This window comes from Lactuca virosa, chromosome 9, assembly GCF_052849685.1.
Source record: "Lactuca virosa cultivar CGN04683 chromosome 9, Lactuca_virosa_CGN04683_v6, whole genome shotgun sequence".
Lineage (NCBI taxonomy): Eukaryota > Viridiplantae > Streptophyta > Magnoliopsida > Asterales > Asteraceae > Lactuca > Lactuca virosa.
In genome coordinates, this window is record NC_136434.1 from 46,012,606 (window position 1) to 46,084,694 (window position 72,089).

At 40.9% G+C, this 72,089-nt stretch overlaps 1 protein-coding gene and 1 long non-coding RNA gene across 2 annotated transcripts; one reads left to right on the forward strand and one right to left on the reverse strand.

Moving 5' to 3' along the window:
- Nucleotides 1-10,989: 10,989 nt before the first annotated feature.
- Nucleotides 10,990-13,926, forward strand: LOC145138637 (alpha-soluble NSF attachment protein-like). The gene is made up of 9 exons (XM_079072683.1): nt 10,990-11,201; nt 11,997-12,184; nt 12,355-12,404; nt 12,495-12,567; nt 12,649-12,728; nt 12,847-12,998; nt 13,086-13,293; nt 13,385-13,465; nt 13,549-13,926. Exons 2-9 carry the CDS (start codon nt 12,040-12,042, stop codon nt 13,627-13,629), a joined length of 870 nt encoding a protein of 289 aa, XP_078928809.1. The 5' UTR covers nt 10,990-11,201; nt 11,997-12,039; the 3' UTR covers nt 13,630-13,926.
- A 43,712-nt stretch (nt 13,927-57,638) lies between these two features.
- LOC145141310 (uncharacterized) lies at nt 57,639-58,751 on the reverse strand. Its single transcript, XR_013722595.1, has 3 exons — nt 58,659-58,751; nt 57,891-57,995; nt 57,639-57,718 (listed from the first exon to the last, which is right to left on the reverse strand). It is a non-coding gene; the product is annotated as an uncharacterized LOC145141310 (long non-coding RNA).
- Between the last annotated feature and the right edge of the window lie 13,338 nt (nt 58,752-72,089).

Genomic DNA, 72,089 nt, shown 5'->3' on the forward strand with positions numbered 1-72,089 from the left:
TAAAATATATAACCGAATAGGTTTTTTTTTATGTTTTTTTAAATACATATAACTGAAAAGCTATTTTAAATAATTTATATAATAACAATTTTTTTAAATACGTATTTTAAATAATTTATATGAAATACGTATTTTAAATACTTTATATGAAATACGTATTTTTTTTAAAACATATTTTAAATAATTTATGTAATAACAAATAATTTATATGAAATACATATTTTAAATAATTTATATGAAATACGTATTTTAAAAATACATATAATTGAAAACATATTTTTTTAAATACGTGTTTTCTTAAAAACTATATTTTACGAAAACGTATTTTTTATACGAAACATATTTTTTAAAGAAAAAGAATATATTTTACGTAAAATAAATACATATTTTTTTTTGTAAAAAACTATTTTTTTATAATACGACGAAAATACATTTTGTTTTATTTAAAATAAATTATGTATAAAAAAGTTTTTTATAATTTATATATTGTTAATGTTTTAACGATTTTGTTATTATATAAATTAGTTTTAGATAAGAATAAAAAAGAGAGCACTCAGCTTAATTAGTTAAGCATTGGTAATTTAAGGGGGTAGAGGTCATGAGTTCGAGCCCTCCCCCTAGCAATTTAGTTGTCTTTTTCAAAGAAATTTCATAAATGATCCCATTGGTTTACCAAATGTGACGTATTCAGTCCATTTATACTTGAAAAGACGAAAATGCCCTTACAGATTCAGTCCCTAACGGATAAATAGTAACGACGTTAGTAAAAATGATCATATGTGCAAGTTCTGGAAACAAGGGCCATTTGCATAAAAAAAAAATTAGCAGAGACTGACTTATTTACTTTTACCAAACCATAGGGACTATTTTTGTAATTTTGTCATATATATATATATATATATATATATATATATATATATATATATATATATATATATATATATATATATATATAGGCTTAGGTTATTGTATTCTAACTTATTACTATGTGGATGTAGGAATGATTGTAGATCAATCATTTTAGTTATTTTAAAAATGACATTTATCCATATTATTAAATTAAAAAAAAAAGAATAATACTATTGAATTAAAAGAATGGTAAAAATGTACATTTCCATTATTGTCAAATTAGGAAACACAAATTTAAAAAGGAAATTTTCAGATTTTAAGGGATTTTGATTATCTTAATTTTGAATTCTGGTTTTTTTAAATAATTTTGTAACACCGTAAATTTCCAAACAAAATTTTCATTTTAAAACCATATAATTCTCATAACACATTTCACAAAATCTCATTTATTTAATTTACAAAACGTATCTCCATAATTGTTTGATTAATAATTAAGGATCCTCAAAAATAACTCTTTCTCTGGTGTGTACAATCGAGCCGGTGCCTTCCCGCGACCCTGAGAAAAAAACCTGAAACACATAACACATAACACGGTAAGCACGAAGCTTAGTGAGTTCCCCAAAATACCACATACAACACATTAGCCACTCGAGGCTATAACTGTGTAAGACCCTCAGGTCAATGTGTCTCGGTGGGACCCTCCAGTCCCACAACTCTGATGGACCCTCCGGTCCTAACTCTGTAAGGCTCAGCATAATATACAACATAAATCACAAAGACATAATGCAGGATATCACAATACACAGATAACCACATAAGACATCTCAGTCACACAAAAATACCACTCATGGTAAAGTATAGTGAGAAGACTCACCTTGGATGATGAACAACCCCTATAAACGTTGTTGCCATGCACCGGCCTCTAACTCTGAGCCAAACCCACAATTAATCCAATTAGGGACTAAATCCAATCTCTTACTCATTAGGTCCAAAGGCAGTCCACTAACCAGCCCATCCATAACCTAATACCCATTGGCCACTAAGGCCCAATAATAAATGGGCTCTCCCGAGGCCCAACTCTCAAATCTAAGTGGCAAGCCCAACTCAAGGGCCCAAAGCACTTATATATAATCCTCTAGTCCAAAAATCTATTTCAACTAGCCCAAACTCCAGGCCCAACACTCAAGGCCCAAAATGAGACTTAGCCCAAAATTCCACTGTGAGGTTACGCGGGGGGTACCTCCCTTGGTACGCTCAGCGTACTCACAATCCAGATTGGCCATCGGGGACAGTGGGGCAGTACGTGGGGCGTTCAGCGTACTCCCCAGATTCACTCTTTCTACTCATTTGGTCTTAATCAGATAAGACATTAACTCAAATCCCAAATCTGGACTCCCTAATGGCTCTTACTCCATAAAGTCAGTGACTTTAAGCCTTTGCATGGCTGCAATGGTCATAAACACCCAAAACACTCATTCTCTTATCTCAAAAAGCTCATAACTCTTGCATGGCTTGAATCCAACGACCAAGATTGGATTTTTATGACATTACACTACTAATCACACTCAAGGGGGTTGATCATAGTCTCTGGAGCTCAATATCTCATAAAGTATCCACCTTTTGGGACAAAACCCTAAAATACTCTAATATGATGCTCAAAACAAAAGAGTGAGAAAGCTTGAAGCTTTATACCTCCATATGAAGCTTCCAACTCAGATATGCTCAGATCCAAGGCCTGGACTTCTCACTCCTTCTTCCCCAAAGCTCTTTCTTTACTCCAAGATCATACAAAATCACTTAAGGCTCTCAAATGCACTCACAAGCTCCATCAACGAAGGATTAGGGTTTTAGAGGGTTTATTGACTGAGGATGGTGGCCAGGAATGAGGCCATCTCATTCTTTATATAGGGACACATCCAAAGTTAGGGTTTCCACTTTGTGCCTAGTACGCCCAGCGTACCCTCTGGTACGCCCAGCGTACTAGGTGGCTCCGCTTAAAAATCATGCACATGAGTACGCTAAGCGTACACATATGTACGCCCAGCGTACTCGGCTGCCACCTTTCTCAAATAAGGGACTTATCCTGCCACAACTTCAAACTTCCAACGCTTCCTCGATAGAACCCCGATTCCTATGAACCTCATACCCACGGAAAGGTGACGAGATGCCCTACGCTTCTAAAACTCGTCGCAACCCCGAGACTTCCTCAAACCCGATTTGCAGCCCACAAACTGTAACGCCCGGGTTTCGGGGCTAAGCATTTTTAGACGATGTAATAGTCTAGGTCAACTATTGTAACTCTTTTGATGTAATAAAGATGAAATATTTTGAGTATTTTGTGAATTATGTGAATTTATATGTTTATTATTTAATTATAAAGATATAATTAATAAAGAATAAAAATAAGCGTCAAAATTAAAGTGTGAGATAAGCCTGATATATTTACATAAAGTTATAGAGTACGTTCCCGCCTACGCGTGGATATAAAGAACGTCGAAAACGGAGTTCGTATGCAAAAGATACGACGGTTTTAAGAAAATCAGATAGTAAAACACTGTTTTTCTTTAATCGCGTAAAACCGATTCGAACCTTTGAGGTACTTATGCTTTGCCGACGGGATTTCCGAGAGCATTTTTGGACTCAGGATATGGTCTAGTATTTGATTTCATACTCGAAATATTTTTAACGAAAATATTTACAAAAGTTGCGAAAACGGACACCGCGTGCCGTTTAGACGCAAAACTTTAAGTGCGATTTCCCGGAGTTCCGTAACTCCAAAAATTAATCCGTTCGGGTTTCTGGAATCCTTGAATTACCCTCTTTCATAAGAAATTTTCGAAAACGCAATTCGATGTCGGGATCACGATTCATCAATCTATGAGCGTTTTGGACAAGTTAAGTAATTAAACTACTTTGTGGGACCCATTAGGCTTATAGAACAACATGTCCAGCTCATTTCCATCTTTTTCCCACGTTTTTCTTTATTCTTTCTTTCTTCTCACCCTTCCTAGTTGTGTGCACTCTTACCCAAAGGTACCAAGTATGGAGGTGAAGCATGACCATTCTAAGCTTGTGAGTATGCATGCTTGCTATAAATAAGGAGCTTCTCATCCTTAATTAACACACCAAAAAAATCTCAGTTCTTCTCTCTACCTTTCCCTCATCGTAATCAGCAAGAGAAACGAAGAAGAAAAGCAAGGCAGCCAACATTGGCCACCTTGCTGCCTCACCAGAAAAATAGCTGATGCCACCGCGATACACCACCTCCAGCCACCCTGTTTGTTCCTAGGTACTCCCAAGTCAGTGCTTAACATTTTTCATTCTTTGTGTTTTCCATTTCGACGAACGGTTTGAGCTCCACAAATCCATTTGTGCATGTGTGTGTTTTTGCGTCCAATTTTGACGTGATCAGGGGGGTGATGCCTCCTGATCAAATTTAATGCACATATCTTGGCCAAACTTTGTTTCCAAATTAATTCCCCATACCCTATTTCGAAATTCTTAACATTTTTTGTCCTAATTCATTTAAACCTTCTTTTATTTATTCACAAATGGTCCTTCCTTGGAAACCTCTTACAAATCAGATCCTAAACTCTAAACTATGATGTATATGTTCCATATTGGTCCCTCATTTGGAAATTATATTTATAATTTAGTCCAACTAAGTTGTTTAATTAACATAACGGACCCTATACCTTGGTTAATTACCAAACTACCCTCCAAATATTAATTATATTAATATTTCCTTAGGAAACTAAATTTTCTCGGAGATTCGTATTCACAGAAATACTACTCGACCTTCTCGCATCCATTCCAGAACACTAATCGTCTATCAAACGTTAAGGTGAGTGTATAGTTACTTTCATCTTACACATAGATATGAAGTATTTTATATAAATTACGTGCTATGTGTGCATATTATCTGTATACTTGCTATCTATGCTAGATGAACGATTTTATACATGTTTTAAATGATTTAAACTGTATATGTTATTTATAACTACAAAATGTGTTGGGTAAAACATGGGTAGATGTAATAGTTGCTGTGTGAAAAAAATAAAATAATAAGAGGCCTCGTTATAGATGTTATTGATGATCCAGTCATCTAGCGGAGTATAGATGACGACCACAGACTATTCTAGACAGTCCAGTGGAACGCTAGCAGCCTCGCAACCTGTAGGTGTTTATTTGAACTGTGTGCTCACCAGCAGTACTCCATCCCCCACATGGTTGCCTTATTTGACATGAATTGCTGAGGAACCCCCAAAGCATGTGTTGTCACCCCGATGAAAGTCCTTAGACTAGATCCCTTGTGTTAGATGTTTTAGGGACGTAAAGTGAGGATAACGAGAAGGGGTAATCGGGTTGTTTGGTTGATGAAAATAATAAATTTATTTATTGTGGGTTGAAAACCCTATGTGCTCACCAGGCTCCCAAGCCTGACCCACTCAGTTTCTTGTATTACAGGTAGTGGCGCATGAGCATAGATGTTTGGATGAGAGATAAGGGATTATAGGCCTGTAAATACGAAATAATGTAGTAAGGCTTATGTTGTACTGTTTATGCTTTTGATCTGTATCGAACATGACATCCCGAGTCTTTTAATGAAATACATTTCTTTGGAAATGCTTTTGATAAATCTTTATCATATTTTGTTTTGGGACAAATTCCGCAACACTTTTATTTAAAATGTTACTCTGATTTTCAAACAAGCATAAACAAAAATCGTTTTTTTCTGGCCGTGAAAATGTGGATGTCACACAAACCCTAATTACGGACTATCCGAAACAGGATGTTACAAATTTAATTTTAATTCTGTTAGAAATGTTATTCTATGGTATTGTTTTGTTAGAATATTAATGAAGAATAATAAAATTCTTGAACCTGAAATTGAATAATAACAACATTCTATTATATTCATACACTGAACTTAAATACAAATTCATAAATATTTTTACAGACTGATACATTTTAATATAATTGGACATATTCTAACAGAATGTCATCTTCTAATGGAATCCAAAATACACTTGATCTTCTTCAAGAATCCAAAATACGTTTGATCTTCTTTTCGAATCCAAAATACACTTGAGAAAAATTATTTTTGCAAACTGATTTGATTCCAACCATAATAGAAAAAGTCAACATCACTTGATCTTCTTTGAGAATGTTGAACAAGTGAACCAATTTGTTTGTAATTAGAAGATTCTTCTGAAATCAAACCACTATCCTTACTTGATTCTTTAAGCTTAGATAGAAGCTCAAGATTTTCATCAGTAAGCTCATTACAATCACTCTAAAGCTCTCGAATCTTATCCTTCAAAGCTTGAACTTCAAGGAGATTTGGTATTTCCTTTAGAACTTGAGCAGATAATTTTCCTTTTGAAATAAAAATTTCTTCATCTTTCAAGCTTAATTTCTTCGACCATTCAGACTCATAATCCAGTAGAGTTTGAGCCTTGAGAACTTGTTCATCTTTCAAGCGTAATCTCTGTTTCTCTATGGCCTCTTCCAGTTCCTGTAGAATAGAAACTAACTCAAGATTTGATTCTTGAGTTTTATTTAGTTGCACAGATAAATTATTATTCAACTCTCTCTGAAATTTTAATTCCTCTTCCAATTCCGTCCGAATATCATCCTTCTCTTGGAGCTTTAGATTATCAACAACCTCTTCTTTCACTTCAGCTTCATCCAAGAGAGCTTTCAAGTAATCTATTTCATGTTTCAGTCCATCACATTCTGTCTGCAATGCAAGAACCTCCATACTTGCATTTTCAAACTTCCTTGTTTGGTCTCTTGAATCCTTTTTTGAGAAATCCATATCAATCTTTAACTTCCTTGCATTTCTTTCCCACATTATTGCTTTTGCCCTGAGTTTTTCAACTATCGCCCCTTCTGATTCCGGACTAAATTCAATGGAACCAGAAGTTCGTAATGGCGATGCCGGAACGGAATGTGAAACTTTCCCAGAATCTTGTCTTTGACTTAAAGTATGCTTTCCTGAGCCATAAGGAGAACGAATCGATCTAGGAGAATCATAGGCACGATATGAGCCATATTGTGTGCTATTTGAAGAGCCAAATGAATCGATCTAGGAGAATCATAGGTACAATAAGATGAAAAACTCAAAATCGGATATAAAAAACTCACAGATGGGGTGTGATGGCGGAGGACGGCGCATGAGGTGGGTGTCACTGGTGAAAAGAGGAGGGAAGCACCGGACATAAGGCGATTGTGCTGATTTTCTGGGTACTCGGACAATGATGAGAATATTAGGAATCGATCAAAACCTAGACATTGAATCGATTAGAATAAAGTTATATTGTATTGAAGATCGATCAAGAAATTTACGATCGAGCATGGCGGAGGAGATGTGGATGCGAAGAAGGTCTTCTCGGAGACGGCAGAGGAAAGAAAAATGGTACCGGCGACAATACCCACTGCATCGATTTGGGGAAGCAATTTGATTTTTAGGAGTTTCTTTCATTCTGATATTAATTTTTAGGGCTGAACGTCTTGATATATGAAAACACTAATTTACCTAAATTAAAGGAATAATCATTAAATTATTTAATTACCAAAATTAATTAACAGTTCAAATTACTATTTTATCCCTATCCAGGTTTTTGAAATGACTGGTCCACAATAATCCCTACATCCACATAATAATTAGTTAGAATATTTGAACTTTTATATATATATATATATATATATATATATATATATATATATATATATATATATATATATATATATATATATATATATATATATATATATATATATATATATATATATATATCATCAAACTATGCCATCATTTAAATTAGTCCAAAAGTTACTATTATTATCTTTGTAAAGTTTAGACTTTGACCCTCTACAAACCAAATCATATTTAGATAAATATTTCAAAGCAATAATTATTTTTCTTAAACTTGTTGAGTTGTTTCCAACGTTTATTCTTTTTTTTTTTGTTTTTTTTTTCCTTTTTTCCTTTTTTTTGTAAATCATTATAGTTGCAAGATTTTTATTTAATCTTCTGACTTATTTTTTCAAAAACCCATACAAATCAAATGTTCATATTATTAGTTTCATGTCTTTTAAGTTGTGTGAATCAGAAACTTTAAGCTACAAACAAACAAAAATAAGAAGCATTGAGCTACATGAATCAAAAATCGGATTGCAATTTGCAAACAAACAAAAATAAAAAACTTTACATATTTTCCTCAATGAAACCGGATTCAAGACTTCAAATTAATTTAAAAGATAACTTTTTTTTTGGGTAAACTACACGAATTGGTCCTTGTGGTTTGGGGTAATTTATGCGTTTGGACCCTAATAACTTTTTTTTAAAACTCGGATAGTCTATATTATAAGTTTTTGTTACACGCTTGGTCCTTGCCAAATGTAAAAAGACTACATTACCCCTCTACATTTCTTTTTTAATTAGTTTAATGTTTATTGGTTATTTATTTATTAAAAAAATCTTTGATAATCAGTTGGGTCCCACCACCTCATTCCTATTCCACCCAACCCACCCCTCCGTCTGGCCTCTTCTTTCTTTCCTTACTTCAACTTTAAAAGTTGCATCATGCAAAGTGATACAAACTGCTTTAAAGGCTGCATCATGCAAAGTGGCAAAACATAAGAAAAGCGTGTATGGAAGATCAACACACGTTTATACCTTTTGCATTCGATACTTTCGGTTTCCTTGCGCCAAAAGCTGTGAAGCTATTCAATAGAGTCCAACGGGTCATGCATAGTAATCTTATGACCCCAAGATCTATATATGTTATTTTTAAAAGAATTAGTTTTGCCATCCAAAAAGGGGTTGCGGCACAACTTGTTGCTCATTTACCTGCTACGTCTATGTAAAACTTTCTTCTTTAATTGAGATAAAAAAAACTCTATCATCTTCTTCTCCAACGATACCACAACCAAATACAATAATTTATTGTCTCTTACCACCCAAGAATTTATTCACAGGAGAAAACTTGAAATCCATGTCTGTAAACACATTTCCTCGAACATTAGGCCACATTAACAATGGTGGAACAACATCTCTACCTGGGAAATTAACTTGTAACAACTACATCTAAAAAAGAATCCCCTCCCAGTCACCACTATACCAATCGAACTCATCTACGATGTATTCGACGATTGTTACTTAAACACCAATAGATTTGAATCCTACGTCCATAAGTTAAGCCAAGTGCGGTCGATGCCGAACCATAACACGATGATGGCTACAATACGAACGTGAAGGAGGAGAAGGAGTATCTAGTGACAAACCTGCAACTTCAATGACTTCGATCGCAGGTTCAATCCGGTAAGAACACTGATTTATTCAAGAACCAAGGCGACATCAAACCTGAAGCAAAGAAAGGGATGGAATAGAGAAGGGATCCCCGAATCCACCCTCTCCATATCACCAACGAGCTACATACCCCTTAATTTTGAAGTCTAAAATAAGAAAATTGATTATTTCGATGAGGTTTTCATGTGTGTTTAGATTACCTGTGACAGATGAGAAAGGAGACGGTTGGAGTTTGGAACAAAGGATGAGGGTGACAGTTTTAGAGATGGGGGATATTGTAACACCCGATTCAAAGTACTTTTCAATTTAGACCCTTTGGGTGTTATGTTTTGCAGAATTGGTCCCTAGGGGGTAGATTTTCCAACTTCAGAAAAGTTGGAGTACGCTGGGCGTACTGGCTCATTATTGATCGTGGACCTTAACCACGTACGCGGGTCGTACGTGGAGTATGCATGACGTACGTGGGCATGAGTGAAACCCTAATTTTTAGGGTTTGCACCCTATTTAAACCTTATGATAGCCTCATTTGGTCATGTTTAGCCAGCCTCCACCTTCCTTTGTCCAGAAAATCGAAACCTTAGTGTGTTTTTGTAAGTTTCGAGCCTTAAAGGGTGTTTATTGGTGGTTTGTGAAGGAGAAGAAGAAGTGGATCACTTGGAGAGGCGTCTTGAGCTTGAAGATCCGGGGTTAGCTCATCTTTTGCAAGCTTTTTGAGGTAAAAATCTCACATCTTGATGATCCATGATGCTAGATCTAGTTATGTTGTTATTTTACGCATTTTGAGTCCTTGGAGTGATTGATGAGCTTCTTGACTCACTCCAGAAGTGTTGGTGTTAGATCTAGACCTCTTTTGGTTCCCTTGTTCATAAAAATGCAAGCTTTATGGTGTATCTTGATCTATGCATGTTTTAAGACCTTTGTTAAGCTCATTTTGAGCTCTTGAGCCCCATTAAGCCATGCATGTGTGTAAAGTTGCCAACTTTACGTGATAAGTGGTCTTATAGAATTAGATCCGAGAGTTTGGCTTGAAGTCTCAATGGATTAAGTGCTTAATGAAGTGGGGGTGGCCAACTGGGGAGTACGCTGGGAGTACCAAGTTGGTACGATGCGTGTACTAGCCCCAGAGGGTGTACGCTAAGCATACAAGTTGAGTACGCCCCGTGTACTCATCAAGTGGGCTTCGATTTTGGGCTTCTCGGTTTTGGGCTCATGTTTGGACCTTAGGAGATTAGGGTCTTGTTAGGCCATCAGGTTTCTATTTTTGGGCTGATGCTTTTATATTGGGTTCTTTTGGATGAAGGCCTATGAAAGGATTTGGACCCACTTTGGAAGATTGGGACATAATTGAACTTTGGGTGACCATTTTGGAATTGGGCCTTTTGTGTAGTTGGTTTGGGCCTTGGCCTTGGGCCAAGTTAGGTAAATGGTAAAATGGTCATTTACCCTAGTTTAAATTGATGGTTATGGATTGGAATCCAATTATTAATTGGATGTTATTGATATTGATAGCGCAGGGATTGTTGGACCAGCAGCTAGAGATTTATTTGAGTGTTTCAGCAGCTGGAAGTGTGTTTTGTCACTATATCCATGGGTCGAGGACACCATTGACCAACAATTTTTTTTTTTTTTGGCCAAACACCCCCTAGTCTAATAGATTCAAAATCCTACAAAGCTTTTAAATCCAGAAACTTTTAATTGATCCTACGAAAACAACAAAACTTTTATATATTTTATCATAAAAGTGAGACCACAGGAGAAAAAAAAAAAAAAAAAAACGGAGACCGAAATTAATAGATATGCGTGTATTTGACATTCGTCAAGAAGCTGAATACTCGGCATCTACCGAACAACTCCTTTCCGGAGGATCTTTGCTTGGTTTACAATACTTTTCAAAGGAGGAAAATCATCGAGCAGCCGCTGCCTTTTTCACATTTGATCAAAATCTGATCGATCTGACTTCACAGATCGCTGGTGCAGAGAGCCTTTGAAGTAAAGCGGGTCGATCGTCGTCATCATACCTCTTCTGCAATTACGAGTGAGTGTTTATCTTCTATCAACTCCATTTCTATCGAGTTTTCTTTCGATCTGTTTAAACGAATTTTATTATTTTCAATTCGTTTATTAGACTAATTCAATTGCTGATTCTTTTTTGCATGATCCTTATCTGTTAGGGTTTTAATGTCAACTACTTATGTCTTGTTATTGCTAGTAATCCCCCAAGAGTTCATAAATTAAGTTGCTGAATCGAATTTGATCTGTGTAACCAAAGACTCAATAGATGCTTGATAACAGCATAGTTCGTAATCCAAAATTGAAAAGAGAAAGTATTGCTAAATCTACTATGATCGAGGCAAAATTATAGCGTGATCAGGGCCTTAATATAACAGATCCAATCAGAGGATTTGTGATCCTCCTAACTGTACCTAAATGGTCACATAGGTTGGTGAATGAAGTAGAATACTAACATGCTTGGCAGAATTGTATGGTGTTTAGATTTTGCAGATGGGTTGTTGTGGACCTTGTGGTGTTTAGGTTTCTGCTAGTTAAGTGCCTCGAGGAGGATTTTTAGAAGGACTGTTTGGAGGATACTACACAATTACTCTTATTTATAGAATAGGAATGAAGAACTAAGCTTTCATAGTGCACAATATGAATAAAGATTCACTGTTCAATAATATCAATGATAAATTGATAATAATCGTTTGTTAGAAATCACTGAGCTAGAAAAGCTTAAATATATATAAAATATGAAATCACTGATGTTCCCTATAAAATTCGTTAATTCATGCTTCTAATATTATCTTGTTTTTTAATTTCTGCGAATTCATAGAGTTTGGGAAACATTGTTTGAGGAAAGAGAAGACTTGGAGAGAATGTCTGATCAAATATCAAAAGGTCTAGAATTTGAGAAGAAAGCTGATAAAAAACTGAGTGGGTGGGGCCTCTTTGGATCCAAGTACGAAGATGCTGGTGATTTATTTGAAAAAGCCGCCAATTGTTACAAGCTTGCTAAATCTTGTAAGTATTAAAACACAATATGAATTGTTTATTAAAACAAAAGAAATGGATTTATGTCTTCAAAGTAAGCTGAAATGATTAATGGTGCTAATATAGTAAAGATATAGCTAAAGATAAAAAGATTGAATATTGTCTCTTTGTTTCTACTAATGTGGCATATAATTTCACAGGGGATCAAGCCGGAGCTGTATATGTGAAGTTGGCTCAGTGTTATTTAAAGGCAAGTGTTTTGATGTTGTTGTGCATAATTTGTTTTTCCACCTATTTCTTGTGTTTGTTTGTTTATTGATTGTGAATTTAATGTTTGTAGAGTGAAAGCAAACACGAGGCTGCTAATGCTTATGCTGATGCAGGTCATGCATACAAGAAAACAAACACCAAGGGTTAGCATTCATTTCACTGCTGTTTCTTGCAATTATCATTTTTGTTTTATGTATACTCTTGTTATCATTTGATGTATGCAGAGTGTGTAGCTTGCCTAGAGCAAGCATTAAATTTGTTCATGGAAATTGGGAGGCTCAGCATGTCTGCAAGATATGCCAAGGTACACCACCAATAGAAATTTATCTATGTTTTCAATTAAACACTTACATGTTTTTTTTTTTTTTTTATGTGTAGCCAAATTACATAAAAAAATATTTTTCAAACTTGACCATATGCAGGAAATTGCTGAGTCATATGAACAAGAGCAAAACTTGGAGCAAGCAATCGCTTACTATGATAAAGCAGCTGATCTTTTTCAAGGTGAAGAAGTAACAACTTCTGCTAACCAATGCAAACAGAAAATTGCTCAGTTTTCAGCTCAACTTGAACAGTAAGTCCTTCTTTTATGTTGGTTTTTGTGGTAAAAAAAATTAAATGGTGTAGTGTTGTTATGTGATATGTGTATTGAATTGAACAGATATCAGAAAGCTATAGAGATTTATGAGGGTATAGCACGACAATCTCTTAATAATAACTTGCTAAAATATGGAGTGAGAGGGCATCTACTTAATGCTGGCATTTGCCAACTCTGCAAAGGTGATGTCATCGCCATCACAAATGCTTTGGATCGTTATCAGGAACTGGACCCCACTTTTTCAGCAACACGTGAATACAGATTACTCGCCGTATGTTCTCATTTTCTTTTTATCTCATTAAAATTTTAATTCTGTCTGTTGTCTGCTGTCTGCTTAATTCTTTTTGAATTTGTTACGGTAGGATTTAGCCGCTGCGCTAGACGAGGAAGATGTTGAAAAATTTACTGATGCTGTGAAGGAATTCGACAGCATGACAAAGCTGGTAATTTCATCGAATATTAATTTACGTTTTTTTAAATTTGATTAAATTAAATTTTTTTAAAAAGTTTAAATTGTGTTGTGTAGGATGAGTGGAAGACGACGCTTCTATTGAGAGTAAAGCTGTTGATCAAGGCCAAGGAGGATGAGGAAGACGATCTTACTTGAGAGTTGGTTTTGTACGACATAACATAATACGCAAGATTTTTATCGTATTTGTGGTATTGCTTGTTATTATCTTTGTGTTTTTATTTATGTGTGGATTTTTTCAGATATTTGGGGTTTGTTTGGGAAAATATGTAATTTCATTATTAGGACATCTGCATAGTATTAAGATTTTGGTTTATGAAGATGATCGTGTGCTTTGATCTTTAGAGTCCAGAGGTTCTATCCTCCAACAGTGTGCATTTGCGTGAATTGAACCAGACTCTCATAATTGAATTTATTCAACAATTTTGTTTTTCATCATTGTGTAAATGCAATAATATATCAGTTGTCAAACTAGACTTACATACATATACTCGACAGATATAATATTTGAACAAATATACGGTTCTCCATATTTAAGCCAAAAAAGTTAGTTACAAGGTACCTTAAAATTTTGATCTAGGCGAACGCTTAGGGCCTAAAGTTATAAGAAGACCCATCTGGGCGACCATTTATGAAGATGATCGTGTGCTTTGATCTGGGTGACCGTTTACGGCTTAAAGTTACAAAAGACCCTAAAATTTTCAACAAATCTTAGGAAAATCAATAAAATTAGACTAATCTCTAAAACCGTAAGTGGGGAAAGGGAGATTGGATAAACATGTCATGAGAATGAGGCAATGTCAAGGGAAATTAAGAAATGAATATCTTTAAAGTTATTGAAGCAAATAAAAAAAATATCTCCGAGTTCTACCTATTATTTATTAAAACCACGCATTCAACAAGTTATTGTTTTAGTGATAATCAAGTAAAATATTTTCTAGAATATTTTAGGGAAATCTCCATTAAAATCTCATTATTTTACCTTAATTTACAAATAAGTTCCAAACTAAAATTTGTTTATGAAAAAACATGAATTACCGGTAAGAGTGATGATTTCATTATTTTTTTTTCGGTTTCATTGCTGAACTGAATGCCTAGTCATTAAATGAGATGGAGAAATCTCAATAAAAGTCCAATTATTTTTCTCTAATTTACAAATAAGTCCCAAACTAAAATTTGTTTATGAAAAATCATTAACTACCAGTAAAAATGATGATTTGACCCGTTTCTCTCTGTAACACACATCTTACCGGTTTCATGGCTGACCTAGACACCTCTTCATTAAATGAGATGATAAGATGGATATGATGACTTATATAATTCTATGTTTACCATAAAACTTAATATCCATCTTATCAGCTCATTTAATTACTAGACGTTCAGGTCAGCAATGATACCGGTAAAATGTGTGTTACTGGAAAAAGGGGCGAGAAATAAGATGATAAGATGGATATTTCGGGTTACATAAAATTAGTTAGACAATTTGAAATTTGTTAGAAACCTCAATAATAATGAAGTTGTTGCTAGTTTATGTAGTTATTGTAATCTTCTTTGGATGCATTTCATATTTAAAAAAAATAAACAATGCAATAGGATATCAAGTTTTACGGTAAACGTAGCATTATATAAACCAACATATCAATCTCAATAACTCTTTTAATGATTAGGCCTTCGGTTCAGCAACGAAACCAGTAAAATGTATGTTACAGAAGAAAATAGCCAAATCATCTTCTTTACCGGTAATTCATGTTTTTTCGTAGAGAAATTTTAGTTTTGGACTTATTCGTAAATTAGGGTAAACTAGTGGGACTTTAATGGAGATTTCCCCAACTTATCTAATGACTAGGTGTCAAAGTCAGCAATGAAACCGATAAACCCAAAAAAATGGTTAAATCGTCACTTTTACCGGTAATTAATGTTTTTTCATAAATAAATTTTAGTTTGATATTTATTCGTAAATTAGAGTAAAATAATGAAACTTTAATGAAGATTTCTCATATCTTTAATTTCGCCAAGAAATGTCGATTTTTTCCTAAATTTCATTTTAACTAGTTTGTTGATGTTTCATAGGTAACGAAAGTAGGACGTAGTTGGTTTAACTCTAAAAGTACGATGCTTAAAAAAGAAATAAAGTAAAAGTAGATGTTGTAAATTATTAGCAGTTAATGTTAGGTGCTAATAAATGAAAGTACTATGCTATCATGGACGATACATTGCCGGTAATTCATGCTTTTTCATAAATAAATTTTAATTTGATATTTATTCGTAAATAAGAGTAAAATAATGAAACTTTAATGAAGATTTCTCATATCTTTAATTTCGCCAAGAAATGTCGATTTTTCCTAAATTTCATTTTAACTAGTGAAGAGATCCATGCGTTGCACGGGTCAGATGTTTTTTGTTGATGTTTCATAGGTAACGAAAGTAGGACGTAGTTGGTTTAACTCTGAAAGTACGATGCTTAAAAAGGAATAAAGTAAAAGTAGATGTTGTAATTATTAGCCGTTAATGTCAGGTGCTAATAAATGAAAGTACTATGCTATCATGGACGATACATTGCTAGTTTCTGTAAAAAAAAGTGAAAGTACATTCCTATTACACATATATTTAAATAGACAGACAAGACAGAGAAATCAATAAAACGATTGTATGTGTATGTATATGTGAGAGAGTTTTTAAACCTCATGATCTATAAATGGCTTAGAATTTTTCAAACCTGATTCTCTAATCGAACAAACAAAAACCTTAAATTCAACCAACAAAACGGTTTAGCACTTCGAAATCTAGGAAATCAAAGAAACAAACATCAGATATATAGAAAAAAGGAAAGAAACGTGATAGGAATACGAACCATAGCACGAAAAACACAAAAATTCAAAATACAAACATCATTACCTCTACCGTCCGTGTTCTTCAAATTAGTCATTCCAGAAACCTCCCCTTCCCAATCAATCGAGTTTTGCCCAAACCATCGTGATGTAATGTCCATATCTCTTGTGCATCCATCTTTGGCTTTTCCAGAAATACCTATGGCACAAAAAGTTAAAGAGAGTTGCACAATTAATCAAGATTTTGTGCATTAGACATGCTATATCATCTCAATGACATCAGTTTTATCTCAATGACATCAGTTTTATAACTCTGATGAATTAAATGGTAAATCAATAAAAGTTGGTTGATATTCCATGACATTAACCTTACTCATTAATGGAGTAGTTAATACCAATTTAAAGCATATTATGTGGATATTTAACAAAAATCTCGTCTTAAATCCTTAAAAGCTACTTCAAATCAAAATCCAAATGTTCCAAAAGCTACTTCAAATTAAAATCCTTCTCCATTTGGAATTCTGTTAAGATCAGAGTAGAGAGTGACAGATTCAGGGAGAAGAATAATAACAGAGGACTTGGGACAAATTTCTGCATAACCATTACTCTATGAATGCTTACAATTTATAACAAAAATTAACTGAAATTAAGGAATGCATGCATGCTGAAACTAAACGTGGTCCTACATTAATGATACTACTTTATTAGAATTCAACTGAAAGTAGACTTGGTCTTTTGGAACGTGCCCCAGCAGCTTTAATCTTTGTATCGATCAGGAATTCTGGTTATCCTCCTGGGCCTGGTGGTCTTGATGTCCGTTGGACTGACTGTTGCTGATTGGTATTGCAATAGATCATGGTCCGTATCAAATACTCCCCCCTTTGCAACGAGCTCGCCCTCGAGCTCCTGGACATAGGTGTTGGTGGTACAGAACTCCAGAAAATGGACTTTGAAATTTGTGTACAGCTCCCATGTGGCCTCGGTTTTGTCTTTGCCCTCCCATTCGACTAAGATTTGAACTTATGTGTGATGTACCCTGTGGTTTACCACTTGCTTGGGTTGTTCGCTGGTGGCAGCCAGAAACTCAGGAAGTGGAATGGGCGTTGGATTTCCATGTGCTTGGCGAAACAATGAAACATGAAATACCGGGTGGATCCGGGAAGTTGCCGAAAAGTCCAGTCGGTACGCCACAACTCCTATGCGTTTGAGGATTTTGAAGGGCCCAAAGAAACGTTTGCTTAGTTTTTTGGTTGCTCGTGTCTGTACGGATTGCTGGCGATAGTCTCGTAACCTCAAAAAAACCATGTCGCCTACACTGAATTGTTTGTCGAGCCTTTTCTCATTTGCATACATCTCCATTCGCTGTTGAGCACGTCTCAAGTTGTCTTTGATAATGGCGCGAAGTCGGTTGTGTTCCGTAAGTGACGTGTCAATGGTGGCTATGGTAGAGGTCCGTGGAACATAGTGGTTCATATCAGGTATTGGTCGTCCATAAAGTGCTTCGAAGGGTGACATTTGGATGGCGGAGTGATATGAGGTGTTGTACCAGTACTCGGCTAAGTATAAGTATGTGCTCCACGAGTGGGGTTCATCACTTGAAAACGTGCGTAAGTAAGTTTGGAGACAACGGTTTACGACTTCCGTTTGTCCGTCCGATTGCGGGTGGTAAGCGGTGGAGTAACGAAGCTGTGTGCCCATCTGTTTGAACAGTTCTTTACAAAAGGAGCTTAAAAATAACGAGTCCCTATCAGATATGATGTTGTTTGGGATACCATGCAAACGGTAGATGGTTTGTAAGAACAATGTCTCCAAGGACGCTGCTGTTAACTTGGAAGGAAGACTAATGAAGTGAGCAAATTTTGAGAAGCGGTCGACGATTACCCATATCGCTGTTTTACCGTGAGAATTGGTGTAACACCCGGATTTCCAGGTATATTATTTTAATTATTTATTTTTGTGAATCAATGACCTACTCGACGAGTTGGTGCTATAACTCGTCGAGTAGAAGCGTGGTCGCCACGTAAGTTTAATGAACTACTCGACGAGTCCAAGAGTAGACTCGCCGAGTAGGCGCTGTGGGTGGAAACCCTAAATCCTCGGGCCTGTACCCTATTTAAGGAACCTTATGGCCCTCATTTGCGGCTACCAGTCCAGAGAGAGAAACCCTAGTGAGCTTGAGTGTGTGGTGTGAGGAGAAGGGCTATTTTAATCCTTGTTGGTGTGGTTTTTGCAAAGAAGAAGGAGATTCCAGCAAAAGAAGGTCAAGGGGGTTGCTATTCTGTGATTTCAAGCAAGGAAACTCCATCTTTGAGGTATTAAATCGAACCCTTTTCTGTTTTGGTGAAGAACCCTTGAATCTAGGGTTTTCTCTATCCTTTATTGGCTTGGATATGATGCTTATGATGTCCCTTGAGTGTTAAACTCTGGATCTGGACCTTGAGAGGTCCAGAGAGCCCCAACCTCCCTGCTTTATGCTACTTCCTTAGAGATATGAGCCTAGGTTGCCATTTTAGAGGCTATTTCACCAAAAGAAGCATATTGAACGTTGCATGAGTGTAAAGGTCGGACCTTTACATGATTATTGAGTATGGTAAGGTCAGATCTATAGGTTAGAGAAACAGATCTGACCTCAGAAGGTCATTTGAGTGTTGCCATGGAAGGAACTCGCCGAGTCCATAAGGGGACTCGACGAGTCGAGTCGGGTTGCCCCGCGATTCATGACCGGTGGTAACCCGTCGAGTGAAAGGTTAACTCGACGAGTCGAGTGAGGATCTATGAGGATTCAGAAGACACCTGGACTCGCCGAGTCACACAAGTGTACTCGACGAGTCTGGTCAAAGTTTGACCATTGACTTGAGTTGACTTCAGTTGACCTTAGGGTTTTGGTCAAGCTAGTCCTAGAGAAAGATCTGGGAGGGGTAGAATGGTCTTCTACCCACTCCTTAGAAATGAGGACAAGAGAAAGTATTGATTAGAGATGTTATTATGTTGATAGGAGAAGGCTAGGTCGGGTTATCGAGCACGATAGGTTATCCGACATCGTACGAGGTGAGTCTTCTCACTATACTTTACCTAGAGTGGTAATATGTGTGACCGGAAGGTCTTATGTGCTATGAAGAGTATGTGATGTATGCTGTTATTTAATATGTATGTGCTATGATATGTTATGGACCGGAAGGTCATTATGGGTAGAACCGGAAGGTCTACCAGGATTGTGGGACGGAAGTCCCCTGAGACACATGGACCGGAAGGTCTTGTAGAGCTATAGCCTTGAGTGGCGTATGTGCGTATGTGGTATTCTGGGGAACTCACTAAGCATTTATGCTTACAGTGTTTGTTTTTTGTGTTTCAGGTACCAATGAGGATCGCGGGAAGGCGCCGGCATGATCTGTACACACTGATGGAATTTATGTATTAGAGATCTTGGGATTTGTTTTATTATGACGACATGTGATACAATGGATTCTTATGATATCTTATGAATGAATTTATGTTTTAAAAATGAAAAATTGTCTTGGAAATTTACATTGTTACAAGTTGGTATCAGAGCCTTGGTTTGAGGGATTCGGATGCACCTCCGGGCGTATCTGAACTCAAAATGAGGATTTGAGAAAGTTTTTCACAAAAGAAACAATTTTTCTAAAAAGTAAAAGAATTTGAGAAAAGCGGAAAGAAGCAGTGTGTACGATCAGTCAGCGCCCGAACGGTGATTTCCCAAAATACCCTTACATTATGTGTTATGAGATATGATATGATATGTTATGTATGCTAGAGAAGGCTAGGTATTCATGTTAGGACTAGAGTGGCCCGATTTGTGATGCCTTAGCCTAGGAGATTACTACTGCTATGAGATGCTTGAGAGTGAGTAGGTAGCAGTGAGGAGCTTATGAGGGGCCTACCGAAGGGTAGCCTATGCTTAGCGAGAAGTAGAGTACTTGTGATCTGGGATCCTAGGAGGAGGACTTGGGGTGAATACTGATGCGGTGTGGACGGTAGTATAGGGCCCGTACTACTGAAAACACCGGATCGGTGCGTAGTCCAAGTGAGAATCCTTAGGGTACTAAGGAACAAGTAGGGATGGGTTATCGAGTGCGTGCATACTCGAGCGAGTCTCTGATATTTTTATGTTGTATTTCAGAGACATTATATTTGGGACACGCCACAGAGCAGAGACCAGCGACGTGAGTGACGAGGAGCTTCGTTAGATGATCCACGATGAGGTGGCTGCGTCTATCCGCGCAGAGATGCCAGAGATGTTTGGGTCTATCAAGACCACCCTGATTGAGACGTTTGACGAGAGATACGCAGCGGTTACTGAGGCTGCAGCCGCTGCAGCTACTACAGCTGTTGCTGCAGCTAGACCTCAGGGGGGGGGTGACTCGTTGCTGTTCCGGGAGTTCAGAAACACGAAGCCACCAGAGTTTGATGGGACGCAAGATCCGATTGTTGCGATGAGATGGATTTCCGACATTGAGGGATGCTTCTACACCTGCTCGCGTTCGGAGCATCTGAGAGTACGGTTCGCGCTGAACCAGCTTTGCTTGGGGGCGAAGGACTGGTGGAAGTTTGTGTCGGCAGATTTCACCCCTGCTGAGCTTACTGCGGTGACCTGGGAGAGGTTCACCACTATGTTTCGTGATGAGTACGTTCCCCCGGTGGAAAGGGAACGGCTGGCCCAGGAGTTCTTGTCCCTCAAGCAGGGTACTGATTCTGTTACTGTGATCACCACGAAGTTTCATGAGAGGGCGATGTTTTGCCCTGAGCATGTGTCTACCGAGCAGGCACGCATGAGCCGGTATCTGAGCATACTGAGGAGAGACATTCGCGAGTTCGTGGCGAACTCGACGTACCGGACGTTTGCCGAGCTTCAGGAAAATGCCCGAAAGAGGGAGATTGAGCTAGAGACTCAGGCCAGGGAGGAGGCCGAGTCTCAGAGGAGTGACAGGCGACCGGTACAGGTACAGCCAGCAGCCAAGCGGGCAAAGCCCGCTGATACGAGATCTGGAGGCCAGAAGGGTCGCACTTGTGGGAAGTGCGGCAAGGGACATGATGGAGTGTGTCGGGCGGGTGCTTGCTACAAATGTGGCAACGAGGGGCATATAGCCAAGGACTGCCCCAAGGGATTTATGGTTTGCTTTCATTGCAACCAGACGGGTCACCAGAGGGCCGAGTGCCCACAGCTGTCACAGGGATCAGCGTAGGGATCTGCCCCTGCTACTGCACGAGCTACTAAGGGTCGGCCAGTGAAGGTCGAGGCACCGAAGGCTCGCGGGAAAGCCTTCCAGTTGACAGCGGAGGAGGTCCGCGCATCGCCCGATGTCGTGGCTGGTATGTATTCATTCATTTATTTATGCTGAGTTGAGATATTGTGCTTATATTGTGATATGCGTAGGTACTTTTCTTGTGAGTTCTGTACCTGCTTTGGTGTTATTTGACTCGAGTGCGAGTCGATCATTTGTGTCGTTAGCGTTTAGTCAGCACATCAGTATTCGACGAGAGGCGTTGAGTCGACCTTTACGAGTTTCCATAGCTGACGAGCGAGCGGTGTATACTACTGTCGTGATTCGAGGATGTGTGCTCGAGATCTTCGGTGTTGAGTTCCCGATAGATCTGGTCCCGATTGCGATGGGGGACGTTTGCGTTTAAGTGGGTATGGATTGCTTGAGACGATTTGGGGCGGTTATAGACTGCGAGCGGCAGACGGTGACGATACAAGACCCTAGTGGGGGAGTGCTGACTGTTTATGGCAAGGGTACCCGATGTGGGTCAGCATTTTGTTTGGCTGCCAGAGCAAGACAGAGTTTACAGCAGGGCTGCAGCGGGTTTGTAGCTTATGTGATGGATACACGGGTGGCAGCGGAGAGATCGAGTTCGATTGATGATGTTCCGATAGTGCGTGAGTTCCCGGATGTTTTTCCCGAGGAGTTGCCGGGTGTGCCTCCCGAGAGGCAGGTGGAGTTCCGTATCGATTTGGTTCCGGGGGCAGCGCCTATCGCCAAGGCGCCTTATCGCCTTGCGCCGCCAGAGATGCATGAGTTATCCTCGCAGCTTCAGGAGCTGCTGGGGAAGGGGTTTATTCGACCGGGTAGCTCGCCATGGGGAGCGCCGATCCTTTTTGTCAAGAAAAAGGATGGTTCACACCGGATGTGCATTGATTAGCGGGAGCTGAACAAGTTGACGGTCAAGAACCGTTACCCCTTACCAAGGATCGATGATCTGTTTGATCAGTTACAGGGAGAGTCTTGGTTCTCCAAGATAGATTTGAGGTCTGGATATCACCAGATGAGAGTGCGAGATGAGGATATCCAGAAGACGACGTTCAGGACTCGTTATGGGCATTACGAGTTCGTGGTGATGCCTTTTGGGCTCACCAATGCACCGGCAGCGTTCATGGATCTCATGAACAGGGTGTGCAGGCCGATGTTGGATCGATTGGTGATCGTGTTCATCGACGATATTCTGGTGTATTCGAGATCCCGAGAGCAGCATGAGGAGCATTTGAGGGAGATCCTCGGGGTTTTGAGATCGGAGAGGCTTTACGCCAAATTCTCCAAGTGTGATTTCTGGTTACGAGAGGTCCAGTTCTTGGGGCATCTCGTTAATCAGAATGGGATATTGGTCGATCCGGCCAAGATTGAGGCGGTGATGAGTTGGGAGGTGCCGAGATCCCCCACCGAGATCAGGAATTTTCTGGGGTTGGCCGGCTACTATCGGAGATTTATCAAGGATTTCTCCAAGATTGCTGTGCCACTCACTAGGTTGACCCGGAAGGGTGTTGCTTTTACGTGGGGTCCAGAGCAGCAGACCTCGTTTGAGACTCTTCGCCAGAAGCTGTGCGAAGCCCCGGTGTTAGCCCTTCCAGAGGGAATGGAGGATTTCGTGGTGTATTGTGACGCAACGATATCAGGGTTGGGTGCAGTGCTTATGCAGAGAGGGCACGTGATAGCATACGCATCGAGGCAGTTTAAGCCTCACGAGGTGAGGTATCCCACCCACGATTTGGAGTTGGGGGCAGTGGTGTTTGCCCTCAAGATATGGCGTCATTATTTGTATGGGGTTCGGTGTATCATATACACGGACCACAAGAGTTTGAAGTACTTGATGGATCAGCCCAACCTGAACATGCGCCAGAGGAGATGGTTGGATGTGGTAAAGGATTATGACTGCGAGATCCTGTATCACCCGGTCAAGGCTAACGTTGTAGCCGATGCCCTGAGCCGTAGGGCGGAGAGTGCTCCGATACGAGATATTTGTATGAGGATGACGGTGATGACTCCGGTGTTGGATGCCATCCGAGAGGCCCAGGCAGAGGCTGTGAGACTGGAGAACCGCAAGAGAGAGCGGGTGATTGGGCAGGTATCTGAGTTTGTTACCGATAGCCGAGGGCTTATGACCTTTCAGGGTCGGATTTGGGTGCCGTTTACGGGCGGGGCACGTACCATCCTGATGGAGGAGGCGCACAGATCGAGGTTCTCGATCCATCCCGGGGCCACTAAGATGTATTTGGACCTGAAGAGAGAGTATTGGTGGCCCTGTATGAAGAGGGATGTGGCGTGGTTTGTTGAGAGGTGCTTGACCTGTCGCATGGTTAAGGCCGAGCACCATTGTCCGCATGGCAAGTTGCAGCCACTCGAGGTTCCCCAGTGGAAGTGGGAACAGATTTCCATGGATTTTATCACCAAATTACCGAGGACCGCGAGGGGTGTCAATGCAATTTGGGTGATTGTTGACCGGCTGACGAAGAGCGCTCACTTCCTTGCTATCAGCGAGAGCTCTTCCACAGAGAGACTGGAAGAGATGTATGTGAGAGAGGTGGTATCGCGGCATGGAGTACCGATCTCGATTGTGTCAGATCGAGATGTATGTTTCACTTCCATATTCTGGAAGAAATTCCATGAGGAGTTGGGTACGAGGTTGCATTTCAGCACCGCTTACCACCCACAGACGGACGAACAAAGTGAGCGGACGATCCATACACTCGAGGACATGCTTCGAGCATGTGTGTTGGACTTCGGAGGAAGTTGGGACACGTACTTACCATTGGTTGAGTTTTCCTATAACAACAACCACCATTCGAGTATTGGTATGCCTCCCTTCGAGTTGTTGTATGGGAGGAGGTGTCGGACTCCCATCTGTTGGGGAGAGGTTGGGCAGCGAGTGATGGGTAGCACTGAGATAGTGCTTCAGACGAATGAGCAGATACAACAGGTTAGGCAGAGATTGCTAACAGCCCAGAGTCGCCAAAAGAATTATGCGGATAGGCGACGATCCGAGCTTGAGTTCCAGGTTGGAGACTTCGTACTCCTGAAGGTATCTCCTTGGAAAGGAGTGATCCGATTCAGGAAGAGGGGTAAGCTGGGGCCCCGGTACATTGGTCCTTTCAGGGTGACCGCGAGGGTGGGCAGGGTAGCGTATCGTTTAGAGCTACCTGCGGAGTTGAGCCAAATACATGATACCTTCCACGTGTCTCAGTTGAGGAAGTGTATAGCCAACGAGTCGGCGGTAGTACCACTAGAAGATATTCAGGTGGATGCAAGCCTGAATTATGTTGAGAAACCGACCGCGATCTTGGATCGGAGAATCAAGGTTCTGAGGAACAAGGAGGTGTCCCTGGTTCAGGTCCAGTGGCAACATCAGAAAGGGTCCGAGCTGACTTGGGAGCCGGAATTGGAGATGCGGGAGCAACATCCGGAGCTGTTTGCTGAGCGAGACTTCGAGGGCGAAGTCTGATTCTAGTGGGGGAGAATTGTAACACCCGGATTTCCAGGTATATTATTTTAATTATTTATTTTTGTGAATCATTGACCCACTTGACGAGTTGGTGTTATAACTCGTCGAGTAGAAGCGGGGTGGCCACGTAAGTTTAATGAACTACTCGACGAGTCCAAGAGTAGACTCGCCGAGTAGGCGCTGTGGGTGGAAACCCTAAATCCTCGGGCCTGTGCCCTATTTAAGGAACCTTATGGCCCTCATTTGCAGCTACCAGTCCAGAGAGAGAAACCCTAGTGAGCTTGAGTGTGTGGTGTGAGGAGATGGGCTATTTTAATCCTTGTTGGTGTGGTTTTTGCAAAGAAGAAGGAGATTCCAGCAAAAGAAGGTCAAGAGGTTGCTATTCTGTGATTTCAAGCAAGGAAACTCCATCTTTGAGGTATTAAATCGAACCCTTTTCTGTTTTGGTGAAGAACCCTTGAATCTAGGGTTTTCTCTATCCTTTATTGGCTTGGATATGATGCTTATGATGTCCCTCGAGTGTTAAACTCTGGATCTGGACCTTGAGAGGTCCAGAGAGCCCCAACCTCCCTGCTTTATGCTACTTCCTTAGAGATATGAGCATAGGTTGCCATTTTAGAGGCTATTTCACCAAAAGAAGCATATTAAACGTTGCATGAGTGTAAAGGTCGGACCTTTACGTGATTACTGAGTATGGTAAGGTCAGATCTATAGGTTAGAGAAACAGATATGACCTCAGAAGGTCATTTGAGTGTTGCCATGGAAGGAACTCGCCGAGTCCATAAGGGGACTCGACGAGTCGAGTCGGGTTGCCCTGCGATTCATGACCGGTGGTAACCCGTCGAGTGAAAGGTTAACTCGACGAGTCGAGTGAGGATCTATGAGGATTCAGAAGACACCTGGACTCGCCGAGTCACACAAGTGTACTCGACGAGTTTGGTCAAAATTTGACGATTGACTTGAGTTGACTTCAGTTGACCTTAGGGTTTTGGTCAAGCTAGTTCTAGAGAAAGATCTGGGAGGGGTAGAATGGTCTTCTACCCACTCCTTAGAAATGAGGACAAGAGAAAGTATTGATTAGAGATGTTATTATGTTGATAGGAGAAGGCTAGGTCGGGTTATCGAGCACGAGAGGTTATCCGACATCGTACGAGGTGAGTCTTCTCACTATACTTTACCTAGAGTGGTAATATGTGCGACCGGAAGGTCCTATGTGCTATGAAGAGTATGTGATGTATGCTGTTATTTAATATGTATGTGCTATGATATGTTATGAGTGGTATGTTATGGACCGGAAGGTCATTATGATATGGACCGGAAGGTCATTATGGGTAGAACCGGAAGGTCTACCAGGATTGTGGGACGGAAGTCCCCTGAGACACATGGACCGGAAGGTCTTGTAGAGCTATAGCCTTGAGTGGCGTATGTGCGTATGTGGTATTCTGGGGAACTCACTAAGCATTTATGCTTACAGTGTTTGTGTGATGTGTTTCAGGTACCAATGAGGATCGCGGGAAGGCGCCGGCATGATCTGTACACACTGATGGAATTTATGTATTAGAGATCTTGGGATTTGTTTTATTATGACGATATGTGATACAATGGACTCTTATGATATCTTATGAATGAATTTATGTTTTAAAAATGAAAAATTGTCTTGGAAATTTACGTTGTTACAATTGGGAAGGTGGGTAATGAAGTCCATAGCGAGGTCGTGCCAAACTTGGGAGGGGATTGGTATTGGTTGAAGCAACCCATAGGGCTTGTGGGTTGGATACTTAATTTGTTGGAAAACTTGGCATTCGCGTATAAAGGATCAGACTTTTTCTTTTAGCTTAAGCCAATGAAAGGTAGTTGTAATGCGTCGAATAGTGGCCAGTACTCCGGAGTGACCGCCCATAGTGGTGGAATGGTACTCTTGAAGCAGCTTGCGACAAATGTTGGGTTCGTCAGGAATAAACAACCTGTGAGAGACATACAGTAGGCCGTCGTGAAAGAGAAACAAGTGATCACCTTGGTTTTTCTCCAGCAGCTTTGTAACTAAGGTCTGGCCCTATGGTGACGCAAAGAATTGACGCAAGTCTTTTATCCGTTTAGGGTTGATGGAGGAAATAGTTAATAATACAGGTTCTTCAATCCTGCTTAATGCGTCAGCCACTATATTTTCCTTTCCCGGTTTATAAATGATCTCGAAGTCAAACCCGATTAATTTCGTTGCCCACTTGTATTGTTCGGGTGTCTGGACCACCTGGGATAAGAGATGCTTGAGACTTTTTTGGTCTGTAAAAATACGGAATCGTCTGCCTAGTAGGTACTGCCTCCACTTTTTGACCGCCTCGGTAATTGCAAAGAGCTCACGAACATATGCCGATGCAGCTTGCATACGCGAGCATAGTTTTTTGCTATAAAAAGAAATGGGTTTATCGTTTTGGGAGAGTACCGCTCCAATGGCGACATTGGAGGCATCGGTGGTCACGTCGAATGCCACTTCAAAGTTAGGGAGGGTAAGAGTGGCCAAGTCTGTCATGGCGTTTTGAGATTGGCAAACGATTGTTGAGCGCTTGCGCCCCACTCAAACTGTTTCTTTTTTAGTATGTCAGTGAGGGCTGATGCAATCTGAGCATAGTGTCTCACGAAACGCCTGTAATAGGCGGTAAGTCCCAGGAAGCCTCTTAATGTGGTGAAGGAGGTGGGTGGTGGCCAGGCTTGAATTGCTGATACTTTCTCGGGGTCGGCTTGCACCCCGGTTGCTGAGATAATGTGCCCTAAGTAATCAATAGTAGCGACTCCAAATGTGTATTTAGACTGTTTGGCGTGAAACTGATTGTGAGCAAGGGTTTCCAACATGTTTTCTAGGTGGATGTAGTGTTGTGCTGCGGTTGAGCTATATACCAATATGTCGTCAAAGAATACCAAGATGTATTTGCGTAAGGCTGGGCAGAATAGGTCGTTCATTGTGGCCTGAAAAGTCGAGGGGGCATTAGAAAGACCAAAGGGCATTACGAGAAATTCGTAATGTCCATCCACCGTACGGAAAGCTGTTTTGTGGGTATCCTCTGGTGTGACTCGTATCTGGTGATAGCCGGCGTGTAAGTCGATTTTGGAGAAAATGGTTGCCCCATGTAATTCTTCAAGCAGTTCATCAACCGTTGGTATAGGGAAACGGTCTTTGACGGTAATGGCATTTAGAGCTCGATAGTCAACGCAAAAGCGCCACGTACCATCCTTTTTTTTAACTAGTAGCACAGGAGAGAAGTAAGGGCTGTGACTTGGTTGGATTATGCCTTCCTGTAACATTTCCGAGATCAGGTTCGTCATTACTTGTTTCTGGTAATGAGGGTAACGATAGGGTCGAGCATTGACCGGGGCTACGGTTGGAATGGTGGGAATGTGGTGAGTGAAACATCCCAAAAATGCGACCTAAAAATTTTGTTTTAATATTACTAAAAACCCACAAAATCAAATGCCATACAATAAAACCATGAATCGTATGTCTCAAAATGCCATAGTAAAAGTATCAAATCAAACTAATGTCACTATCATATCAAACATCTGATCAAACTCCCAGGATAAAAACTGTGGTGTGTGCCATGCCATCATCCCGAGCTCTTTCCCTTGCTAGCGGAAGTACCTGAACCCAAAAACGGAAACTGTAAGCACGAAGCTTAGTGAACTCCCCCAAACTACCACATACCATACAAGCATATACACACATTTTGGGCCTTGCCCACTGCATCGGACCGAAGTCCGGAAACTGCATCAGACCGAAGTCCGGAACTAATCAGGGCCTTGCCCTCTGCATCGGACCGAAGTCCGGAAACTGCATCGGACCGAAGTCTAGAACTAACTAGGGCCTTGCCCTCTGCATCGGACCGAAGTCCGGAAACTGACTGAACATAGCATAGCATAATCGTAACTACTAGCATGAACACATATACTGTATATTGCATCGGACCGAAGTCCGGAACACATAACACAAGACATGCTTGAATCACAAAGACATCAAGCATACTGAACTACTGCATCGGACCGAAGTCCGGTACTACTGCTAAATAAACGGGCCGGCATTGTGTCCGTAGACCCGTTCCTAGTGGAAGGAAACTCACCTCGTAACGCTGGCTGCTGAGATGCTAAATCTGAAACTGGCTGACTGCTGCTTCGGAACTCCCCGGCTACAAATTTCCATAAACACTAAATCAGATACTGATAACTGTTCTCAGGGTAAAATGACTAACTTACCCTTGGTCCAAGTCAACCTCCTGGTCAAAGTCAACTTTCAGTTGACCGGACTCGCCGAGTTGGGCCGCCAACTCGCCGAGTCCCTAACACCTTTTCTAATCCTCTACTCGCTTCAACTCGTCGAGTTTGGCAACAACTCGGCGAGTTCTTCTCCCGCTCTATCGTCAAATCTAACTTCATCCGACTCGCCGAGTTGTATGAACAACTCGTCGAGTCCTCCTTCATCATATCAACACGTCCAGACTGTGACTCGCCGAGTTGTATGAACAACTCGTCGATTCTGTTCTTGAGGCAAGAAGATTGCCTTGGACTCGCCGAGTCACGGCATGGACTCGCCGAGTCTCTTGCATCCATTCTTATACAGTCGTTACTAGTCGATTTCAGTGCGTCCAATTCATAGATCTGGGCTTCTAGGGCTGGTTTTGCACGTAAAGTTTCCAACTTTACGTGCATGCACACGAGAATGGGGCTAAAACACCAAAATCATCCTATACTAAGCACTTAGGGTTTGGAACAAGGCTATAATTGCATAAATGTAGCTATATTGAGTTCCTAGAGCTCAATAACATCCAGATCTATGGTCTCCATCCTAAGGAGAGCTCAAATCTCGAGTTGAATCATATAGAGCTCCAAAAGAGACATAGTCAAGCATAAAAGAGGGTTTAATGGAAGAACAAGTAAGGAAATAACTTTATTACCAGAATATGAAGCAGATGGAAACTAGCTCTTGGATCTCCTTTCTCTTCTATTGATCTTCTTTCCTTCCTTCTCTTCTACAACTCCCAAGCTATCACAAAACACTCAAGCTCAACAATGGGGACTAGGGTTTTACAAAGAAATGATCTAATGCTGCTGGAGGCTGGGGTGGGAGGCTATAATGACGTTTAAATAGGATACAAACCCTGGGATTTAGGGTTTCATCCAGACTCGTGGACTCGCCGAGTCGGGAATAACCGACTCGTCCCGCTGCTACTCGACGAGTTAGGGCTACTGCTCGTCGAGTAGCTTCTAAAACAAGAAGAATAATAATTAAAAAAAATGCGTAGCAGGAACGGGGCGTTACAATTCTCCCCCACTTATCCTAGACTTCGTCCTCGAAGTCTGCTGCTTCTGAATCCAAAAATAACTCCGGATAATGCTCCCTCATCTCCTCCTCGGTCTCCCATGTCCATTCTGAACCCTTCCGATGCTGCCAATGCACTTTCACTAGCTGAACCACCTTGTTCCTCAAGGTCTTCGTCTTCCGATCCAAGATCGCAACTGGCCTCTCAATGTAATTCAGGCTGCTATCAACCTGAATATCCTCCAATGGTACCACTGCTGACTCATCCACCAAACATTTCCGCAACTGAGAGACGTGGAAAGTGTTGTGAATCTGGCTAAGCTCTGCTGGAAGATCCAAACGGTAGGCAACCCGACCCACCCGGGCCAAAACCCTAAAGGGACCAATGAACCTGGGGCCCAGCTTGCCCCTCTTCCGAAACCTGATGACACCCTTCCAGGGTGACACTTTCAGGAGGACCATATCGCCTACCTGAAACTCCAAATCAGAACGCCTCCTATCGGCGTAACTCTTCTGCCGACTCTGAGCAGTCTGGAGCCGGCTACGAACCTGCTGAGTCAACTCTGTGGTCTTAAGCACCACCTCTGTGCTCCCCATGACTCTCTGACCGACCTCGCCCCAGCAGATTGGGGTTCTACACTTCCTCCCGTAAAGCATCTCGAAAGGAGGGCGGTCAATACTGGCGTGGTAACTGTTGTTATACGAAAATTCCGCTAATGGAAGATACGTATCCCACCCGCCACCAAAATCTAGAACACATGCCCGAAGCATGTCCTCGAGAGTCTGAACCATTCTCTCGCTCTGCCCGTCTGTCTGAGGGTGGAAAGCGGTGCTGAAGTGAAGACGAGTCCCCATCTCGTCATGGAACCGCTTCCAAAACCTAGAAGTGAACCGGACGTCTCGATCTGATACTACTGATACAGGCACTCCGTGCCGTGCCACTACCTCCCGCACATAAATATCGGCTAGCTTTTCGGCCGATATGCTCTTCTGAATAGGTATAAAATGCGCGCTCTTGGTCATCCGATCCACTATGACCCAAATCGAATCAACTCCACGTGCGGTCCTGGGAAGCTTAGTGATGAAATCCATAGTGATATCCTCCCATTTCCACACGGGAATGTCTAACGGCTACATCTTGCCGTGGGGCCTCTGATGTTCCGCCTTGACCTTCCTGCAGGTCAGGCATCTCTCCACATACCAAGCTACGTCCCACTTCATGTAGGGCCACCAATAATCGGGTCGAAGATCTCTGTACATCTTCGTCGCCCCTGGGTGGATGGAGAACCGAGACTTGTGGGCCTCATCCATCAGCACCTGCCGTACTCCTCCCCAGTACGGTACCCAAACTCTCCCATAAAGGGTCAACAATCCTCGACTGTCATAGTCAAAGGAAGCTACTCGGCCAACAATCCTCTCACACTTCTGCCTCTCCTCCTTCAGGCCCTCAACCTGTGCCTCTCTAATCTCCTCCAACAATGGAGTAATCACTGTCATCCTCAGACAAATATCCCTGATCGGGGCAGCTACCGCCTTGCGGCTCAGGGCGTCGGCCACTACGTTGGCCTTACCCGAATGATAAAGGATCTCACAGTCATAATCCTTTACCACGTCTAACCATCGGCGCTGCCTCATGTTCAGATTCGGCCGATCCATGAGGTACCTCAAACTCTTGTGATCCGTGTAAATGATACAGCGGACCCCATAGAGGTAATGTCTCCAAATCTTGAGGGCGAACACCAGTGCCCCCATCTCTAAATTGTGCGTCGGATAGTTAGCCTCGTGAGGCTTCAACTGTCTAGAGGCATAAGCTATCACATGCCCTCGTTGCATCAATACTGCTCCCATACCTGTGATAGAAGCATCATAGTAAACTACAAAATCCTCTACTCTCTCTGGCAGGGTGAGAATCCGCGCCTTGCACAATCTCTGTCTGAGGGTCTCAAATGCTGCCTGCTGCTCAGGCCCCCAACGAAACACCACCGACTTCTTGGTCAGTCTGGTGAGCGGAACTGCTATCTTGGAGAAATCCTGGATGAATCTCCTGTAGTACCCTGCCAGTCCTAGGAAACTTCGAATCTCAGTTGGAGACCTCGGGACCTCCCACTGCATCACGGCCTCTATCTTGGCCGGATCTACTAGTATACCCTTCTGGTTGACGAGGTGACCAAGGAACTGCACCTCGCGCAACCAAAACTCGCACTTGGAGAACTTCGCAAAAAGTCTCTCCCTTCTCAGCGTCTCTAGCACCTCTCTTAGGTGCTCCTGATGCTGCTCCCGAGTCTTGGAATAAACCAAGATGTCATCAATGAACACTATCACAGACCGATCCAACATCGGTCTGCATACGCGGTTCATGAGATCCATGAACGCGGCTGGAGCATTGGTGAGCCCGAACGGCATCACCACAAACTCATAATGACCATAGCGGGTCCTAAAAGCGGTCTTCTGTACATCCTCATCCCTGACCCGCATCTGGTGATATCCTGACCGTAGATCAATCTTGGAGAACCAAGATGCTCCCTGAAGCTGGTCAAACAAATCGTCTATCCTCAGGAGTGGGTAACGGTTCTTCACCGTTACCTTGTTCAGCTCCCGGTAATCTATGCACATACGGTGCAACCCATCCTTCTTCCTCACGAACAGGATCGGGGCTCCCCATGGTGAACTACTCGGCCTGATGAAACCCTTGTCTAGCAGCTCCTGCAGCTGCGTAGACAACTTCTGCATCTCTGGAGGAGCCAGCTGATATGGTGCCTTGGCTATCGGAGCCGCACCTGGAACCAGGTCAATCCGAAACTCGTCCTGTCTTTTCGGAGGTATCCCAGGCAAGTCCTTCGGGAATACGTCCGGGTACTCTCGCACTACTGGTACATCGTCAACTGTCGCCTTACCCTTCTCCCGGACATCTATAACATAGGCGATGTACCCTGTACAACCCTGCTGAACGTAGCGCCTCGCTCTCGCTGCTGAACAAAGAACTGGTCCGCGTTGCGGCCTCTCGCCCTGAATCACTAACTCTCCCCCACTGGGAGAGCGAACCCTCACTAACTGCAGCTCACAATCAATCACTGCCCCATTGGGGCTCAGCCAATCCATACCCACTATAACCTTATTCCCTCTCAGGGGAATAGGAACCAAGTCCACTGAAAACTGCTCATCAAATTACTGCAGCGAACACCCCCTATACACTCTCGCGACCCTGACGGTCCTGTCATCAGCTATCTCAACCTCGAGTGGACAATCCAGCTCCCCCGGAGCTCTACTAAACCTCTTGCTAAGCGCAAGCGAAACAAATGATCGGGTGCCCCCCGAATCAAACAATACTGTAGCTCAAATGCCGTTCACTAAGAACGACCCTATACGAAAATATATAACTATGAGAAACAATCAATATCAAATAAAAGACAAGAGGAAAAGACATACCCGTCACCACATCAGGAGTCGCTCGCGCCTCCTCTGCTGTCATCTGGAAAGCTCTACTCTTCGCCACTGGCACCTCACCCCAGCCCTGACGGCCATCTGTAATCCTCAATGTAGCAGGGGCAGGTGCCGCCACCTTCCCTGCTGCTGCCAAACTCGAACACTGGGACTTTTTATGTCCCCTCTGATTGCAATGGAAGCAAATCAGATCAGATGCTGTGGTGGTGGTGGTGGTAGATGTACAATCTCTGCTCATGTGTCCGGTCCGGTCGCACTTGTAGCAACCGGGACTCCCTGCCTTGCACGCCCCATCGTGCAATCTCCCACACTTGCCACACCGACTGTGGCTCTGCTGTCCTCTAGGTCTGTGATCCGATACCTTGGGGTTTTTGCCCGAACTCCCTGTACCAGATACCGCCTCTGGCTTCCTCTTCTTCTCTATCTCCAAATCTTTCTCTCTCTCGAGCCCTCGCAATCCAATCAATCAGCGTTTTACAGCTGGACCGGCTCACAAACTGGCGGATATCACTCCGCAACATCTCATGATAGCGGGCCTTCTTCATTTCCTCGTCAGCTGCGTACTGAGGAACGAGAAGAGCCCTCTCCCTGAACTTGGCGGTAATCTCCGCCACTGTCTCTGTAGTCTGGGTAAGATCCTGAAACTCCCTAGCTAACTGCTGCACCTCAATAACCGGTGCAAACTCGGCTCTGAACCTGGTAGTAAAATCAGCCCAGGTCATCGCATCAAGAGCTGCGTCATCTCCGATAACATGCCCGATCTCCTCCCACCAATCTCGTGCCCTGTCCTTCAGAAGACAGGATGCTAGTCTGACCTTGTCCCCCTCGGGACATCTGCTGGTGCGGAACGCATTGGTGACATCCGCCTACCACCTGGTACTCGCAATGGGATCCCGTGCCCCATGGTAGTCTGGAGCTCCACAAGCCCGGAATTCCCTGAAGGTGAGTGTCCGCGATCCCATGATGGCCGCCACCTCAGCACGGAATGTGCTCAACCTCTCGTCCATCAGCTCTAAAATACCCTCCTTGATCGAACCGAAGATCACAGGAGTCTGCTCAAGTATGGTGCGAGTAACCTCTGAAGAGAGGAACTCCCTGGTCTGCTCATCTAGATGCTTGGCCCCCGAGCCTGATCCTGATCCCTCGCCGGCTCCTGAACTGCCGACTGCTGGCCTAGGGCGTAAAACCACCATTCTGAAAACACATCATGACAAACGTCAAAAACACCGATATATCTCGAGGGATCGCTACTACTACAAATTCCCTAGTCTCATCTCAACCTTCCTTGGTTCAAGTACGGATCCTCTGCTTTCAGTAGTACGGGCCCATACTACCTTCCACATCTATCCGTACTTTCCTCAAGAACTGCCTCGACACCACCAAGTCACTTCTACTGTTACTGATCTCTGCTAATCTCATCCTAGGCTTGCCCTAGGGAAATCTCTGACTCCACCCAACCCAGTCCTCAGCTGCTGAAGGCCTCCTCATAATGCCAATTAGCCATCACCTGAATACCATCACATGTGACGAGGCTCAAATAATCCTTCGAGTACAAGACTCGTCCCTACAACGGTTAGACTCAAACAAGAGCTGCGTAATAGGGCCAAATCCAGCACTCTGAGATTATTCAACCCTGATCACATGTGACGTGGCGTATTCACCTAATGGCTAACTCCCATCGCTCAGAGTTCCACAAAGCATAAAGCAAGCAGCATTCAGACACAGAAACTACTCAAGCAATTCTATCCTCCTAACAAGAAACTGTACTAGCATACAATGCTAAGCTCATACTATCAGGCATAACCTAAACAGGCTATCCTACTACTGTCTACTCAATACTAGCATGCAATTCTCGTATAGCTGAAACACATATAACAGGCACATAAGGCATCCTCCTAGATGCTTACTCCTATTCTAGCATGCTGTTCTACTAAAACTGAAACTGATAATCATAGCATAAACTTGTATGGGTAATTTGGGGAGTACTTACTTGAGCTCGGATGATCGCATGCACCACACCCTTTTTCTCTATTTCAAAAACTCTTTTCTTTTTAAGTTTTCTTTTTCAAAAATTCCTTTGAAAACATTTTTCTTTTGAAAATCTTTTTACCATTTCCTTAGTTTGAGTCCAGTCACACCCGAGAGTGTGCCTGAATCCCTCAAACCAAGGCTCTGATACCAACTTGAAACATCCCAAAAATGCAACCCAAAAATTTTGTTTTAATGTTACTAAAAACCCACAAAATCGAATTCCATACAATAAAACCATGAATCGTATGTCTCAAAATGCCATAGTAAAAGTATCAAATCAAACTAATGTCACTATCATATCAAACATCTGATCAAACTCCCAGGATAAAAATTGTGGTGTGTGCCATGCCATCATCCCGAGCTCTTTCCCTTGCTAGCGGAAGTACCTGAAACCAAAAACTGAAACTGTAAGCACGGAGCTTAGTGAGCTCCTCCAAACTACCACATACCATATAAGCATATACACACATATTGGGCCTTGCCCACTGCATCGGACCGAAGTCCGGAAACTGCATCAGACCGAAGTCCGGAACTAACCAGGGCGTTGCCCTCTGCATCGGACCGAAGTCCGGAAACTGCATCGGACCGAAGTCCGGAACTAACCAGGGCCTTGCCCTCTGCATCGGACCGAAGTCCGGAAACTGCATCGGACCGAAGTCCGGAACTAACCAGGGCCTTGCCCTCTACATCGGACCGAAGTCCGGAAACTGACTGAACATAGCATAACATAATCGAAACTACTAGCATGAACACATATACTGTATATTGCATCGGACCGAAGTCCGGAACACATAACAGAAGACATGCTTGAATCATAAAAACATCAAGCACACTGAACTACTGCATCGGACCGAAGTCCGGTACTACTGCTAACTAAACGGGCCGGCATTGTGGCCGTAGACCTGTTCCTACTGGAAGGAAACTCACCTCGTAACGCTGGCTGCTGAGATGCTAAATCTGAAACTGGCTGACCGCTGCTCCGGAACTCCCCGGCTACAAATTTCCATAAACACTAAATTAGATACTGATAACTGTTCTCAGGGTAAAATGACTAATTTACCATTGGTCCAAGTCAACCTCCTGGTCAAAGTCAACTTTCAGTTGACCGGACTCGCCGAGTTGGGCCGCCAACTCGCCGAGTCCCTAACACCTTTTCTAATCCTCTACTCGCTTCAACTCGTTGAGTTTGGCAACAACTCGACGAGTTCTTCTCCCGCTCTATCGTCGAATCTAACTTCATCCGACTTGCCGAGTTGTATGAACAACTCGTCGAGTCCTCCTTCATCATATCAACACGCCCAGACTGTGACTCGCCGAGTTGTATGAACAACTCGTCGATTCTGTTCTTGAGGCAAGAAGATTGCCTTGGACTCGCCGAGTCACGGCATGGACTCGCCGAGTCTCTTGCATGCATTCTTATACAGTCATTACTAGTCGATTTCAGTGCGTCCAATTCATAGATCTGGGCTTCTAGGGCTGGTTTTGCACGTAAAGTTTCCAACTTTACATGCATGCACACGAGAATGGGGCTAAAACACCAAAATCATCCTACACTAAGCACTTAGGGTTTGGAACAAGGCTATAATTGCATAAAGGTAGCTATATTGAGTTCCTAGAGCTCAATAACATCTAGATCTATGGTCTCCATCCTAAGGAGAGCTCAAATCTCAAGTTGAATCATATAAAGCTCCAAAAGAGACATAGTCAAGCATAAAAGAGGGTTTAATGGAAGAACAAGCAAGGAAATAACTTTATTACCAGAATATGAAGCAGATGGAAACTAGCTCTTGGATCTCCTTTCTCTTCTATTGATCTTCTTTCCTTCCTTCTCTTCTACAACTCCCAAGCTATCACAAAACACTCAAGCTCAACAATGGGGACTAGGGTTTTATAGAGAAATGCTCTAAAGGTGCTGGATGCTGGGGTGGGAGGCTATAATGACGCTTAAATAGGGTACAAACCCTGGGATTTAGGGTTTCATCCAGACTCGTGGACTCGCCGAGTCGGGAATAACCGACTCGTCCCGCTGCTACTCGACGAGTTAGGGCTAGTGCTCGTCGAGTAGCTTCTAAAACAAGAAGAATAATAATTAAAAAAATGCGTAGCAGGAACGGGGCGTTACAATTCTCCTCCACTTATCCTAGACTTCGTCCTCGAAGTCTGCTGCTTCTGAATCCGAAAATAACTCTGGATAATGCTCCCTCATCTCCTCCTCGGTCTCCCATGTCCATTCTGAACCCTTCTGATGCTGCCACTGCACTTTCACTAGCTGAACCACCTTGTTCCTCAAGGTTTTCGTCTTCCGATCCAAGATCGCAACTGGCCTCTCAATGTAATTCAGGCTGCTATCAACCTGAATATCCTCCAATGGTACCACTGCTGACTCATCCACCAAACACTTCCGCAACTGAGAGACGTGGAAAGTGTTGTGAATCTGGCGAAGCTCTGCTGGAAGATCCAAACGGTAGGCAACCCGACCCACCCGGGCCAAAACCCTAAAGGGACCAATGAACCTGGGGCCCAGCTTGCCCCTCTTCCGGAACCTGATGACACCCTTCCAGGGTGACACTTTCAGGAGGACCATATCGCCTACCTGAAACTCCAAATCAGAACGCCTCCTATCTGCGTAACTCTTCTGCCGACTCTGAGCAGTCTGGAGCCCGCTACGAACCTGCTGAGTCAACTCTGTGGTCTTAAGCACCACCTCTGTGCTCCCCATGACTCTCTGACCGACCTCGTCCCAGCAGATTGGGGTTCTACACTTCCTCCCGTAAAGCATCTCGAAAGGAGGGCGGTCAATACTGGCGTGGTAACTGTTGTTATACGAAAATTCCGCTAATGGAAGATACGTATCCCACCCGCCACCAAAATCTAGAACACATGCCCGAAGCATGTCCTCGAGAGTCTGAACCATTCTCTCGCTCTGCCCGTCTGTCTGAGGGTGGAAAGCGGTGCTGAAGTGAAGACGAGTCCCTATCTCGTCATGGAACTGCTTCCAAAACCTGGAAGTGAACCGGACGTCTCGATCTGATACTACTGATACAGGCACTCCGTGCCATGCCACTACCTCGCGCACATAAATATCGGCTAGCTTTTCGGCCGATATGCTCTCCTGAATCGGTATAAAATGCGCGCTCTTGGTCATCCGATCCACTATGACCCAAATCGAATCAACTCCACGTGCGGTCCTGGGAAGCTTAGTGATGAAATCCATAGTGATATCCTCCCATTTCCACACGGGAATGTCTAACGGCTGCATCTTGCCGTGGGGCCTCTGATGTTCCGCCTTGAACTTCCTACAGGTCAGGCATCTCTCCACATACCAAGCTACGTCCCGCTTCATGTAGGGCCACCAATAATCGGGTCGAAGATCTCTGTACATCTTCGTCGCCCCTGGGTGGATGGAGAACCGAGACTTGTGGGCCTCATCCATCAGCACCTGCCGTACTCCTTGTTGGGTTTTCGTATACTACAACATCCTATGGTGCACATACAACCCTAAATACCTTGGATCTATGTTTTCACTAATTATACATGCAAATGGTTTCCAAGGTATTAATCTTACAACTAGCATGCATTTAACATAAAATTATAATATACTAGTTAGCATGACATACCTTTTGATGGAGCTTGAATTCTTGGTGTATTTGGCCTTAAAGAGCTTAGCCCCAATAGTGTGGAAGCCTCAAATGGAATCACAACACACCATGGACAAATGATGAACTTGAGAGAAAATTCCATGCACACAAAAGACACCATGAACTCTAAAAAGATACAAGTGGCGATTTTGGGCAATGAAGTATCTATTTATATGTGGGATTTCTAAGGTCATGGATATAACCCAAATCCATACCCATGGGTTTTATGATCCGTGGTTCATGTGGCCCAACTCTTTATGTATCCATACATAAACTTGGTCCAACATGGATCATAAGCCCAACACATATAAATATAACTAATTATCATAATTAGTCCCCATAGATTTAATTAGTCTCTTTCGACCACTAAATTAATTCCAAATTAATTCTTGATCACTACTAATTAAAACATATGATTTCATATTAATATATTATTACTTATAATATATTAATAAACCATAAATAACCTTCTCTCAAAAGTCCATCCTAACAAATTTTCCTGATGATATGCAACCCAAATGAACCATGCTACTCTCGGGTCGAATACATACCAATAATAGTTATGGGCTTAGACACCTAATCCAACAGTCTCCCACTTGGATAAGTCTAAAACTATTATTCAAGTATGACTCCAAGATCCCGACTAGCAATCGTAGCTCTTAAAGCCGCTGTCAAACTCTGAACAAATCAAATGACATGTCCATTAGATAAGGGATCATATATTCCTCCATTCTAGATATCATATGGACTGAGACATGGATTATAATCATTCTCTCTGTCCATTTGTTGTTTCCCGATTTCCGATTTATGACGACTGACTAATTGAACAAATCAAATCAGTCCAGGCCCGGCCGAGCACTTACGTTTGTCATCACCAAATCATCGAGGGGCCCACAGATATCGCTTTTATCCCGAAGGTAAAAGGAATGGATAAACCTCGACTCATATGGCTTGTTCTACTACTTGTTGAATCATACACAAAGGCACGTTTTATAACATCGAGTTACCAATGCGTTTTCATGCAATCAATGTATAACCAAATCATAGTAACAACTCATATCTCTAGGTTTGAAGAATATAAGATATTATCGTCTCATGATCACTCGTGTTAAAATCCATGAAGTGATTCCAATGAGCGCGGGTTGAATCCAATACTCAGAACTTATGAGCACTCATGAGTGTTGTAGCCCTTTGTCCAACATCTTAGACCTCTACAAGCCAACCCATGACAGTCTTAATTCATATCTACTTCCAACATATGACCGACTGTGGATGGTTTGAATAACTTAGTCATCCAGAACAATGACCTAGTTTATTCTGGAAGTCAAAACATGCAAAATGAAACACAAGAATAATTGAATCGAATATGGTATCAAAACCTATGAACATAAATAAAACACCTTTTATTTATCACCATATGATTACACATTATTCATTGTATACTGTTTCAGCTATCAACTTTATTCTTGAATTTAAAACAATAGTTGTCCCATGCTCCAAGCATGTACACTATGTTTTCTAAACACTAGTCATGCCATACACCAAGTATGCATACTATGTTTGTCTATGATCTTTACTTTGTGAAATAGATCAATTGAACATAACTCCAATGATCCTCTTTTCATAGTCCCAAATCCTTACTGCAAATGCAAGAATTCCAAATTCATGCCATTTACTGAAATCTGTTAGATTCTAAACTTATATGCATTGATCCTCTTGTAATGATTATGCACAAAGTCAGATAGACTTGACAACAAACATTACAGAGCATTCCAAAGGAGATCAACTCCTTGGAAACATCCTTCTTGCATTAAGTTTCCTAATCTTACACAGATTGAATAATTTCTAACTTTGAAACATTTCCATATTCCATTTTGACTATCACTTCTGATCAAGAGTTTCCTCCTTACAGATTATGTCAATATGGTCCTTCCAGAATTATCATTATACTTCCAACTGTCCTTGAGCAACCAATCTTTGGTAAACCTTAGATTGTCCTCGACAATTGTTTAATCCTTTTAGTCATATCCAATTCTAGACCTTTTCCCTTCTTAATGCCCCAGGCATTTGGAAAATTTTAGAAATGATGAATATATCACATGCAATCGATCCTATATCCGAAGCATATGGGACACGATTCATGATGTATCACATAAAGACTAAACCAGTCTTTTGCTATAATATTTCCATTTCAATTTGCCAAGTTCTCATAATTCAGATTATGAAAAAGGGATGTCGTAATCATAATCGAATTTTAGAACGCAAATAATGGACCCTATATTAGAATTTTCTTATGTTGAGCCATTACAACATAACATTCATATATATACTTGACTAAATACGATTAAAACCTCAATCTAAGCTTTTAGATTTGAGATGAAGTATAATTTCCTCTCCCTTAATTATAGCAAAACAACTTTTTCCCAATTGAAACCTTTTGTTTTCTATAATTAACATTGCTAACTTGCAACCTTTATCATAATTATCATGCTCCCACTAACATGATGATTATTAGCATACCACTTATGCTCCCACTAGCTTTGACATGTACTCAGAAATCAGTTGAACTTCTAGAAAAAACAATACTTTATTGACTTTCTTACCAAAGTTCAGATTTCTGATACTAGATTGCTTTGATAAAACTTTATCAATATCATACACCTTATCTTAGATAGCTTACAGGTGTGTCTAAACAATTTCAGAACTATGAAAAGGGATGTCGTAATCATAGTCTCAATTGTTTAGACCTTTGCCACTTCTCACAAGTCCATGTTAGTGTGCCGGTTAACCACACAGCTCCACTAACGACTTTGAGAATGCAAATATCACAATTGCTATCTACTTCAAATCTACTTGGTGGAAGTGTTTCCTCACCATCATTTTCATGAATCGGAGAGAAACCTTATGACCCTTAGATTTAATGGTGTATGTGTTCTTATCCATGTGAATTGTCAAAACCATAGTCACAAGACAAGGATAATGACAAATCCAAACTCATATGGACTGAACTCAATCTTAATTTCTTGCCACATGGCAGCTCAAGGGCCTGCCATTGCTTCCAAGTTGTTGTGCAACCAATTGAGAACTCTAAGAACTCATATGAAAAACCAACTTTAACTGGAATGGGCACAGAATATGTCAACACGATAGGTTATAAACCTCAAGTCGTGTGCTAGTGAAGAACTTCAGGTTTTATTCTTGATTAGTTCTTGAGACTTTCAAGACCTTTAAGACTCCCACTGTCCTCTTGACATATAAGACTTTCTTGTCAGATATTCAAGAGATAGTGTGGATTCTAATCAAGACAAACACTTCACACAATTGGCCTTAGTTGGTCTTTGTTTTATCCAAAACATCACAACTTACCAATTTCAAATGTACAAGAGTAGAAAACTTTTACTCTTACATTTGATAAGTGTTTTAAACCTTCTTTAAGACATGTCACTCAAGTTACAATCTTAGAGTATAACTCTAAGAATTGTTTTTGGAACGAAGTATGAATCATCTTCTTGATTTAACCACTTCAATAATTCATAACTCCTCTTCTTAACTATCAGAATGCACTTAGAGGATGAATTGTGATAAGGTCTCAAAATCATTAAGATGGTCTTAAAACATGATACTAAAGTACTCTCCCATCTTTTCAGATTTGAGAAACTTTTATCTTTCTGCCTAAATTGATTCTTCTTATTCGCTCTGCCATACATTGGAGCCTTTTCCAATGTCTCAGAATTACACTTAAGCTTGTAAGTATAACCATATTTACTGAGCTATAGTAAATTATGACGAATAGTCTTATCGATCTTTTGTGGTGGACTCTGACCAGTGCACAAGAATGTGTACCCGATCCCTTAGTCCTTCACTTGACTCACACACCCATGTGAACAAGTAGTTAGTCTTAATTTTTCCAATGCTCGAAAGTTCTCATTCATCATGCTATACAACTTGCATGATTCCAAGTTTCTATCCAACTGAAACTTGGGTGATGAGAATCTTTCCTTATTTGGTAAATTTAGACACTACCACAAATGAAAGAATCAAATTCATATTTCCACTCTTGCTCTTAATGGAATCTTATAAGCAACACAGATTTTCACAAATGCCATTGTAAGGATATTTTAAAATAAATAAAATCAAAAGATTTACCTTTTATTTTAAAACTTTGCGGAAAAACTTATTCTTACAATCCATATGAAAACTTGTTGTTATCTATTCCTAAGCAAAATATCATAACTCCTAAGAAGTAGCTCAAGAATCCGATCTTCAAACTATGCGATAGAAATCCATCTACGCGATCAGATTCATCATATTCTTTCTTTAAGTTTCTTCACTTTTCTTTGATTCTTAAAACATCAACATGTGACCCAGTCACATCATGTATCAAGAATCTCAGAATAGAAACTTAGCAGAGTTAGATAGTGGACTTTACCTGAAGTAGAGTCAAACTTATTGACTTTAACATCCTTAGGTAAATTTGGCAGCTTCGCAACCAATGCCCCTTTCTTTGGCAATATAAACATATGGACCCTTTGGTAATGAGACTATCTTAGACTTAGCTTTTCTCTTTACCATTTGGTCAACCGAGTTGACTATGGCCGATCCATTTCCATTGGGAAGAGAATGCTTTTTTGGATTCCCAGTGTCATCATTGTCAATGTCCATAAAGTTTTTAGGAAGTTGATCTTAGCAAATAGATAAGATCATTAAGGGTCTTGTCATAGTCTGTTTCATAGGTGTTCCAAAAGAACTCACTATGTGACTTAGAAAGTAGTTGAGCCACCAACTTTCTCAAGACTTTGACACCCAACTCTCCCGGCTTGTCAATATGTGACTACATCTCCAAGATGTGATCACACATAGACCTTTGCTTGCCAATAGGGCTTGAGTGACCTTAAACTTTTCAGGAACTTGTGGGTTAGGGAGAATAATTGGAGGAGGTGAAAGAAGTATGATTTCCATGGGACATCATCTTCATTTAGGAAAGCTTGTTTCAAGAGATTTGGGAAGATCATAAATGTCTAAACCATACATCTTTTGGGAGATACTCAAGATAGCTGATTTAAAGTCCTTAATATAACACCCAATATGAAATACTAAGGCTAGGACCCAACACAATACTTTTATAACTTGGAAGAGGGATGCCGTAATCCAAGCTATAAAATATTTGAAGGTAGGCGAATGACGATTCACCAATTTCCACCATGAAAACGAAATATATATTATTAGGTTTTAATTGGTTTTTGAAACTCCTAGATCTTTGAGATTCATTGAACTGTTCAATGGCATGTTTCAATCTCGAGTGTGCCCTTCAGGTTTTGTGACTAGGATGCCGAGGATCACAAAACAAGGTGTGAAGTAACCATGCAAATTACTTGGTACCCTTAAGTGTTTACCCCTCAATCGATGTGCCGGTTAACCACACACGCTCCAACGATACTATGATAAACATTAAGTTACCCTTTGCCTACCTTGTTAAGTCCAGGTTAGTGTGCCGGTTAACCACACACGCTCCACTAACAGCTTAAACAAAGTGCAAAGTGTAATTTCATGGATTAGCACCTTATTCACATTTTCCTAAGTAACTAAGATTGGGAATTTATAAGTGTTTAGTTACTTAGTATTTATCATTATACTTATAATGAAGGGAGAATTATAGTCCTTGTCCTACATGTTCGGCTAACGACCCTCCACCGGTCAAGGAAGCGGTGAGTGAGAGTGGACACCCATTAAACTGCCATTTTATAGGCAGTAACCTTATACCCCCCTTATAGACCGGCTTCGTGAATGAGGCCTACTAACGGTAAGACTGACTTTGTTCTTATACATACATATATATATATATATATATATATATATATATATATATATATATATATAAGTATTAACTATTAATATTATAATAGTATAAGGGTGTATTTTAAACATTTAAAATACTTGGTGGTTTAATCTATTAATTAAACTATACTCTTAATTTAATTAAACTTAAACCATGTCTTTATGGAATTATTAACTCTTTTAATTAGACACTTTAATTAATTTAATGAAGTCCATAAAGTTTGAACTTTAACTTTTAAAATTCTTGGGTTTGGAATTAAAGTGTATATGGGGTTTGACTTTACAAATTCCAAAACTTGAGGACAAGTTTTGAACAATTCAAAAAACTTATGGTTTCCATAACTTATGAATTTTAAAGTGGTTTAATGGAAAAAACCCTTCAAGTTCCATAACTTGTAGACAAGTTATGGAAGACTTTAAAAGCATTAAAAATGTGACTCTTCATTTTTTCATAACTTATGGAATTTTTATGGGTTTCAAAATTCATAAATGTGACTTTTCATGTAACTTGAGGACAAGTTACAAAAACACATATTATGAACAACTTCAAGATTAATTTGGATTGAAAACAACTATCTCATAATTTTTCCTATTAATCTAAACAAACTCATAAACATGAACATTCATAATCAACATTTTTCAAGCATCATATAAACATGTATAAAACTTGAAACTTTGATTATTATCCTTTATTTGGATGAGAATAAACATTACCATAGTATCAAAAAACAAATTTTATGAACAAAAACACTTTGCGGTAATGATTCTAATCCAAAACAGGCCAAAAAACTCGAAGATAAGCTGTCAGGGGGTCCAACTCGTCGAGTGCATGAACCAACTCGACGAGTTGGATGAATTTGTTCATGGACTCGTCGAGTCTGCTGTCCCGACAGCAAAAAATTCGATTTTTTTCAGTTTTTTTTTCAGCAACTTGCATCAAGTATAATTGAAAACAACCTGGCTCTGATACCACTGTTGGGTTTTCGTATACTACAACATCCTATGGTGCACATACAACCCTAAATACCTTGGATCTATGTTTTCACTAATTATACATGCAAATGGTTTCCAAGGTATTAATCTTACAACTAGCATGCATTTAACATAAAATTATAATATACTAGTTAGCATGACATACCTTTTGATGGAGCTTGAATTCTTGGTGTATTTGGCCTTAAAGAGCTTAGCCCCAATAGTGTGTAAGCCTCAAATGGAATCACAACACACCATAGACAAAGGATGAACTTGAGAGAGAATTCCATGCACACAAAAGACACCATGAACTCTAAAAAGATACAAGTGGCGATTTTGGGCAATGAAGTATCTATTTATATGTGGGATTTCTAGGGTCATGGATATAACCCAAATCCATACCCATGGGTTTTATGATCCATGGTTCATGTGGCCCAACTCTTTATGTATCCATACATAAACTTGGTCCAACATGGATCATAAGCCCAACACATATAAATATAACTAATTATCATGATTAGTCCCCATAGATTTAATTAGTCTCTTTCGACCACTAAATTAATTCCAAATTAATTCTTGATCACTACTAATTAAAACATATGATTTCATATTAATATATTATTACTTATAATATATTAATAAACCATAAATAACCTTCTCTCAAAAGTCCATCCTAACAAATTGTCCTGATGATATGCAACCCAAATGGACCATGCTACTCTCGGGTCGAATACATACCAATAATAGTTATGGGCTTAGACACCTAATCCAACACTCCTCCCCAGTACGGTACCCAAACTCTCCCATAAAGGGTCAACGATCCTCGACTGTCATAGTCAAAGGAAGCTACTCGGCTAACAATCCTCTCACACTTCTGCCTCTCCTCCTTCAGGCCCTCAACCTGTGCCTCTCTAATCTGCTCCAACAATGGAGTAATCACTGTCATCCTCAGACAAATATCCCTGATCGGGGCAGCTACCGCTTTGCGGCTCAGGGCGTCGGCCACTACGTTGGCCTTTCTCGAATGATAAAGGATCTCACAGTCATAATCCTTTACCACGTCTAACCATCGGCGCTGCCTCATGTTCAGATTCGGCCGATCCATGAGGTACCTCAAACTCTTGTGATCCGTGTAAATGATACAGCGGACCCCATAGAGGTAATGTCTCCAAATCTTGAGGGCGAACACCAGTGCCCCCATCTCTAAATTGTGCGTCGGATAGTTAGCCTCGTGAGGCTTCAACTGTCTAGAGGCATAAGCTATCACATGCCCTCGTTGCATCAACACTGCTCCCATACCTGTGATCGAAGCATCACAGTAAACTACAAAATCCTCTACTCCCTCTGGCAGGGTGAGAATCGGCGCCTCGCACAATCTCTATCTGAGGGTCTCAAATGCTGCCTGCTGCTCAGGCCCCCAGCGAAACACCACCGACTTCTTGGTCAGTCTGGTGAGCGGAACTGCTATCTTGGAGAAATCCTGGATGAATCTCCTGTAGTACCCTGCCAGTCCTAGGAAACTTCGAATCTCAGTTGGAGACCTCGGGACCTCCCACTGCATCACGGCCTCTATCTTGGCTGGATCTACTAGTATACCCTTCTGGTTGACGAGGTGACCAAGGAACTGCACCTCGCGCAACCAAAAATCGCACTTTGAGAACTTCGCGAACAGTCTCTCCCTTCTCAGCGTCTCTAGCACCTCTCTTAGGTGCTCCTCATGCTGCTCCTGAGTCTTGGAATAAACCAAGATGTCATCAATGAACACTATCACAGACCGATCCAACATCGGTCTGCATACGCGGTTCATGAGATCCATGAACGCGGCTGGAGCGTTGGTGAGCCCGAACGGCATCACCACAAACTCATAATGACCATAGCGGGTCCTAAAAGCGGTCTTCTGTACATCCTCATCCCTGACCCGCATCTGGTGATATCCTGACCGTAGATCAATCTTGGAGAACCAAGATGCTCCCTGAAGCTGGTCAAACAAATCGTCTATCCTCGGGAGTGGGTAACTGTTCTTCACCGTTACCTTGTTCAGCTCCCAGTAATCTATGCACATACGGTGCGACCCATCCTTCTTCCTCACGAACAGGATCGGGGCTCTCCATGGTGAACTACTCGGCCTGATGAAACCCTTGTCTAGCAGCTCCTGCAGCTGCGTAGACAACTCCTGCATCTCTGGAGGAGCCAGCTGATATGGTGCCTTGGCTATCGGAGCCGCACCTGGAACCAGGTCAATCCGAAACTCGACCTGTCTTTCCGGAGGTATCCCAGGCAAGTCCTTCGGGAATACGTCCGGGTGCTCTCGCACTACTGGTACATCGTCAACTGTCGCCTTACCCTTCTCCCGGGCATCTATAACATAGGCGATGTACCCTGTACAACCCTGCTGAACGTAGCGCCTCGCTCTCGCTGCTGAACAAAGAACTGGTCCGCGCTGCGGCCTCTCGCCCTGAATCACTAACTCTCCCCCACTGGGAGAGCGAACCCCCACTAACTGCAGCTCACAATCAATCACTGCAGCGAACACCCCCTATGCACTCTCGCGACCCTGACGGTCCTGTCATCAGCTATCTCAACCTCGAGTGGACAATCCAGCTCCCCCGGAGCTCTACTAAACCTCTTGCTAAGCGCAAGTGAAACAAATGATCGGGTGCCCCCGAATCAAACAATACTGTAGCTGAAATGCCGTTCACTAAGAACGACCCTATACGAAAATATATAACTATGAGAAACAATCAATATCAAATAAAAGACAAGAGGAAAATACATACCCGTCACCACATCAGGAGTCGCTCGCGCCTCCTCTGCTGTCATCTGGAAAGCTCTACTCTTCGCCACTGGCACCTCACCCCGACCCTGACGGCCATCTGTAATCCTCAATGTAGCAGGGGCAGGTGCCGCCACCTTCCCTGCTGCTGCCAAACTCGAACACTGGGACTTTTTATGTCCCCTCTGATTGCAATGGAAGCAAATCAGATCAGATGCTGTGGTGGTGGTGGTGGTAGATGTACAATCTCTGCTCATGTGCCCGGTCTGGTCGCACTTGTAGCAACCGGGACTCCCTGCCTTGCACGCCCCATCGTGCAATCTCCCACACTTGCCACACCGACTGTGGCTCTACTGTCCTCTAGGTCTGTGATCCGATACCTTGGGCATTTTGCCTGAACTCCCTGTACCAGATACCGCCTCTGGCTTCCTCTTCCTCTTCTTCTCCATCTCCAAATCTATCTCTCTCTCTCTCTCTCGCCCTCGCAATCCTATCAATCAGCGTTTTACATCTGGACCGACTCACAAACTGGCGGATATCACTCCGCAACATCTCATGATAGCGGGCCTTCTTCATTTCCTCATCAGCTGCGTACTGAGGAACGAGAAGAGCCCTCTCCCTGAACTTGGCGGTAATCTCCGCCACTATCTCTGTAGTCTGGGTAAGATCCTGAAACTCCCTAGCTAACTGCTGCACCTCAATAACCGGTGCAAACTCGGCTCTGAACCTGGTAGTAAAATCAGCCCAGGTCATCGCATCAAGAGCTGCGTCATCTCCGATAACATGCCCGATCTCCTCCCACCAATCTCGTGCCCTGTCCTTCAGAAGACAGGATGCTAGTCTGACCTTGTCCCCCTCGGGACATCTACTGGTGTGGAACGCATTGGCGACATCCGCCAACCACCTAGTACTCGTAATGGGATCCCGTGCCCCATGGTAGTCTGGAGCTCCACAAGCCCGGAATTCCCTGAAGGTGAGTGTGCGCGACCCCATCATGGCCGCCACCTCAGCACGGAATGTGCTCAACCTCTCGTCCATCAGCTCTAAAATACCCTCCTTGATCGAACCGAAGATCACAGGAGTCTGCTCAAGTATGGTGCGAGTAACCTCTGAAGAGAGGAACTCCCTGGTCTGCTCATCTAGATGCTCGGACTCCGAGCCTGATCCTGATCCCTCGCCGGCTCCTGAACTGCCGACTGCTGGCCTAGGGCGTAAAACCACCATTCTGAAAACACATCATGACAAACGTCAGAAACACTGATATATCTCGAGGGATCACTACTACTACAAATTCCATGGTCTCATCTCAGCCTTCCTTGGTTCAAGTACGGATCGTCTGCTTTCAGTAGTACGGGCCCATACTACCTTCCACATCTATCAGTACTTTCCTCAAGAACTGCCTCGACACCACCAAGTCACTTCTACTGTTACTGATCTCTGCTAATCTCATCCTAGGCTTGCCCTAGGGAAATCTCTGACTCCACCCAACCCAGTCCTCAGCTGCTGAAGGCCTCCTCATAATGCCAATTAGCCATCACCTGAATACCATCACATGTGACGAGGCTCAAATAATCCTTCGAGTACAAGACTCGTCCCTACAACGGTTAGACTCAAACAAGAGCTGTGGAATAGGGCCAAATCCAGCACTCTGAGATTATTCAACCCTGATCACATGTGATGTGGCGTATTCACCTAATGGCTAACTCCCATCGCTCAGAGTTCCACAAAGCATAAAGCAAGCAGCATTCAGACACAGAAACTACTCAAGCAATTCTATCCTCCTAACAAGAAACTGTACTAGCATACAATGCTAAGCTCATACCATCAGGCATAACCTAAACAGGCTATCCTACTACTATCTACTCAATACTAGCATGCAATTCTCGTATAGCTGAAACACATATAACAGGCACATAAGGCATCCTCCTAGATCCTTACTCCTATTCTAGCATGCTGTTCTACTGAAACTGAAACTGATAATCATAGTATAAACTTGTATGGGTAATTTGGGGAGTACTTACTTGAGCTCGGATGATCGCATGCACCACACCCTTTTTCTGTATTTCAAAAACTCTTTTCTTTTTAAGTTTTCTTTTTCAAAAATTCCTTTGAAAACATTTTTCTTTTGAAAATCTTTTTACCATTTCCTTAGTTTGAGTCCAGTCACACCCGAGAGTGTGCCTGAATCCCTCAAACCATGGCTCTGATACCAACTTGAAACATCCCAAAAATGCAACCCAAAAATTTTGTTTTAATATTACTAAAAACCCACAAAATCAAATGCCATACAATAAAACCATGAATCGTATGTCTCAAAATGCCATAGTAAAAGTATCAAATCAAACTAATGTCACTATCATATCAAACATCTGATCAAACTCCCAGGATAAAAACTCTGGTGTGTGCCATGCCATCATCCCGAGCTCTTTCCCTTGCTAGCGGAAGTACCTGAAACCAAAAACTGAAACTGTAAGCACGAAGCTTAGTGAGCTCCCCCAAACTACCACATACCATACAAGCATATATACACATATTGGGCCTTGCCCACTGCATCGGACCGAAGTCCGGAAACTGCATCAGACCGAAGTCCGAAACTAACCAGGGCGTTGCCCACTACATCGGACCGAAGTCCGGAAACTGCATCGGACCGAAGTCCGGAACTAACCAGAGCCTTGCCCTCTGCATCGGACCGAAGTCCGGAAACTGACTGAACATAGCATAACATAATCGTAACTACTAGCATGAACACATATACTGTATATTGCATCGGACCGAAGTCCGGAACACATAACACAAGACATTCTTGAATCATAAAGACATCAAGCACACTAAACTACTGCATCGGACCGAAGTCCGGTACTACTGCTAACTAAACGGGCCGACATTGTGGCCGTAGACCCGTTCCTACTGGAAGGAAACTCACCTCGTAACGCTGGCTGCTGAGATGCTAAATCTAAAACTGGCTGACTGCTGCTCCGGAACTCCCCGGCTACAAATTTCCATAAACACTAAATCAGATACTGATAACTGTTCTCAGGGTAAAATGACTAATTTACCATTGGTCCAAGTCAACCTCCTGGTCAAAGTCAACTTTCAGTTGACCGGACTCGCCGAGTTGGGCCGCCAACTCGCCGAGTCCCTAACACCTTTTCTAATCCTCTACTAGCTTCAACTCGTCGAGTTTGGCAACAACTCGACGAGTTCTTCTCCCGCTCTATCGTCGAATCTAACTTCATCCGACTTGCCGAGTTGTATGAACAACTCGTCGAGACCTCCTTCATCATATGAACACGTCCAGACTGTGACTCGCCGAGTTGTATGAACAACTCGTCGAGTCTGTTCTTGAGGCAAGAAGATTGCCTTGGACTCGCCGAGTCACGGCATGGACTCGCCGAGTCTCTTGCATGCATTCTTATACAGTTATTACTAGTCGATTTCAGTGCGTCCAATTCATAGATCTGGGCTTCTAGGGCTGGTTTTGCACGTAAAGTTTCCAACTTTACGTGCATGCACACGAGAATGGGGCTAAAACACCAAAATCATCCTACACTAAGCACTTAGGGTTTGGAACAAGGCTATAATTGCATAAAGGTAGCTATATTGAGTTCCTAGAGCTCAGTAACATCCAGATCTATGGTCTCCATCCTAAGGAGAGCTCAAATCTCGAGTTGAATCATATAAAGCTCCAAAAGAGACATAGTCAAGCATAAAAGAGGGTTTAATGGAAGAACGAGCAAGGCAATAACTTTATTACCAGAATATGAAGCAGATGGAAACTAGCTCTTGGATCTCCTTTCTCTTCTATTGATCTTCTTTCCTTCCTTCTCTTCTACAACTCCCAAGCTATCACAAAACAGTCAAGCTCAACAATGGGGACTAGGGTTTTACAGAGAAATGCTCTAAAGGTGTTGGAGGCTGGGGTGGGAGGCTATAATGACGTTTAAATAGGGTACAAACCCTTGTATTTAGGGTTTCATCCAGACTTGTGGACTCGCCGAGTCGGGAATAACCGACTCGTCCCGCTGCTACTCGACGAGTTAGGGCGTTACAGTGAGTTTGGGAGCGAAAGGGGGGAAGATGAGTGGCTTTATCAAACAGAGCTTTGTACTGGGTGAGAAGGCTATTGATGGTGGGGTCGGAGGTGTTTGAGGGGGTGGTAGGTGTAGCTGGTTCAAAGTGAAAATAAAGAGCATGAAATGAAACCATGCTTTTTATTTATTTATTAGGGTTTGAAGGTTGGGGCTTGTGACTTGTGTCGACATGGGCTCTCCCTTGAGTGTAATGGTAGTGGGCCCCACCGAGAAAGTGAGTTGTGGGATGGAAAAGTCTGCCACAATTGGGCCCAAGGTGATCAGCCATGCCACTCCCAATATTAGGTCAACACCTTCAACCTGGAAGACAAAAAAGGGAATTGTGAACGGATGTTGAGTGAGTTGTACGTTGATATCTGAACAAAAGCCTGCGCATCTGATGTTGTCGCCGTTTCCCACCATGACCGAGAATTCAGGTATTTGTTCACACTGTAGCTTGCAATTGGCGACGATCCTTGGTTGAATGATGTTATGGGTGCTACCACAATCGATCAAGATGGTGACCAGTTGATTGTTGAAGTATCCCATCAGCCTGAGTGCTTGCGGTGAGGATAATGCAAAGAATGCTGCAATCGATAAGAAGAAAAATTGAGGGTTGGTGCCGGGTGACTCTGCTTCGACAGTGGTGATGGGGTCGTCCGTGGGAGTTTCTTCGTGGTCATCATTATCAACGATTAACAGGATTTGGGATGGGTTGCATTTGTGACCCGGAGTGTATTTTTCTGGACATCGAAAACACAACCCTTCTATTCTTCGCTTTTGTAAAGCTTCAGCTGACAGGCGAGTGAAGGATAATCTGGGTTTGGGGGGTGTAAGAAGCAAGCCAGTTGTTGTCGGGGCATTTGGTGTGGTGGATAATGGTTGGCCGCCAGTAATCATAAGGGTGGTGGTAACTGTGGTGGGGGAGTTGTGGGCACTGTATGGGCGAGAGGGAGGATAGCGGGGTTTAGCCAACTACAATTTATCTTCTACCAATTTGGCAAGGCCATAGGCTTGGTGTAGAGAGGTGGGATGAAGAATTGCAAGTTCATTTTGAATATCCGCCTTGAGACCTGACAAAAAACAGTTGAGAAGGGCCTCATTGTTCAAAACTGAAACACAATTGCTAACTTTCTCAAATTCAGTCTGATAGGCGGCGACAGTGGATGTTTGCCTGAGTCTGAATAATGTGGCTTGGTGGTTTTCGTATGTGGATGGCCCGAATCGAAGTTCCAATGAACGCGAGAACTCCGACCAAGTACCCAACAACTGATTAGTGGATAAATACTTGTACCGGCTGAGTGCATCATCAATGAAGTAGAAAACTGACAGGGTGACGCGTTGGTCCTCGGGGACAGAATAGTAGTTGAAATAATTGTTCGCCTGGAACAACCAATCGAGAGGATTATTCCAGTTGAAATTGGGCAATTGAATTTTTGGCGGTCTGAGGTTATTAGGGGGTGGGGGAGGGGGCGGTGGAGGAGGCGGCGATGGTGGTGGTGGTTGATTTAGGCGTTGATTTGTGAGAGTGTGAATAAGGGTGGTGATGTTGTTGGAAAGGGTATCAAGGCGATGATTGGAAGCCGTGGCCAGGTGCATCAGAGCCTGGAACTGTTCGTTGGGTTGGAGGTTCTCCTCCACCCCCGCTTCTGGTTTGGGAGGCATGTGGAACGAGAATGAAAGCACCAGTTTGTTAAGATCAGAGTAGAGAGTGACAGATTCAGGGAGAAGAATAATAACAGAGGACTTGGGACAATTTTCTGCATAACCATTACTCTATGAATGCTTACAAATTTATAACGAAAATTAACTGAAATTAAGGAATGCATGCATGATGAAACTAAATGTGGTCCTACATTAATGCTACTACTTTATTAGAATTCAACTGAAAGTAGACTTGGTCTTTTGGAACGTGCCCTAGCAGCTTTAATCTTTGTATCGATCAGGAATTCTGGTTATCCTCCTGGGCCTGGTGGTCTTGATGTCCGTTGGACTGACTGTTGCTGATTAGGCTTGCAATAGATCATGGTCCGTATCAAATTCTTTCATAGCCGATCCGTTAACCAAGATAGATACTCTTGTTGAGGAAATTAGAGCCCAAACCCAAGATTTCCACGTATCATCGAAACCCATTTGTTGTATCACATCATCTAAGTAGTTCTAATTTAAAGAGTTGAATGCCTTTTCAAAGTCGAATTTGAAAAGCATCATCTTTTAATTAACCCATTTCCCCCAAAACAATAACTTCATTAATGATGGGAGGACCATCCATAATGTTTCTCCCGTATATGTATGTCGTTTTCTCTTTGCCAATAACTTTTCCTATCACTGACTGCAAGCGCTCTGCCTTGAAGATTTATCAGGATAAGGTTTAATCATGTTTCTCCCAAATGATATCTATATATTGCAGGGTTGTTTGGATACTAAATATTTTGCTAATATATTTTTAACGTGGGCAACAATAAAAAAACATAGTTTAAATTATTTTAGATTGAAAGTTTGTTTTTTTGTTAAAAGTTTGCAGTTTTGTTTCAAGTTATTTTTTGTTAGAAAGTTGTTTCTAGTTTTTGTTTAAATTTGTTGCATGTTTGTAACCATATTACATCATTATTTCCCTCGTTTTTTTAGCTTTCATTCATGTTTTAGTTTAGGTTCTTTTTTGGTCATATAGTTCTACCCGATTAGTTGTAACTATTTGTTCTTCCTCGAGGACAATGAAAGGTTCAAACTTGGAGAGACTGGACTAAGCCTTAGCAGGAAGCATGTCGTCGAACCATGCCTGCTTAAATAATGAATGCTTACCCCATATGTGTTTACAATGAGAAAGACATTGCGAGTTTGTACTTCTGAACACACGATCTGATTATATTTATTGTTCCCATATTTCTATTGAACGCCTTTGTACCTCTAAACACACGATTCGATCACACATTAAATTAATTTCCGACACCTAGCCATTTGACTTTGTCTTTATTCTTTTAATAACAACCACATACCCAATAGATCTTTCCCAATTTTGCACTCACTCTGTTGAATTGTCACAAGTGTTGAACATCTAATGAATGAAAAAAAATCAAATATTAAGATCCAGTAATGTTTACAAACAATATATTTAAACTATCCAACATAAAGTATACATTATCAGTGTAAAAATCTATTGTCTATATAAAATTCCAAATGTTTGGGTTATCATTAGAATTCCACTTGTCACTTATCTCATCTTTTGGTTCAGAATTCCACTTGTATCCTCGTTCAGTTTAGAATTCCACGAAATAATTTTGATTTATCGTCACCAAACCTTAGACTCCTCCTTGACCGACACTTTATCTTTTTGAGTTAAAATCAAACAATCAACACGATCAATGTCCCGCAACTCTTTAGTCAGTCTTCCATATCTACCAAAGAAGTTGTATCCCAACCTATGTATTGTTTGTAATCCTTGATTTTATTATGAGCTGCTAACTTGACAACACTTTAAGCGGTTCATCGAAACCGTAACCACTCACAAATCTTGCAGACCAAGCTTTAGCGGGAAGCTATGTGAAAATGAGGTATCATGTGCTAAATGCTAATGTTTTATGCCAATTTTCTTTTATTCGAAAATTTCTTTTATCATTAGGTGTTAACTAGATTATAACCCGCGTTAAACGCGGGGGAACACATCACTTGTCGTAAGGAGCACCCAAGATTTATATTGGTTCTATTCGGTGTTGTTTTAATACAAGTTTTTTACTCTTTCATTTGTTTAACCCCCCATCCATCTATCGAACCTCCTTTGCATCCTCACTCAAGATGCAAAAGCACTAAATATTAGTGTTGATTTGCGACACCAGAAAAATAACATAAATAGTTAAGAAGGTATACAATTGACAAAGTAAAATAACCTAAACAGTTAACAATATACATCAATAATTTTGAAAATGGAAAAAATGAAGTTAGTGTCCATCTCAAAAATCACTACACGAATGGTCAAGTTACTAATTATAACCTTCCTAAATTCAAAAAGAAAGAAAGAAAGTAAGTTGCTATTAACATGCATATTAATTCAAAAGTAGCAATAAGATCACCCCAACCCCCCTCCTCCCCCCCCCCAAAAAAAACCCTTAACCACAGTAACATACACATTAAAACATTAACATAAGCACACCATGTTTAATAAAAGGGATGAAAATGACATTATTTAAAAGAAAAAATAGATATCGACAATCATGTTTTAACTTTTATCATATTTGGAATACGGTTAAAATAATCATTTTGAACATTTTCAACAACTTAGAGTTAAATTGCTAAACAAATTCCATTTTCCTTCAACCTTTTTAACCGTATTCCAAATATGATAAAAAGTTAAAACATGATTGGTGTTAAAATGTATGAAATGATGTTGAAAATGTGAAAATGTTAAAATGTATGAAATGAAATCAATACATGGAGAATTTGGTTTTGGTGTTTTCAAATACTTGTTCAGCAATAACTACTCCATTTCCATCTGCCTTTTTAATCTCCATATGAGCCTTTTGATAAAATCCAGTGCCTCTTAATGCATCTACAATGAAATCATCAAACCCAATTGCAATTGCTGCTTATGCTTTTGCCCCATAAACCAACCTCTGCATTCACATAAATAAACTAAATAACGGATATGTTTTTGGATTTTAGGGGTAAAATGGTCATTTACACTCTTTGTTAAAGCAGAACGTAAAAGGTTGTAGTGTTGTAACTTTACTCTCATTTTTAGACAAAAGGGTAAAGATGTCATTTGGATTAGAGAGGAAAATGCACCTTGATTCTTGAAAGATGAATGGCACCAAAGCACATAGGACAGGGCTCACAAGAGGCATAAATCTCACAATAAGAGAGCTCAATTTGGTTGAGTTTTTTACATGCCTGGAATACATGGTGTAAAAATAATAATTAGTAAAAAACTATCTAGCAATGATAAAAAAAAATACTAAATTCACAAACTGTGAAAGTTTGACCTTTGAAAGTAATATTTATCAACCACACATTAACAAAAGAGGGTTATTCAAGAAATGGCTTAAAGGGTATATTCGTCATTTTGTAAAAATTGAAATTTCAGCGGAATAACCAGAAGACACCAGACTAATCACAAGTATTTTGATATGAGTGATATTGATTTAAAGAAGATAAGGAATGTTGGAGCCTGTCATTTTAATTATGCGTATTTGTCCAAGGGGTATTTTGGTCACATTGTGGATGGTATTCTTTTCATTGAGCTTATCCGCTTCATGTCGCTGTTCCGGACGCTCATACAGGGGCATTTTCATCAGAATTTTAATAGAATTCTTTTATATTCTATTGCATTTTCTTGTTATATTCCTGGTTTTTGGAAATTAAAGATCACTGCTTATTCCCTTTGGTTTGCTTCTCTACTAATTTCGGAATCAAGCTTCTAGTCTAAAGCATGAAACCCATGACAATGAGCCAGAGACCTTGGAAGAGTACGCTAATGGACCTTATGAAGCTAACTATGAAGCTTTTCTGGTAGACAATGCCCATAAGGGTAGTGATAAAAGATATAAGAATTACTCTTTCTTCTTTGGAAATCTACCATTTTTCCATGTGCAGCTACAATTGCAGCTTCTCGGGCCTGCATCCAAATTTAACGATCAAAAAAGCAATAATGGAATAAAAAGGGTTACCCAAATAATCCTTCTTGAACTGAAAGTGAAACACATTAAGATTACAACATGATGTCTGTCGCTTTGCAAGTGACGACGTCGTTCCAGAAGCTTTCCGATTGTGTGTTGCCATCGACATCACTCAATACATCAAGAAACCCAGAAAAAAAAAAGAAAGAAGAAAGGAATCCTAGAAACAAAACCCTAAAATTCAACGGCGCTTTGTGAATGCCCCGAGCTTCATCATCAACAGGAGGATCATGACTGGAGAAATCAATCCATTGAGGAGCGTTAATGTCTTCATAAAGTGTGTCCTTTTCGAACTTCGAATCCTTCCAATCGATCACAGCTACATCCATTGATGGATTAGAGAGAGAAAGAGAAAAAGAAGAAGAAAATGAAAAAGAAGAAGAAAATGACTTCATGTCGATATACGTTCTTGATTAGAATGAAATTAGGATTAGGAATGAAAAGTAAGAAGGAAGTTACCGTGCGTATTTTGGTCTATATGTCAGCAAAACGTATTTTGGTCTAGGATGATGTCATCAAAATAATCCAAAGGTGGAGATCTAAAGAGTGAAATATAATCAAGGGTCCTTGTTTCTTCATTTTAGAATTTAAGGTTCTCTTTTAATAATATTTAGAGATTCAACCATGCATTCAATGTGTGCATAAATTTTCAAATATGATGTCAACGTTAATAACATTTTTGTTGTTAAATAAAATTAAAGTTTTAAATTATAGAATAGATTACAATTTTGTGTACACAAAATAACTTATAACTATGTCGCGGAAAAAAATAGATAACGACGGAATGCACGTTTTTTTTTTTTTTTTTTTTTTTTTTTTTTTTTTTTTTTTGTAAAACACAAGTACCAATTTTGAAATTTATTTTGTATAATAATAATAATAATAATAAATCGACAATAGACAAAATAAGTAAACACGGTACATCTATTTAATAAAATTAAAAGTAAAACAAAAAAAATGAATTGATGATACAACAAATCAATAATTGTTTGATTGAATATGTAAAGTAGCAATGGACCACATAGAATAACATCTTATTTTTGTGGGACACCGAGAATTATCATCTTAGGACATGAGAATATTCATACTAAGTGGAATTCTTTTTTGCCTAGAAAAGTGAACATCTTGATTTGGAGAGTGTTACATGACTCGATCCCTACTAGACTGAACCTGTCATATCGTGGGTTAGATGTAACTTCTATTCTTTGTCCGATTCGTACGATAGGGGTGGAGCAACTTGATCATCTGTTTTTGAGATGCGAGGTTGCAGCTAGAACATGAAGCTCAGTTTATAGATGGTTGGGTATTCAACCAACGGAGCATATTTCAATTCGAGGCTTGTATTCTTGGATTGATGAGTGAAATGTTGCAAATAAAAAGAAGTTATTGGTCGATGCTATTATTGGTACCACAATCTGGTATATTTGGAAATACATGAATGCTTTATTGTTTGCAGATAAGGAGTTGAGAAAGGACCAGATTTTCGATTCTATTAGACATTTTTCTTTTTTGTGGTATAGTAATAGGAATTTGAAATGCCCAAGTAATTGGGTTTATTGGTTGCAACAACCTTTAAATATTTTGTAATTGGTTCTTTGTTCTAGCTCTTTGCTAGTGTTTTTTAATATATGGCTGCTTCTAAAAAAAAGGACATGAGAATGTAAATTAATATATATAAAAATATATAACCGTCTAAATTTGATTGCATTATAAACACAACGGTTCAATGCATTCTATAATATATTAACTCATTATGAGACCTAGGGATGAGCAAAACCGAATCCAGAAACCAAGAAACCGACAAAAAACCAATGAAACCAAACAGAAACTGTCGGTTTTGGGTTCTAAAATTTAAAACCGATAAAATAGGTTTCAGTTTGGGTACTATAAAAACGGGCCTAGAAACCGAACCGACTCATGATCCGATCCTACGCAAAAATCGACCCAATACTTTTTATTTCTTTTTATTTAATATTTATTATTAATTAAAGGAGATAAATTAAAAATAAGATCGGTACTCCCAAACCCTAAATTATATGGCGTGCATTTCTTTTCTCTACTTCTCCCTCTCAAGCCTCGACAACGAACACTACAACGAACAACCGAACACTACCCTCGATCTAGATTAAGCATATTGATGAACCGCTGCAGTGAGTTGGTCTGCAACTGAAAGGTCTAGTATACTCAAGAGTCATATTAAAATGATAATGCTAAATAACATATGATACTAATGGGTCACACTAACAACAACTTGATACAATCGATTATTTATTAGAAATTGATTTTAATAAATATTCAATAAAAACTCTTATAATTAAATTGGAAATTATTTATTTCATGGAAATAATAATTTTCATTAGCAAGTAACATAATATATCATATGATATGATTTATTAAGTCATGTACAACATTTTAGACTAGTTAAACTTTTTGTCTTTTAGGAAAAGACAAAGTTTATATCTTATAAACTTGAGTTTATAAAATATAAACAAACTCTTCTTTTTATGTGCAATTTCCGAGAAATTGATTAAAGATAAAGAGTATGGGCTTTCAATTTGTTTATTCAAAAGAAATCATGCTTTAGAAGCATGCATGTACACTCTTATGAAATGGAGACAAGTTTGTCTAAAGTTGAAGGAACTAATGGTTAATAACTTCACTTTATGCATATAAATAAGAGAGCTTTCACTTAGCTAGTTGCTCATTCTCTTCTTTTGAAGCTAGTGGTCGAAAGTCCTTATTCCTCTCTAGTTTTGCTTTGAAAACTTGGAGATTACTTGCTTTTATATGCCATCTTTAAGTTCATATGGTTATGAACTTAAAACTTAAGGGTTTAAGAGTTTTGGACTAGCATCTACATCAAGTTGAGTCATTGTTGGTGTCTCAAAGGTTCCACATTCTTCATCAAATTCCAAGCCTCCCAAGAGGACCCAAAGAACTATAAAGGTTGTTATTTCTTCATCATTCTTTTGGTTGGTGCTTAATCTTTCTATAACTTGCAAGAAGATCCTTGGTGGGTATAAAATGTTTATGTTATTTCAAAAATTAAAGTCTTTCGTTTCCATATTTTTCTAGTTTATGAAACTATTTATGAACTAAAACCCAACAATTGGTATCAGAGCCACCTTACAAGTTTGGTTAGATTTTTGATTTTTGGAAATCTTAGTTTTTAGAGAATATGGATAACTTGTTTTTGTATAAAAATAAGTTCATACATATTTTCTATGACAACTTTTTTTGTTAGTTTATGTGACAAAAGTTTCATGCATCTTTTGTCATTTAAATTTGTCTTAGAAAAACAAAGGTTGTTTGATGTGTATATTGATGTATGTGATGTGCATAAACTAGCCAAGGACTAATGTGTTGTTATGTTGTTGTGTTGGTTATTTTTGTTATCAAATGGTTGTAATAATTTATTTATTCATATGGTATGTAATAATTAAATAGATTAGCTTTTCTTGGTTATTTTTGTAAAGTAATAGATTAATTTTTAGAAATAATGTATTTATACAAAAATGTAACAAGAAATGAAGTTGAAACCATTTTTAAAGACAAAAGAACAATTTTCAAGTCTAAAAAGTATGCAAGATTTTCAGTGACATTTTCTGAAAAATGTCACTAATGCTGTTCACAAAGGGCTGTTGGACTTTTAGCGACAATTGCTGAATTTTAGCCTTCAAGAAGTTTTTCCTATCTTTTGCAAGCAATTGGTGTTTACTCAAGTGAGAGCTACTTCAACAACATTACAAGAAGAATTTTGGTCCCTTTAAATGTCCCTTTAGGAATGAACTTGACATCTTTTGTGTTGGCTCACAAAAATGTCATTAGTTGACTATATTTGTGCACATATCTTTTTTATGCATGCTTGTGTTGTTTATTTTATACAATTATTATGTGTGGTTGATAAATTAATATTTCACATCCAAAAATAATTTTGGACAAAATAAACATCACATGGAGTTTGAGTTTTCAAAATTAGACATAAGATGTAACGAGTTATTATTTTAAAGTAAAACCCGATTTTATAAAATCGTTAATAACGGCAAATTTTGAAATACTCCATTATATGCTTTAAAATGGTGATTTTTGTAACTTATACAAACTCCAAATATATAAGTAATAAAATGAAGTTTTATTAAAGATATAAAAGGTTCAATGTGACATCCCCTAATTTCTCGGTCAGAAAAGACCGATTTAATTTATGCTTTTTAAAATAAAATCAGAGAAATCTTTTTAAAAGATGTTGCGGAATTGGTCCCCAATACAAAATATAATAAAAGTTTGTCAAAACCTTTCTTAAAGAAATATATAATTTCATTTCATATCAAAACCTCGGGATGTCATGTTCCGATACAGATCAAAAGCATAAACAAGACATTATAAGCCTTTCAACAGTTATTTACAATTACTGGCCTATAATCCAAAAATCTCTTATCGTCTTCCGACTATGCTCGGGGTCCACTACCTGTAACATAAAAAGCTGAGTGGGTCAGGCTTGGGAGCCTGGTGAGCATATAGGGTTTTCAACCCACAGTAATAATAAACTTATTAAGTTCATCAATCAACAATAACCCTGATTACCCATTTCCCGTTATCCTCACTTTACGTCCCTAAACACTTATCACAAGGGACCTAGCCTAAAGAATATCATCGGGATGGACACTACTGCTAAGGGGTTTCCTTAGCCATACATGTCCTAAAGGCAACCATGAGGGGGATGGAGTACAGCGAATGAACACCCAAGTTCATTAACACCTACAGGTTGCGGGCCTGCTAGCGTTTCCACTGGACTGTCTAGAAAGTCCGTGGTCGTCATCCAAACTCCGCTAGATGACTGGATCACAAATCACATCGAGGCCTCTCATCATTTTATCTCATCACACACCAACTATCTACCCATGTTTTACCCAACATATTTGTAGATAAAAATACATATACAGTTTAAAACTTGTATAAAACATCGATTCAACAGTCACATCAATTAAACAATTAATATAATTACACGTAGCACGCATTTCATATAAAATACTTCATATCTAGGTGTAAGATGAAGGTGACTATACACTCACTTGATTTGATGAAAATCGGGCAGCAATTCGTTTCCTAAAACGTTCGTTTTTAATAAAACCGGAAGTTTTATTCAGAAACCGGGCTCTGGGAGGGTCGGGCTTCGAAACCGAAAAGATAAAATTTTCGGGCTTCTCGGGCTCTTCGTAGCGTATTCCGGGGGTTATAATTGATACCGGGGCTTTGGGGGATGTTAAGATGAAGAAAATACGGAAAAAGGGGCTAAATGTGGCAAAATTCCAAAAGTAACCGAGAAGGCTCGCAAGCCCTCTATTTATAGGAGTCCGAAGTCGGTTAAGGAGGGAAGAGTCAGCATGCGAGGACACGCGGCAGCAGGGCGAAGGCGCACAGCACATGGATCGCATGTGCGAGGGTCTCGGTTGCAACCGCTGATTGGACCGAGGTCTAGTCCGAGGCTTTGGACGTGGCACCCCCCTTCGAGACTCGGACATGTGATAGAAGACACGCGTCAGATCCTTAGTGGACCACTTCGGATTTTCTCTCCGGTTCGGATGACTCACGAGATCAGATGACTCAGCATAATTTCGAACATGTGTTGGATGCGAGGCGAGGACACGTGGCCGAAGTCCACCTATGCGAAATTCCTCGGGGGATTTTTCTCGATTTTCGCGCCAAAACTTCTAAAATCCATAAGTTTCGCATACGAGCTCCGTTTTTGACGTTCTTTATATACACGTGTAGGTAAAATTACGCTCTACAACTTTCATTTAGACTTTGTCGGCTAATTTTGACTTTAATTTTTAAATTATTATTTTTAACAAACCGGGACAGGAAATCCGTTAAAAATTCATAACTTCTTCATCCGACGTCCGTTTTCGTCTGTCTTTTTACCGTTGCGCTACTATTGACAAGACCTTCGATTTTCGTTTAGGTCGTGTCGGCTAAAAATCACTCGATCTAAAATTCGAGTTTTTAGCTGTCTACTGCTAAGCTGAAACTTCGAAAAATCACAACTTCCTCATACGAAGTCAGATTTGGGCGTTCTTTTTATACCTACTCTCGGTTTAACAAACACTACGAGTTTCGTTTAGATCACTAAGGCTAAAAAGTAGTTGATCAAAAACTCACTTTTTACGGCATTCGGCCCCGTGCCGGTTTTGTCGCGAAACTTCGACAGGTTATAACTTCTTCGTTATAACTCGGATTTTGGTATTCTTTATATATCCGTAATCCTTGTCACGCCCTCTACAAGTTTCTTAATAGATATCGGCTTTATCTAATATTTATTTTTGACGCTCATTTTTATTCTTTATTAATTAAACCCTAATAATTAAGCATAAAACACATAATTCACATAATTTTCACATAATTCCTTTTCATTTCTTCAAAATGAGTTACAAAGGTTAACCTAGACTATAACGTCAATATTAATGCTTAGCCTAGAAACACGGGCGTTACAATTCTCTCCCCCTTAGGATGATTCCGTCCCCGGAATCACACATTAGCAAACAAATGCGGGTAGCGACTCATCATGTCACTCTCCGTTTCCCAGGTGAGATTTGGCCCATTCGTATGTTTCCATCGCACAAGCACTAAATCGACCATCTTGCGTCGCAACTTCTTAGTCTTATGGTCAACGATTGCCTCAGGTTCTTCGATCAACCTCTTGTTTTCGTCCAACCTTAATTCAGAAATGGGAATTATGTCGGGTACATCTCCCGTGAACTTTCTCAAATAACACACATGAAAGGTGTTATGAATACCCTCCAGTTCTTCCGGTAATTCTAGCTTGTAAGCTTGATTCCCGATCCTCTGAAGAACTTTAAATGGTCCAATAAACCTTGGACTCAACTTTCCCCTTTTACCAAATCTTATAAGTCCCTTCCACGGCGAGACTTTAAGTAAAACCGAATCTCCAACTTCGAAGGATATCGGTTGTCTTTTCTAGTCAGCATAACTCTTTTGTCGATCTTGAGCAGCTAACATCCTTTCCCTTATCACTTTTAACTTTTCAGCAGTTTGATGGACTATTTCAGGTCCCATAAACTTCTTTTCCCCAGCTTCCAGCCAACATGACGGCGTTCAACACTTTTCCCCATACAAAGCGTGATAGGGTGCCATCTTGATGCTTGAGTGGAAACTATTATTATAGGAAAATTCTACTAGAGGTAAGTGTTCATCCCAGTTACCTTGGAATTCTAGGGTACATGCTCTCAGCATATCCTCCAATGTTTGAATCGTTCATTCGCTCTGACCATCGGTTTCAGGATGGTAAGCTGTACTCAAACATAACTTGGTACCCAATTCCTCTTGTAGACTTCTCCAAAACCTTGAGGTAAAACGGCTGTCACGATCAGATACAATCGTTAACGGAACACCGTGAAGCCTCACAATTTCCTTCACATAAGAATTCGCAAGTTTATCCATAGACCATTTCTCGTTAGCGACTATGAAATGTGCACTCTTAGTGAAGCAATCAACGACCACCCAAATCATGTCGTGACCGTTCCTTGTTCTGGGCAGTTTAGTCACAAAATCCATGGTAATGTCCTCCCATTTACCCATGGGTACAGGTAAAGGTTCTAAACTCCCATACGGTTTCTGATGTTGTGCTTTAACCCTAGCACAAGTTACACACTCGGCCACATACTTAGCAACATCGAGCTTCATCGTCGGCCACCAGTAATAGGGTTTTAGATCCCTATACATTTTCGTACTGCCGGGATGAATTGAGTATATGGTCTTGTGAGCTTCTTCCATCAGAAGATCTCTTACTCCTCCCGTCTTAGGTACCCAAATCCTATCTTTGAATACCTTCAATCCCTGACCGTTTGTATCAAACACCAACGTTTTTCCCAAACGTTCCTCCTTTCGGTCATTTTTCTCTAAAGCTTCCTCCTGAGCTTTCTTTATACTTTCCACAATTGTAGAGACAACTTCAATTCTCAACACTCTTGGCCTTTTCTTTGCAAGATTTACCTTCCGACTGAGAGCATCAGCAACAATATTTGCTTTACCAGGGTGGTAAAGTATCTCACAGTCGTAGTCCTTGAGTAACTCCAGCCAGCGCCGTTGCCTCATGTTCAATTCCTTCTGATTAAAGAGATATTGAAGACTCTTATGATCAGTGAAAAGTTTACATTTAGTACCATAAAGATAATGCCTCCATATCTTTAAGGCGAATACTACCGCTGCCAACTCCAGATCATGAGTGGGGTAGTTCTTTTCATGCTCTTTCAATTGCCTCGATGCATACGCTATCACTTTATCCCTTTGGGTCAGAACACATCCTAACCCAACTCCAGAGGCATCACTATAGACTGCGAAGTCATCAACTCCTTCCGGTAACGAAAGAATCGGTGCTTCACACAATCTTTTCTTTAACTTCTCAAAGGCTTCCTTATGCTTCTTATTCCAAGCATAAGTAGCTCCTTTGTGGGTCAAAGTTGTTAATGGAGTAGCGATCGAAGAAAAGCCTTGGATAAATCGGCGATAATATCCGGCTAATCCTAAAAAGCTTCGAATCTCCGTAGGACTTTTTGGTTGTTCCCACTTTATCACAGCTTCAATCTTTGCTGGGTCAACCATTATTCCTTCTTGGTTAACCACATGACCTAAAAATTGGACTTCTTGAATCCAAAATTCACATTTGGAGAACTTTGCATACAACTTCTCCTTTTTCAGAACTTCTAGAACTTCGCGCAGATGCTTTTCATGCTCCTGCTTGCTTTTCGAATAGATCAAGATATCGTCTATGAATACTATCACGGATTTATCAAGGTATGGTTTACAAACCCTGTTCATCAAATCCATGAAAGTTGCTGGGGCATTGGTTAGTCCGAACGACATAACCAAAAATTCATAGTGTCCATATCTTGTTATGAACGCAGTCTTTTCGATATCCTGCTCTCTCACCTTTAGTTGATGGTATCCTGACCTAAGATCGATCTTCGAGAAATAGCTCGAACCTTGTAACTGGTCGAACAGGTCATCGATCCTCGGCAACGGATACTTGTTCTTTATGGTCGCTTTATTCAGATCTCTGTAATCGATGCACATTCTCATACTCCCATCCTTCTTCTTTACAAATAACACATGGCTCCCCAGGGTGATGAACTAGGTCGAATGAAACCTTTGTCCAATAACTCCTGAAGTTGTGTCATAAGTTCTTTCATCTCTATTGGTGCTAATCGATATGGTGCTTTTGCTATCGGCGTCGTTCCTGGTAACAAATCGATACAGAATTCTACTTGTCGATTAGGGGGCAATCCGGGAAGATCTTCAGGAAAGACTTCCGGATAATCACACACCACCGGAATATTCTGCACCTCCTTCTTTTCCTTCTGAGCATCGATCACGAACGCTAGATATGATGTACATCCCTTGGCCAAACACTTTCTGGCTTTCATTAGGGAAATGATTCCAGAGTTTACTCTGCGTTTGTCTCCATACACCATAAACGACTCTTTCCCTGGCGGGTTTACTTTTACTATCTTCTTCCTACACAATATTTTGGCATCATTGGCGCTAAGCCAATCCATTCCTAAAACTATGTCGAAACCATTTAACTCGATAGGTAATAATTCATCGTGGAACTTATTCCCATCCACGTCAATGAGGACGTTTTTCATACGATGGCTAATAGGTACAAACTTGCCACTAGCAATCTCGACTATTATAGCATTAACTAGTCTATCTACAGGCAAAGCTAGTTTTCTACCAAATTCATGCGAAATAAAGGAGTAATTGGCTCCAGAATCAAAAAAAATTTGGGCAGGCAATTCGTTTATGAGAAAGGTACCTGAAGCGACATCGACTTCTTCTTTTGCAGCCTCAAGTGTCATCTGAAAGGCTCTTGCTTTCGGCTTTGGTGGTAGATTGGGCTTTACTGCATCCTTCCTCTTTGGATAGTCTTTAAAAACATGCCCTTCTTCATGGCACTCAAAACATACCCTCTTGTCGGACGGACACACGTTGGCATAATGCCCAGTCTTTCCACATTTGTAGCAAGTCACCCCCTCACTACATTTCCCAGAGTGCTTTTTCTTGCACTTCTCACACCATTTCACTTCGGCTCCTCCTCCGAATTTTCTCGAACCAGTCTTCGAGAATTTTTTCTTTTTAATGGAACCTGAAGTTCCTTCAAATTTTCTCTTTTCGCCAACTTCTGCCCTCTCCAGACCCTTCTCTTTGATCTGAATCTCAACATTCTTAGCAGCCCAGATGGCGGCTTTCAAAGTGGTTGTTTGCTTAACCATCGGACCAAAGTCCGCTGGTAATCCGAGGGCAAACTTGTTGACCTTAGAGAGTTCAGTTGGAACTAGATGAGGAACGAGCTTCATCTTTTCCGTAAAACTAGCAGCGTATTCAGTAACGCTCATCTTTCCCTTCTTTAAATTCTGGAACTCATTATTAATTTCCAGAAGATCCTGCTCAGAGCAGTACTGCAATTTCAGTTGTACCACAAAATCTTCCCAAGACATCTTACTAGCTTCTCCCTTGGGCATCGAATCAGCTAGTAACTTCCACCAGCTCAACAAACCAGATTTCAACAGAGGAATTGCAAGTGCGGTCTTTTGTATGTTTCTGCACTCACAACTTTCAAACATTGTCTCCATTTCGGAGATCCAATTCATGACTTCCACCGGTGGCGGACTTCCAGATAGACACAGCGGTTTAGATGCCATGAAATCTTTGTATTTGCATCCGCGTCCATCAACTCCTCCATCCTGGTTGTTTTGTCTAACTATCGGTGGGTTGGCTTGACCAAGAGTCCCACTGTAGTTCCCTCCTATTGATTGCCCTTCATTCAATACGGACTGTTCAACATGTATCGTAGTCTCTTCCCTATGCTGTTGTAGTAATCGCCTTGTCTCCTCCATCTCGCGATCTAACATCATCTGCATCATTGCTTGTACCCCATCCATCGTCATTGGCTCAGGTGCAGCTCCTACAACAGGTACTTGCTCAACTACTTGAGGTTGAGGCTGTTGATCCCTGTTTCCGTTTGCATTTGCAACTCCACTACGAGTTCTTGCCATTACAATCTATATACCGAATAAGGCGAATTTAGGTCTTTATCCTCGATAGGTATTTAAATTCCCTTATCACTCCGAAACGTTTACATGTTAGTTCTAATATCGTAATCATACGCTTAGAATCCTACACACATAAGGTTTCCAGATCCGGTCGGCAACATACCATAGATCCGAACAAATAATGGCATATATGGCAAACATATAACATTTAGCACATAAAAGCATTTTAGACATCTTTCCTAAAATAAACTAGTGCTCGTGTCTAAAATATGGTAGACACTCATCTCACAATCATCACTTAGAACTCTAAGTTTAAGTCTAGAAATTCTACAATTTCTTAGTTCGCTTAAACTAATGCTCTGATACCAACTGTGACATCCCCTAATTTCTCGGCCAGAAAAGACCGATTTAATTTATGCTTTTTAAAATAAAATCAGAGAAATCTTTTTAAAAGATGTTGCGGAATTGGTCCCCAATACAAAATATGATAAAAGTTTGTCAAAACCTTTCTTAAAGAAATATACAATTTCATTTCATATCAAAACCTCGGGATGTCATGTTCCGATACAGATCAAAAGCATAAACAAGACATTATAAGCCTTTCAACAGTTATTTACAACTACTGGCCTATAATCCAAAAATCTCTCATCGTCCTCCGACTATGCTCGGGGTCCACTACCTGTAACATAAAAAGCTGAGTGGGTCAGGCTTGGGAGCCTGGTGATCATATAGGGTTTTCAACCCACAGTAATAATAAACTTATTAAGTTCATCAATCAACAATAACCCTGATTACCCATTTCCCGTTATCCTCACTTTACGTCCCTAAACACTTATCACAAGGGACCTAGCCTAAAGAATATCATCGGGATGGACACTACTGCTAAGGGGTTTCCTTAGCCATACATGTCCTAAAGGCAACCATGAGGGGGATGGAGTACAGCGAATGAACACCCAAGTTCATTAACACCTACAGGTTGCGGGCCTGCTAGCGTTTCCACTGGACTGTCTAGAAAGTCCGTGGTCGTCATCCAAACTCCGCTAGATGACTGGATCACAAATCACATCGAGGCCTCTCATCATTTTATCTCATCACACACCAACTATCTACCCATGTTTTACCCAACATATTTGTAGATAAAAATACATATACAGTTTAAAACTTGTATAAAACATCGATTCAACAGTCACATCAATTAAACAATTAATATAATTACACGTAGCACGTATTTCATATAAAATACTTCATATCTAGGTGTAAGATGAAGGTGACTATACACTCACTTGATTTGATGAAAATCGGGCAGCAATTCGTTTCCTAAAACGTTCGTTTCTAATAAAACCGGAAGTTTTATTCAGAAACCGGGCTCTGGGAGGGTCGGGCTTCGAAACCGAAAAGATAAATTTTTCGGGCTTCTCGGGCTCTTCGTGGCGTAATCCGGGGGTTATAATTGATACCGGGGCTTTGGGGGATGTTAAGATGAAGAAAAAATGGAAAAAGGGGCTAAATGTGGCAAAATTCCAAAAGTAACCGAGAAGGCTCGCAAGCCCTCTATTTATAGGAGTCCGAAGTCGGTTAAGGAGGGAAGAGTCAGCATGCGAGGACACGCGGCAGCAGGGCGAAGGCGTGCAGCACATGGATCGCATGTGTGAGGGTCTCGGTGGCAACCGCTGATTGGACCGAGGTCTAGTCCGAGGCTTCGGACGTGGCACCCCCCTACGAGACTCGGACATGTGATAGAAGACACGCGTCGGATCCTTACTGGACCACTTCGGATTTGCTCTCTGGTTCGGATGACTCACGAGATCGGATGACTCAGCATAATTTTGGACACGTGTTGGATGCGAGGCGAGGACACGTGGCTGAAGTCCACCTATGCGAAATTCCTCGGTTTTGGGGATTTTTCTCGATTTTCGCGCCAAAACTTCTAAAATTTATAACTTTCGCATACGAGCTCCGTTTTTGACGTTCTTTATATGCACGCGTAGGTAAAATTACGCTCTACAACTTTCGTTTAGACTTCGTCGGCTACTTTTGACTTTAATTTTTAAATTATTATTTTTAACAGACCGGGACAGGAAATCCGTTAAAAATTCATAACTTCTTCATCCGACGTCCGTTTTCGTCTGTCTTTTTACCGTTGCGCTACTATTGACAAGACCTTCGATTCTAGTTTAGGTCGTGTCGGCTAAAAATCACTCGATCTAAAATTCGAGTTTTTAGCTGTCTACTGCTAAGCTGAA

Excerpts from the sequence above, each read along its gene's own strand:
- LOC145138637 (XM_079072683.1), top strand. The coding sequence starts at position 12,040 with ATGTCTGATCAAATATCAAAAGGTCTAGAATTTGAGAAGAAAGCTGAT. Across the intron at positions 12,405-12,494 it reads TGGCTCAGTGTTATTTAAAG|AGTGAAAGCAAACACGAGGC; the intron begins GCAAGTGTTTTG and ends TAATGTTTGTAG. Across the intron at positions 12,999-13,085 it reads TTTTCAGCTCAACTTGAACA|ATATCAGAAAGCTATAGAGA; the intron begins GTAAGTCCTTCT and ends TGAATTGAACAG.